Source organism: Uloborus diversus, unplaced genomic scaffold, assembly GCF_026930045.1.
Source record: "Uloborus diversus isolate 005 unplaced genomic scaffold, Udiv.v.3.1 scaffold_221, whole genome shotgun sequence".
Classification (NCBI taxonomy): domain Eukaryota; kingdom Metazoa; phylum Arthropoda; class Arachnida; order Araneae; family Uloboridae; genus Uloborus; species Uloborus diversus.
The window spans coordinates 341-63894 of NW_026558375.1; the positions used below are offsets into that span (position 1 = coordinate 341).

Genomic DNA, 63554 nt, shown 5'->3' on the forward strand with positions numbered 1-63554 from the left:
CTCTTATTCATACAAGAGTGGGAGGGGGAGGAAAAGACAAATAAATTCATTGTTAGTAATCGTGTCAAATCTTGAGAAAAGTGACTAAGTGCTTGCCTAGTTTAGAAATAGCAGAAAAAAGAAAGAAAAAAAAAGTATTTTAATTAAATTATTTTTTTGGCGGAAGGCATTCTTTGTCTTTATTCTTTCTAAGCGTAATGCATGTTTAAATAAATCAATTTTTCTTCAAGGGAGGGGGGGGGGGGTTCAATTCGTTTTAATTGTATGCAGTATATTTTCCTTAAATTCTTTTTTTCTTCCCGTTAGAAGAGGATTTTTATTTCGCTGATTTTCATTTTGTTCTATTTGTATTGCGTATTTTGATTGAATTTTTCTAACCTCATGAGAGAATGGTATTTTTATTCTGTTCTATACAGTTAACGCTGTCGTCAATGTCTCCGAAGACGACTTTTGTTAAAAATCTTCTCTTAGTACGGGCACAGCCGCGTGCAGTAGCGTACCTATAGGGTGTAGCGCCTCTGGCGAACTTCAAGGATGGCGACCCCCCCCCCCCACGCACCATTTTATAGAAATTAGAAAAAATAAATGATATCAGCAGTTCATTATGAAACGTTAACAGTGTTCGTTCTTGAAACAAAGGCAGGGTACATTTTTCAGTTCTACTTATAACATGGATTTTTTTTTTTTTTTTTGTAAAAAGGGGTAACAATTTTTTAATTGTTGTTTGGAAACACAAGAATATGTGAACAAAAAACATAATGTACACATGTAATAAAATAAAGAAAAAAGAAAACGTAATGCAAAGATTGAAACACTCTATTATGAAATTATGATTCGAAACTTGAAATTTTTAAAAAAAGTAAAACTTTACTTGCTATTATAGGCTAAACGGCCGCGAGGGCAAAAAGCTTGTGACTACGCGTGTATAGGGAGGGTGGGGAGCTTAGCGGCTCTTTAATTTTGTCAAACACATAATACAGAGTACAGATAACATAATACGTACAAACAGTATAGTTACTGTACGTAAGTACAGAGACAAACAGAGTGTTTTCAGCTTCTGGTTTAGGGGGATAAGGAAGTTATTACTATACCTAAATTTAAGTATTAGCAATATGAACTAAATTTTAAGCGAAATATTCACTTAGAATTGGGGGGGTTCGGGGGGGGGGAGGTTCGCTTAAAATATTTGTTTTAAAAACTCAGATTTAGACGATCTATACTGATGTTAGGTTTTGGGAAAGTAGAGATTCGAGTATCGACCCCGAAAATTTTTCAAAATTGAAAAAATGCAATAGTAGATTATTTCCGATCATTTCACGGAGAGGTCGACACGGAAGGCTCTCCGCTGGAAATTTTTCATGTGGAAATTATTCGTCGCATTAGTTCGAAAAACGCAGTTATAGACTGTTTTAGGTGATGTTAGGCGGAGGAGAGATTCGAGGCCCTCTTTGGAAAGTTTTCGAAATTCAAGTTCCTAAAACGTAATTTCAGCCGGCGTTCTATGATATTTAGAGGGGGGGAGGAGGTAGTTTTCGGAGGCTTTCTCTCGGAAAAGTTTTGGAATTGAAGCCAAAATTTAAGACCATCTTTAATGTTGCTGCGTTGTTGGCAACGACAGAGAGGAAGACACTTCCTCAGAAAATTTTGAAGATTTTGCTTTAAAAAAAGCAGTTTTAGACATTTATTGGGAAATATTTGAGGGAGAAATTTTCACCCTTTTTAAATTATAATCGACAATATATTGTATCTTATTTGAAAAATGTTTCAAAACATTTCGTTCCCCATCGAGAGTTAAAATGCCGCCCCTTCCCGAAAAAGATTGATTATCCTGGGGTGGAAAACCACCCCTCACCCTTCCCAGATCCCCAACTACTGTGTAGAAGTTTTAAACAGACTCAGGAACGCGCGATACATGCAAAAACTCTTTTCTCCAGCAATAGTTTGGATTTTTTCTGTTTCCCTTCCAACTCTAAATAATTTTTCTACAAAATATCATGAAAGTATTTCATTTAAAAACTATATTTTTTTCCTAATAATCTTGGCAAATTGCCGCCCCTCTTGCTGTTGCGCCACTGGCGAGAGCCACTCCTGCCAACCCCTAGTTACGCTACTAACCGTGCGGGTACCACTAGTTATCGTTATTGATATAAATGATTTCATTTTTGATGTGTACATGATTATGAGTATGGAAAGTCCTCAATAACAGTTAACTTGATGTTTACTATTATTCACTTTTGTTTTTGACAAGAATTAAAAAAAGCTTTTCCTTGCCAAACTGAAAACTGATACCAGGACAGAGCAAGTAAATACAGTTTTTATGAGAAAGAAGGTATGAATTTGACTGCAGCTTCAAACACAATCATAGGCTTGATCAGTTTTAGAATTGGGTATACCAGGGAAGGGGAAAAGGGCTTTTGGGGTTTAAATTTAACTTGCAGAAGATACGTTTTAATTGTTCCCAAGGTGAAATTTTTTAGAAATTAAGAGCAAGATAAGCTTATTTATGCCGTCTGAGACATAAAATTAGTATCTAAAGACTTAAGATTTTGCCTTTTTCTTATAAGATTAAGGAATTTTATGGTTTTACTTGTTTATTTAAAACATGATGATCATCAAAGTTCTTTTTTCTTTGAGCAATCACGAATCGCTTACTATCTTCACCTGATCAATGTTGATGTTGATCTTATTTTTCAGAGTGCCATGAAATCCTTATCTATTGCCATCTTCTCTTTGTAAACAAATAAAATGTTTGTAATTAAAATAAGCAAAGCTTTTAAAATTCGTTTCAATTTCTCTTTTCGAGTCTGCTTTTGCGGGGATCTTTCGATATTTTGGAAATTGGCGTGGTCGTGAAATTTTTGCGTGAGTAATTTTATTTTCATAATCCTGTTATTTTATGGTAACCCTATGCAAATAGTAGCTATTTCCTTACTCTTGTTTACGTGTGTAAAGGAAAAACATTCTTCACGCTGGCATTGGTGCCAAAATTTAATGCCGATGAATTAAGATTGCCAGTTTCCAAATTATCAAAATTTTCAATTTTTTGCTAATAGCAGAATTTTGGAGTAGCGATTAAATGAGCAGTTATACGTTATTCATAAGATAGATATAGAAGAAAGTTTCTTGTTTTCCACAACATGCTAGCATTTGTTCAAACTAGTTCTTTAAGATAGATACGAATCACATTAAAACGCAATAATAACAAGACAACATTAGCAAAAAGCTCGGAATGTAACCTGATATATGCATAATAAACTTTTATATCTATGAACAAAAAAATTACTCTTCTGTGCACCAAAACTGGCTTTTATAGCTGAGAAGAATCCCAAGTGAGATTCGAATTCCTAATCCTACAATAATTGAGAACAAGATTTTCAACTTTCGGCAGTGGCGCCGCCTGTGAACAGCGGATTAATTGGTCCAAAAGAGAAAGGAAAACACAATTCTGCGAGCAACTGCGAGCGTTGAGGTTCAATGGAAGCCTCGTTTTAGAGGAACAATGTCAACGAGAAAAGGATGGCAGAAATTGCTCCGGGATGTCGGAGACTTCATCGTCCTGATCGGTCGTATCATTTTGGCTTTCTTCAGTTCCGGGTTCGGGTGTTTGATACCGAAAGCGAAGAAGTCCGTGAAAGATGAGATCGTTCTCATAACGGGGGCGGGCAGGGGACTTGGTAAAGAACTGGCTTTGAAATTTATAGAAGAAGATGCAATTGTGGTTTTATGGGATATAGATGGGGTAAGTGACCGTTTTTGTTTATTCATTTATTTGTGTCTAATTTTTTGGTTATAAGAACAAAAGAAAGATACCACCAAGGACGGATTGGCGCCGTGACCTTCCAAAATGCTTTAGGAGACTCAGGGCTTCCAAATGGTCCATTTTTTTTTCAGCAAAAAAAATTGTCATTGCCTTTTTGACTCTCGATAGATTTGAAGTTTTATATAAACTGTTTATGGAATCCATGTAATACAACAATAAAATTTCAGTGGACGTTTTCGGGCATTCATCTTTATTGAGACGCTTAGAGAAAATTTATAGAAAACTAATGTGATTAGAACAGGGGTTCTCTTCCAACGTGCCGTTGGGTTCGCGGCACTCCAACGGCACCACTCTCTGGGTGCCATTGGAGTGCCGCGAAGTATCCGTGTTATATGTAAAACAGCACATTTCAGTCTTTTCTAATTAACTAAACGTCTTTTCATGACAATCATTTCTGAATATTTTTTTGCTTAGTTTTATGAATAGGTATAATTTTATAGGTATAATAGGTATAATACTTATTTGGTTATAAATATCTATTACCAAATTTTGTATAACTGGACCCTGCAATAATTTTTAACAACTCTGCAGCAGCTAATATTTTCGTGGAAGACCGAAAGTGGAGAATGTCGACTCTCTCCGGTGATTCTCTGGAAATATTCCGTCTTTTCACTGATGCCTCCAGTATGTGAATGTTTTCTTCAACGATCAATGTCGGCGTTTACCAGATTTCGGATATTCACAGTAACATATTACATAATACAGATCGACTTGGGTACCGTGAGAAAAATTCTAATTCTTCAAAGGGTGCTAATCAGAAACGTTTGAGAATCTCTGAACCAGAACTTTCTGTAGTTCTGTACAGAGGTGGGGCTGAACTTGAGTTTAGGGAGGGGGAAATGCTCGATATAACGAATGAAACTGACTTGTACCGAGTGATAAAATGCGAGCACGCATGTACACCTGCATCCAATAAGAAGAGTCATTAGGCATCATTAAAAAAAATAATTAAATAATATTTTTAAAACAATCACAACACTGCACTTGTCTCGAAATTTTTCTAGTCGCCAGACAAAATTCGCCGAACAATGAATTTTTTTGGAAGGTCACAGTGTCCTTTTGTGACCTTTTATTGAGGTGATCTTGATTTTGCGAAGTGTCGTGTAAAATAATTTTGTATGTGAAAAGTTCAATAGAAATAGTTTTTCCCGTAGAAATCTTTTTAGAAAACTTTTTTTGTGGATCTCTGCACGGAATTTTTGAAAAATATTTTCTATGTACCTAGTATAAACAAAATAAATTTAGCGTTCAAATTTTAGAAACCTTATGCAAGTTTTTCCGTACATCTCTTTAAATATTTCTGTGCGCAATTTTCATAATAATTTTTCAGATAGGAACCTGGAATTTTTAACTAAACTTCTATATTTCAATGAATTGATATTATGACAGTATGATCCAAAATGAATTCTATACATATATGTTTTGTTTTTAGAAAGTTAATGTTTCATAAATTTTTAGAAAACTTCAAAGAAGATTCACATAATTCAGATGACTGACATCCCTGAAGCTCACATATTTTTCAATTGACGAAGGGGTTTCTTTTAACCCCGAAATAACGTGTCACGATTGACTTTGCATATTTGTGCACTATAATATTTTTATTATTACATTCAAAAAGAAAAAGGTTTTTAGTTGCCTTAATGCATAATAAGAAGAATGATATTTGCTATTCTTCAAGAATTAAAGCAATTAAAAATTAGAAAGATAACAGGAGAAGCACAAGCTTTACTTTAAGCATAACTCAATCATTATGCGTAAACAGAAAAGTGAATGAGTATTTTCTTTTCTGTCCTTTTTTGTTTTCCTGACTACATCTTAGAAAGCCATTTACTGCTCAAATATCGCAGATCAATGTTGATTGCTAAAATGTGACGCAGTAGATTCGAAAACTGCCTACGTTACCATAATTGATATGTAATTATTTAGACATTAGTACCGAAATAGCAGAAGGAAGTGCCTCCTTTTCCAATTATTTTAATCAGCAATTTACTTTTTACACCACGACTGACAGTGATGCAATCACGACGCGTAGTGTTTGATTTTTGTGAACGTATGTACAAGTATTGTTAGAAACTTCTTTTTTTTGGGGGGGGGGGGGCAGAAAGCTAAATGGATATGAATCAAACGCGCTGGCATGAGCTGATCTTAAACCTTAGTGCGCATATGATTTTTTTCCCATCTGTCAGTAGCGTCAGTCGCTGGCAAACAGAGTTTGACCGAGTTAGTATGTAGGGCTCTCGTCGGATTTTTTATTTTACAAAAAATATGAAGGAGTGATTGAAGCAGTTTTTCTGCATCAAATTTTGTGGGCGACAGTCGAGGGGAAACCATTTGAAAAATGCAGATGGCTTTCGGTCACCATTTCTTGCAATTGATTTCGACGTTTTTGGCGAAAAATCAGACTTCTGTAGATCAATAGACTCCGTACTTTCCTGATCTTTGGGACTTTTCGCTGTTCAACAAACTCAAGAGGGGATTGAAAAGTTAGCGCTACTCCAGCCGTTTCGTTGTTTGACGTGAAATTAAAAAATCTGATGACGGTACTTTACAGAGTCAAACCCTGTTACGGAATTGGCTCTCTTCTTCATATTAAAGAAAAAAAAATATATAAGTGTCCCACTTCAAAGTTTTAATAAACTACATGAAAAAAAGAAAAAAAAAAAAAACGGAAGGAGGAAGGGGGGAGGTCAAGTACACAAACTGATTTCGTTACTGTTCAAGATCTTCAAATTATTTTTTCTTACTTCAACTCAGGGCCGTAACCAGAAAATAATTTCGGGGAGGGTTTAAAAACTTTCATGCGGAGCTTTGCGCACTTTGTGCTAATGTTCAAGTCGTCGGGTTATCTATTATGAAAGCGTTTTATGCAATTAATATGCAAATGAAAGATATTTGAGTTTTGGAACAATATTTTTTGGAAATTTTTAAGTATAAACGAACATTTGAATGTCAAACTGAACTTTTCGGGAGGGGGGGGTTTAAACCCTAAGAACCCCCCTCCTTCCCTCGTATACGGTCCTGCTTCAGCTACTTTCGCATGATTTCAGTGCATAGTAAGTACCAATTAAATTGCCTGAAAAACAAACTAAAAATGACAATGTGATTTCATTGTAATTTACCAAGTGAGATTCTTTTCCATAAATTTATGCAAGAAAGTAGAAATTTATAAAATGAAAATAACCCACGCATGATATAACTTTTTATCAACTGACCCATATTTTTCGACAGATATTTTAGTTACGTCTTCCAGAAATTTGATACTATTCCTTACGTGGAATCTCAAGCAGTTGAAGCCACCATTGCTGAGATAATTTGTTACATAATAGCATACAAAAGATCGAAGAAAATAAAAGAGCAAAACCAAGATTTCTATTTTAGCGAACCTACAAAAATAAAAGCGTCTGAAGCTTGACAAACAAATGCTTGAGGCGAGGGAGATAATCATAGTAGCATCAATGTTTCTTGTCAGGCAGTGAAACTATTGCGTGTCAGAAATTTCGTCATGGCGCGGAAAGTTTTTACCACATCCCGTACAACTTTCTTCAATGCGAACATAAGCAATCAAATGAGCATTATGTCATAAAGTATCGAAGTTAAACGACGCGCAACAATGATTGTGCATGTAGTTACTTAACTTTAGCGACTTGGTCAATCTGGGATAAACCGTTACCGCAATCAGCTGTTATTTACTACAAATTTAGATTAAACCAATCCCCGTAGCATATAAACAAAGTAACTCAGATAAACTCCTAAGCAACTTATACTTATATCTCCACTTCTTTTCTTTTTTCATATAAATTAAACATTTAACAGTTGTACCCGAAGACCGTTTGCGTTTGGTGAGATGGGAATTCCCGAGGTTCTCGAACGTCTTTATGGGGGGGGGGGGGCTTCCAATGGGGTCGTTTTCAAAATTTTAAAAGTATTTATTCTGAAAGAGCTGCCTTAAAAACATAGGATCTGACTATTTTTTAAATAATTTATTTAAGTTTTAATATTTTTAAAAAATTACTTAAATCGGTGAGCTTTCATTGTTTACACTTCTGTCGTCTGACATCACAAATGATGAAATGCCATTCAATGTTGCCATTCACAGAACAAAATATTTAATTCACATCTTTACTCACGTGTATTGGCAACGATAGGGTTGATAGCAAGCGTAGAGCGCAATTTTAATTCGCTGCTTGATTATCATAACGTGGAAACATAGTAGAAAGGTGCACCAAATTGCATCATTTGTGACGTCATAAAGGCCACGCCTTGTATGAAAAATCGCACAGTTTAAAAAATTAATTTAAAAAAAAAACTGTTGGGAAAATGAAAGTATTTTCTGGGTCCATGTAATTTTTTTTGCTCATTCTATCCATTTCAATGACTTAAAGTAGTAATTTTGACTGAAGAAAACCACCCCATTGTGATAGTTAGTGACAAGGGGGAGGTCAGGGCACAACCAGACTTTTTTTTGAGGAGGGTTTTACAAAACACATTTCTCTTGAAAGTTATATGATCAACAAAATTTTATTTTATTTTTATATTCTATTGTTCTTGTTACAATAAGTTACGAGGGGTTAGATAATGAAAGGTGCTGCAAAATGGGCATTAATATGAACATAATGTAAAAGATGACGTATTTATTGAATAAAGAGAATTAATGCGTAAAACATTGGATTTTTTTTAAACAAATCAAAAGAAAAGTTGCGTGTGCTCATATGCTTGTGTTGGAAGTAACACTTCTTAAATTTATATTTTTGGACTCTTTCAACTATGTTTCATGTAGAGTTTAGCACTGTTAAATTTAAAGAATTTTGTTTTGTTTTTTGTTTGCGTCAGGAATTTAAAATTTGAAGGAAAACGCTGTACTGTTTTGCGAAATGATGTTGGCAATAACAAAAACAGCTACCGTATACAAAGCGCTGAGTTTCTACTGTTCTTCAATAATAATAATTTCATTTTTCAAATGAAATGGGAAAAAATACATAAAAAAGTAAATAAATAAATAAATAAAAAATAAAACAGTAATGATCACTTTTTCAGCAAAACAAAAAAGGATTGAGAAAAGCGTTTTTTGGAATAGTTTTGAAAAATTTCGCATAGAGTTTGAACTCTAAAAACCCACCAATTAAATACGGCCTTTAGGGGAAAGGGTAACAAGAAGTGTGATATCATGCATCTTTTTTTAAAATATGTTTATTTAATATAGCGTGACATGTGACAAGGGGAGAGGAGGAGGGAAGGTGAAATGTAACACCTCGTGACAAGGGGTGTCATATGTGATGGAAAGAAATGTGACATCATTTGTGGGCAGCCCCTAAATGAAAATTGGGAAACAATAAATTTTCCTCATTACGCTTTTTTGGGGCAAATTTTTTTTACTCCAATTTATTGATTTTCCTGGACTTTTAATCATTTTTTACACAGCGTGCTGTGTAAAAAATGAAATCTTGTAAAAAATTTCCCTCAAATTTTGGCCTAAACTTCAGTTTTACTCACCCTTGAATGAATGTTAAATAGTTTTTTCGGCACTAGTCAGTCTACCTCACCCTCTGCTTTTTAATGAGTTTGATATTTTGCATTTTACTTAAATGATTTTCTAGAAACAATAACTAAAAAAAATTTCCCAGTAATACATATCTGATTCAGATGAACGTCTATGTTTTCAATTTACTCTCTGCTATTAGGGGTTGTACTTTAAGAATAATAAAAATTTTTAGCCCCTATGTTCTACATTTTAATGAGTTACCCCTAATTTTTTCTCTAAAATTTCAGCGTATATCAACTTATTTTTAATCTTTGGTACAGTATCTTCTGGCTACTGCTATTTTTACAACTGCAGCCCTGGAGGAAATGGCTTTCAACATAATATTATTCTAATATCGAATCAGAAAGTGGCCTATCTTGTCCCGTGCTCAAAGAAGTCTGTCTGCGATGGGATGGTCCTGGGTTCGAATCCCTGCTCGGGCATAGATGTACTTTCTCTCTCTTGTCCTTGTCCTTTCTTTGTGTGAATATGCTGCAAATGGTTGCATAACCCTATAAACTGTCCTTATGGCAGGTGTGAACTGTGGAAGTCAAACTTCACACCAAATGGGGTTGTTTCTTGCAGTCAAAAGTAGTACTTTTAATCACTGAAATTGAAAGAAAAAGCAAAAAAAAAAAAAAAATAATAAATAAATAAATAACATGGACCCAGAAAATTCTTTTATTTTCTTAACAGTTATTTTTAAATTATTTTTTTAAATGCCCGATTTTTCAAACAAGGCGTGGTCTTGATGATGTCACAAATGATGCTTATTGGCGCATTTTTCTATCGCTTTTCCACGTTATGATAATAAAGAAGCGAATTAAAATTGCGCTCTACACTCGCTATCAACCATATCATTGTCAATACACGTGAATAAAGATGCGAATAAAATATTTTGATCTGTGAATGGCAACACAGAATGGCATTTCATCATTTGTGGTGTCATCCGCAAGAAATGTAAACAATAAAAGATCACCGATTTAGTAATTTTTAAAATATTAAACTTAAACAAGTTATTTAAAAAGTGGTTAGATCCTATGTTTGTTTTTAAGCATGTTTTGGGAAGATTTCGATAATTGGAAATATGGTGATCTTTTATCATTGGCGTCAGTTTTTGGCTCCAGTGCCTGTGCGAGTGGTATTTTTCGTTGCAAATCTAAACAAAGAGAACCGAAACATCTATTCACATAGGGTTACTCAAAATCAGCAAGGTTACCACAGTAAAATTATCTACGCCAAAAAGGAGATGACCGCGCCAGATTCCCAATTATCGAAATATCCCCCATGTTCTTTCAAAAAAAAAAAAACTTTTAAAATATTGGAAACGACCCCATTACGGTACAGTTGAAAAGGTGAAGCAGCGCATCTCAAAATTACCAGCCTAGCTCGCACAAGACACCAACCAAATCATATAGTAAACTTGAAATTTCGCTATATGATTCAACTGTAGTTGTTAAAGCTCGTTGCCGCATTTCTCCAGTGATTACAAAACGAAAAAAAAAGTATTAAAATTGCCCTCTCTTCTATTTATCTCCATGTAAAACATTCTTTACAACTTAGGTCCTTCTTCAACGGAAAGCAAACTTTAAATAAAATAGGGCCAAATTTTACCTGAATTAAAAATTATCGTAATTTAACAAATGCAAAACCAAAAAGAGTTTTTCCGTGTTGCTTGAATCTGTATAGTTGATATAAATACCATTATTGGTTTACAAAAGTATTCTTGTTTTTCTTCATAATACGGAAAAAATGAAACGTGATTAAATACATCATAATTCTATAATCTAGCATTTCTCAACATTGTGGGTAGTCAACTAGTGTTTGACGATCACCACACTCCATGGGCGCCCATATGTAAAATTTAAAGGGGGACTCAGATATGTTCCCCTTGGTTTATCAGGATATTTCCCCATAGAAACAGATTTCAGTACAGATTAGAATTATTAAAGTTTGACATTTTTAATAAATTATTCATTAATGGCTGGAGAAGAAATGTTTTTACATTTTTGCCAAGAAGAAAGTACTAAAAGCAAGGAAGTTCTAATTTCTAAGAATGGGCTTGAGCCCCCTCTTGCCCCCCTATATGGGCGCTTTTGCCACACTCTCAGAATATGTTTAGTTTTGATAAAATTTAGTTTTGATTTTAGAAAAATTTCATAATTTTACTATCGTATGGTTTCCATGTTAGAAGAGAAGTCAACTGCTCATCCTTATGGAGCTTTTAGTTGAAAGAATTAATTAAGGACAAACCATAACTGCAGAAAAAAAAAAAAGTTACGCAAGAAGCACAGCCTCACATATTTTCGTTGCGACGTAGGAGACGCGACGACATAAGTCATCGTATGAAAAACTGATTTCCCCTAAAACTTGAAGGTATCTTCTAGCGTCTAGCCATTGACCCCTCGTGTCATCTTCAGCTAATTAAGAGGCCCATATTTGCCTTTCCGCGGACTTCGTAAGTAGCTTGCTCCATTTTTTAAAGTATGATTGATATCCGCGTAAAAGGTGCAAAGTTATGATTAAATGTGGAGGAAGACATTGTGATGTAATATAATAGGTACGGAAGGAAAAGGAAGAGGTGGTGATCTTAAACGACAAATAGTGGCACAGAGTATTATTCGGATTTTTTTTTTTTTTTTTTTTTTTGAGCAATCACGATTGCTTATTTCTTTCACTTGAATGTCGTTGATGTTAATTTGATTTTTCAGATTACCATGACAACGAGGATAAGTCTGGCTCGTTGTTCTTAATGTTCATTTAGAGATTAATTTTCTTCAGCGGTGCCCACCTGGGGTGGGGGGTCAGGTTATGGCGCAGACTGCGCCATTGTAATTTTTAAAGGGAGAGGGGTGCTTTGAGGGGTATTTTTCTCTTTTTTAGGGGGGAGGTCTTCGTGACATTTAAAGGGGGGATGCGCCTTTGCTCTTAGTGAAGGTGGGCACCCCTGTTTTCTTTGTCACGGTTTCTAATAGTCTGCGGCTTGCTTCAATCATTTCTTTTTTCTTCAAGGCTAAACTCAAGCAGATTTTACATTAAGAAACGGGATTTTTTTTTTTTTTTTTTTTGTGTAAAGTCATGCTTATTCAGGAAAAATACCTATATTGATGAACATAAATAGCAAAATTTCATTTAAATACAAAATTTCCAGATTACTAATTCTCATCACTTAAAATTTATAAGTGATGAAAACATCAAAACGGTATATACGCTGTGAATATAATCTTTATGAGGGATGTACGGTTGCAAATTGATTGAAAAACCATATCTTTATCACCGCGTCCTAATTATATTCTTTTTACCTTTTTTTTTTTTTTTTTTTTTTTTGTGAATACGCCTCGTATTACCTAATCTAGAAATCACCAGTCATCACGGGGCGAATCTTTTCTCCGTTTCCATTCCACTATGCTTGTAGAAATAAGAAACCCAATGAGTAGGGTCCTATCGCAATTCGTGATTGCGACAAACATAGTTTGAATTCAAGACGTCGAAATTCAAATGAATGCCAGTTGCTGGATGATAGATAATTTTTAAGTCACTGCTTTTGACAGAGCATTTTGGTGAACTGTTGTTTTTTTCTCTGGGTTGCAAACCCTCCTCCGCCCCCTCCATTTGCGTGTTGGGTGAGAGAAAACATCATTGAAGTGATGTGACGAAGTGAAGATTTGATGTTTTTAATGCACAAACGGAAAAAAAAAATAACTTGCAAGCACTTGCTTTAAGATTGCTAGGAACCTCTTTGTTAATTTATTAAGTAGTAACTTCCGATAACCTTTGTGCTGAAAATTAAAATAATCAATTATCCAACGTTTTAAAGCACAAAGTTGCAAATTACTGCAGACACGTGTTTCGGTGTTACAAGGAATACCTTTTTCAATGCAAAGAAGTATGAGCTTCTGGATGAAAAGTCATCGAAGAAAAGCAACACGGTGCTTCAGAACGTTGGATAATTGATTATTTTAGTAACTTCCGAGATCCTTTTTTAAAAAAAATATTTAGTCAAGTAAGGCAGATGGGAGAAGCAAGAAGCTAAGTCGCTGCAGTTGTTAGAGGGCTACTCAGGAAGCCTGGGCCATATACAAGGGGGAGGTTTTTAGAGTTGAGCTCCCTCCAAAAATTTTCAAAACTATTACAAAAAGCAGATGTTCAGCACTAAAATATCTCCGAATCTCAGTAAAAGATCTATGAGAAAATGGCTCAGAATGCACTTGTTTTGCGACATGGATGGAGTTACTACCGATGTTCATGAGTCTTAAGACTTCTTCAAAGTAATTGTGTTTTTTACAAAATTTCAACATTAACTGACACAATGTTGAAAATAAAATGGACTGCCTGTTGAAAATAAAATGGAAAACTGGATTACTGCCACTTTAGGAACAATCTGTTGTTTAGAAGGTCAATCAATGGAGGTAGTTAACTCCCGATTATCCGCGGAATAGGAGGACACGGAAACCGTGGATAAGCGAAAATCGCAGATAATCCGAAAAATAGGTAAAAAACGATACTATTGTATACAATAGCTAAAAAATATGAATAACACTTACACATAAATTTAAATAAAAGCTAAAAACATTGCTACTTTTCATCCACTAACATTGAATGTAAAAAATATACATATGTAAAAGCTAAAAACGAACAGTAACACACTCATAAGTTTAAAAAACATTTAATGACCGTTAAAAAAATAGTGAAAAGACCCGCGGAGAAACAGAACGCAGATAATCGGGCGTTTATTGTAGTAGGGGGGAAACACGGAGTGAAAGAGGTACCTTAGGGTGGTTCAAAAAAACTTTTTATGAGCTAGAGTGCAGGACACACCTTACTTGTTTTAGACTTACTAATAGTACTATGCTGTAAAAGTTTTAGCTTTTTACTCAAATTTTAAGAGGGTGTTCAATGACCCTTTAATTTAACATTAGCCGTAGCATAGAAAATGCCACAAATTTAGAAACATTAAATTTCTCTAGCTGTTTTTTTTTTTTTTTGTAAATAATTATTTTATTGCAATGTATATGCATATTACTAGTGTATGTTATAATATGAAGCATTCTTTTCAGCTCAATGTATTTTTTTAACCCCCATAATTATGAAGTTTGGGTGAGAGGGTTGAGCACCCTCTTTCAGTTGAAATAGTAAGCTAATATTCTTCCAGAATGTTACTATCCGCAAGTCTAAAAATATTGAGGGATGTCCTGTTATCTAGGAGAAACTTTTTTTTACAAGTATTTTTGAACCACCTTAAGGTAACCTTCAATATAGGGGAAACCCGGCTAAAGTGGATACCCCGGGCAAAGCGAATTTTGCCTATAACTCTCAAATAATTAGTTGGCCGGCAGCTGCATTGTCATAGCAACGGTCGCCTGTTGCCGCTACGTGTGCGGCAAACATGTCGAGACGGGTACGCGTCACAGGACGCCAGTGATCGAACAAAGTATGCTTTGGGGCAAACAATATTAGTTTACAGAGGTTAGTGTTTCATTTATAACTTTAACACTATTCGTAACATGTTCTTTGTTATGAGTAGGATTTGATGTACAGTTATGTAGCTTTCAACTATCCGTAGACGACGAGTTTAGATGCTCTGCTTTTTTAATAATTTTTAGTAACCTCAAAAATGTTCCTGAAGGGCAAAGCGGATTGGGCAAAATGGATACCATATTCATTATGCCCGGTCATGACAAGTCCCTTCATCCGAACCTGGAAATCCGTCAATTTTAAGATCTGAAGCCCTGGATGTTCTAAGAACTACTAGTTTTTCAGTTTTATGATCTATTCCTCAGCCTGTTAAACCAATATCAACACGTAAACGAAAGCTACAGAGATTTACACTCCTGACAAGTATTCCAATAAAGGACAATCAGAAACAAAAATTTGAAAAATCAAAAAAGACTGTCATAAGTAACTAAATGATGTTTCAACTAAAGCATCTTAGAAGACTGTTAAAAAGATCACTACCAAAAATACTAAATCAAAAATCTCTGCTACAAAACATAAGACTGCATAATAAGAGAACGATAAGAGGAAGGAAGTAAAGAAATTTGATGATGTAAGGTGCATTTTTTGTGGTGAAATATTCATTGAAGAAGATGATCAGTCAACGGAAAACTACATACACTGTCGTATTTGTCAGTTGTGTCATTAAGAGTGTTCAGCATTAGAAAATGGTGATGATTTTGTTTGTGATAACTGCAATGATTAGTATTGTAGCAGAACAATGTTTTTTTTTAATATGCTCTTAAATTTTAGATGATGACTATTTTCAGTTTAATTGCTTTGTTGTTATAACAATTACTGCAATAATTAGTATTGTAAAAAAAATCTTTTTTAATATGAGCCTTTAATTTTCAATGCTAATTTTATTTTTAAGTTCAATTTCTTTGTTTGTAATAACTACAATAATTAGCATTGTAGCAAATGTTTTTTTAATATGTTCTTTTTATTTTTGAGTTTTATTTAATTTTTAAGTTCAATTTCTTTGTTTGTAATATCTACAACAATTAGCATTATAGCAAAAAAAAAAATGTTTTTTGGATATGTTTCTTTAATTTTCGATAGTTATTTTATTTTTAATGCTTATTGTCATGACAAATAATGTTGTTGTTCACTTTGCCCTAGTACCGAATCTACTTTACCCGGGGTGTAGGGCAAAGTGAATATTTATGCCATTGTTGAAAACTGGCCTTATATCTAATAAAGTAATTAATATTAAGGAAAACTGTTACTGCATTACGTAAGTTCATTAAATGAAGACTGATTATAAATATTTTTTTCACTTTCCAAAGTTATAACTAAGCGACAGTAATCAAGAGAAGCTTAAGGTATTCACGTTACCCGGGTTTCCCATAACGCTCACCGGTGAGTGATAACAGTGGCACATTTCAAAATTTAAAAAAAAGTTATTGATTAAATATCTTAATTTAATGATCTTTCTTTCCACAAAACTCACACCAAGTGAGTTTACATAAATCGTGTGAGGTAGCGTACACAATATACATGTAATCAATGTTTTCCTGCATGCAATGTAGTACACGCCGCTTATTAAATTCACATTCATTCTGAGGGCATTTGATTCTACAATGCTGCTGATTTTATAAACCGGCATACGCTTGCATTGAAAAAAAAAAAAAGAAAGGTTTTGATGTTCAAATACTCTTAAAACATAATGAATAACGTCATTTATTTTTTAGTGTTTCAAACAAAGTTGACATTTTACACATGAGGTATATTTTTTTACATTTGAGGTAGATTTTTTTACACAAGGGTCTTAATCAATCAACAATACGTCAATATTTTAACAGAATTGGAGAGTAAGGATTCAATATGCTTTGAAAGTTTACAAAATGTTTTGTAACTTTCAACATTGCCCCCCCCCTCCCCCTTTGCTCTAAAGTGCATCGAGAAACATCAAGCGCTTTTCTAACATCCATAGAAGAAAGCAAATTTGGTACTGAGAATTCCACATCTTCTGAGATCGATTCCTTCACTCCTTGGTGCTTCTTTGTCAATTTTTACATTTTTTTTTTTCGAAAAAGTTTGATTTTATAAAACGGCGATAGTGATTCTATTAAACGATGGTTTTAACATGTTTTGATACTGCAATGATTCTGTACTTCCAGATTTGATTTCAAAATGCTGCTGATTTTATAATCCAGTTGTTTTATTAGTGGCGGATACTGTATACCGACAACCTGGTTATCCCATCCAGAGACTGCAGTTTCGTCTTCGTTATGGACTCATCTGTCTGGAATATGGAATAAACCGAGCTGAAGCACCACCTCCTACATGCTTCATATATGCCGTATGGCATACGCCTTAGATTGAGCAGGAGATTTCAGCCCAATTTAAGGCGTATGCGCAAACGAAAGATCTTATGTAAAAGCTATAAAATATTTTTTGGGGTTCAGACAACGTTATATACCGACAATTTATGGCTGTTGTGTTATAAAAATATGAAAAAACTAATATTATTATTTTTTGAAAGATTCAATTTTTAGCATATTTTTTCAAACTTTCAGCCTTACGCGCGCAAACTGAATATGTCAACTTAGAATTTTTTTTATTATTTTTTCCCAATTTAGGATACCAAGCTACAACTTCTGAGAGGTAACGCGATTCCGAAATAAAAAAAAAATCGATTTTTTCGAACTACCCTATTACTCAGGGGTGCCCACCTGGGGGGCAGAGGAGGGGATCATGATGCAGACTGTGCAATCGAAATTTTTTTTTTTTGGAAATTGTATTGAGGGGTATTTGGGGGGGGGGGGGGGGCTCCTGATTTAAAGAGGTTTTGTGATATTTGGGGAACGGGGTTGCGCCCTCGCTCTTGGGGTGATGGGTACTGCTTTTTGCTGGTCGTGGGGCTGCTCGACCCTTATCAATGTCAGAAACCATTCATTCAGATAGAAGAATCTGATACCACGTGTATCGAGCATCGAGCGGTTAACATCAATGAAATAACCTTTCAAGTTAGACAACTTTCTCGTGGCACTTAAAGTCTCAATGCGACCCGACACTGACCTGCGTTTCCTTAATGTCTATTTCACTGGCAATAATCCACCTGCTTCTGCTTTTTAAGCGCGGTGGAACAAATGCAAAAAACGATAGGTTTCAGTTTCATGGAAATTACATAAACAAATAAATTCCGTATTAAATCCTTTTCCCGGTTGGATGATTTATACGGCTTGTTTGTCCTTGAACTACATAACATCAACACGGAAAAACTTCCTTGTATCACCTTCGCCTCGTGGACAGAAAATTCCGAGTTTGTTGCTTCAAGATGGTAGACCTTCAGGGTGACAGCTTGAAATGGTTATTTATTTGTTTATACAATCGCTTTTCAGAGGCACTGTCACTAAATATTAATCATACTCTGGAAGTGCATAATTACCTTTCGTTGGAAGTTTTCAAGACTTATATTTCAGCAGTCATAACCAGAGGCACCCGGATAGGCGATTACGGGAAGCCACTGTGACCTCCCAAAAATTCCTCATTCGGCAAATTTTGTTTTTGGAAGATCACAGTGACTTTCCTAAAATTTTCATATTCGGCAAATTTTGTCTGACGATTCGGCAAAATTATCATCATTCTGCAAAAATTTGGAGTTCTATTTGGCAATTTTATCATTATTCGGAGAAATTTGGAGTTCCATACGGCAAATTGAGAATTCCCGTCATCTAAAAAATTTAAGCTCTATGCGTCCCTGGTAATATTTGGTAACAAGCTCAAACTTAACGAAAAAAAAATGGCAATTCTGTTCGGTTAGCCCCTTTTAGGTGGTGTGGTGACATGGTTGTAAGCCAGCGATCGAGTATCTTGTGGACTGTACGTATATTTGGCTTTACGGTGCGATCAAGAAGTACCTTAAAAATCTCAGGCAGGGGTGTCCACCTTCACCAAGGGAGGGGGGGTCATGGCACAGACTGCGCAATTGAAATTTTCAATGGGGGTATTGACTTGAGGGGTATGTTACTCTTTTTAGGGAGATCTCGTGCTTGAGGGGAGTCTTTGTAGAACTCTGGCTATTTATAAATTCGGCTCTGATTGTTCTTGGTGACACAAATTATGCTATTTGAGAAACACTACCAACAAGTGACATTTGCGACACTAAGTGGTGAAAGCAAAGCTCCACGTACTTTCACAATAGTGGGTAAGATAGTATGAGTCAAAAGCCGAACGAAGAGCAGGGTTTCTAGTTCGGAAAAACCGAGATGTTCATCCCCCTCAAGGACGATGGCGCCCCCTCCGTACATGCAACGAAGTACCCCCCCCCCCCTCCTTCCCAAGGAGACCCACTCTAATGGGATAAAAACTCTATAAAATTCTACCTCCCCCCCCACCCGAAAATATAAGCGGCAAAACGTCTGCGCCACGAACCCCCTCTCCTCTCCCTTAGAATCACCTCTGGAAAGGAATAAGTGCAGAAAAAAAATTAAATATTTACACTACTTTTGAACAAAAGCAAAATACATGAAATGCAAAAAAAAAGTAACAAAAAAGGACTAGTTTGTTGGTGGAAAGGTTAGAATGATTTTTGTAGTTACCACTATTGTTGCAACAAAAACATAATAAATTTAAATTAATATTTTGCGGAATACAAGACCCCAAAAAGAAAAAAGAAAGAAAGGAAAAAGAAAGAAGGAAAAGAAGGAAAGAAAGAAAAATAAATGGATAAAAATTAAATAAATAATAATCTGTGCCACAAAAATTTGCTGTAGAAATTGCAATAGTATGCGATATTTTGGTTATCAATATATTTTATGAAACATTCTTAGTATAAAAATGCGTGCAACTGCAAAAAGTATCCAAAAACGAGTGACTATATTTGGAATTCACGAGAGAACTACAATGATTCCCTTATTCTCACGACTCTGTATTTTAAACAATAGATTCATTTTTGCTTGAGGAACAATTCTGCCTCTAATTGTTGATTACGGAAGTGCGTTTTATGGCTGAAACAATATCTGAACACAGATCTGCATTCCATTCGGGGATTTTCTATTGTGAAAATTCTATACTTAGCTTTAAAGATTCCATATAAATGAGCCTGCTAAAAATACTCGATGGATGCAGTTCATATTGGGAGGAAAAGTATCTTCTTCAAATGGCATGTTTAAAATCCTATTTATGCCCTGGAATTTAAATTAAGAAGCCTATAAGTTGATGCAAATTCTAGAGTTAATATTTGCGGCTTGTTGCTTTAATGCACGGCAGCGATCAATGAAAGTTTGTCAGAATGGCCTATTATTGCGACGCACTTAGGAGTATTGTCCCTTTTTTACAAGAAGGCACTTGACTCCTCCCTCGTCGCGTGGTATCCGATGATTCTATTTCGCTGTTTTCGGCAGAAGGTGTACACGGATCATAGTATTTTGTTGTAAGCAGCAGTTTTTAAAATGTAAGAATAACTAAAATGACCACAGACAAGTGAAGCAAGTGATGTAAAGGACACTAACACTTTTTTGCACATTAAAATGCACGCCCAAATTAAAGCTGTCTGGTTGTCTCCTTTTGAAACGCGTGGATTGCGTACCGATCACCCCCGCGTAAAATGGAACTCTGCGTTCGAGGAGGCGTGGCGAAGTGCCTTCTTCTGAAAAACGGACAATATTTGTATCAAAAGCTCCTGATGCTCTTTTTTTTTTTTTGTCATATAATGCGTTCAAACGTGCTTCTCGATCGCAATAAGGTGTTTATTTGAAGAAAAATGTTATTTCTTATAAAATAGCTATCGTTTTTCTCTTCTATACACTTATCTCAATAAATGGTTGTTTTCATCTACGATTTATTACTGCGTGTTTGCGTCTTGCGATCAATATATTTACTGCTTTTAGTGAAAACGACTTTGGTTTTCAAAGCTGCCTGGGTCTACTAAGGTAAACACACCAGTAGTGAAAAGTGCTTCAGTAGTGGCCACTTCAAGATTTATATTTGAAAAAATAGGATTCCAGGGTTCCCAATGGATTCAAACTAGAGGTGCGACATCGATAGTAAAACATCTATGTTTCAAAACGTCGATGTAAGAAATTAAAACATTGATGATATTGATATATCGAACAAAAAACGTCGATGTTTGCAAACATCGATCTCTTTATCAGTATATAATATACATTTTTGAATATACTGCACTACAGACTTACGTACATGATAATTTCTAACAAATGTTTCTTAGTGGACCAGTGAATTCATTTGGCGTTGTGTCAATTCGTTACATTATAGCTATTGTTTCAGAAACTAGAAAATCGCCCATCAAGGCATGGCGGGTGAAAATTGCCTCTACATTTAAACGAAGTCATTGCCTCTTTGGTGATATTTTGATGCTTGAAATTGCAACCGTAACTCCAGTGGATGAACCCTAAACTCCAGCAGGTAGCGTTCATTGTTGGCCGTTTTTTCGTTTCTTCATTCCCCTAAAATGACACAGTCTTACCAGTAAAACAGTTAAGTTACTAGATCGAGTTCAACCTAATCACAATAAAGCCTTTCCCTGCATGTTAAACATTACCAAAACATATTATTAAATTATCATGCCGTGGCATGATAATTTTGATTTTGAGTTTCATTGTTGAAACACGCGGGTTACTCATCATTGGCTATTATATATATGAGGATTTCTAAGTAAAGTCAATAACAAATTATGCACAAAAATATACGTATACTATATTTGTTAATTTAAGCAACACAAAAGAATACGCACCCGACGAATATATTAAAAATACTAAACCTCAAACCATGAATACAATTTCATAAGAATAATTTCGCAAGATCTTGGTATTATAATAGGACAAAAAATGATAATAAGACATGCAACGATTAATACAAACTAGTTATAGTGGTAAGGAAATATTTTCAAACTAGCTTTTGCCCGCGGCTTCGCTCACGTTGATGTAGTTTTTTTTCAATTGATTCAAGTTAATGGTCATTACAGGCAGAGGTCAAATAGTTACCAAAACATTATTTGTCTCTAGTTTCGCCGACATTTCAAATTGCCTGCCCCCTTAAATGTATTAAAAGGTATGATTAAAACTTAAAATTAGGGGGAAAGGGAGTAAATGAAATGTTGGCAAAACTGAGAAGAAACCCAAAAATCACAAAAAATAATCACGAAAACGTTCAGGAGTTGTAAAGAAGTCAGTTTGGGTAATTCCCAAAAAATCCAATTCGAGTGAGGTCAACTATTCGTAAATAAAGTGAAACAGTTCCCTTATAATCCCGATCTCCATCAAATACATAATATCCAGCGCTACACCGGCAATCTAAATTATTGTATAATGTGTAACTTCTTACCGTAAAAATCGTCCCAAAATAGGGTCAACAATGATGCTACCCGAAATGTTTCCAATAAACAGTAAAAATTTGGCAATTGTTTGAAATTGTGTGCAAAGACAAAGTAATGGAAGTTTTTGCGCTGTTTACGAATTTGCGAATTAGTTGGCGAATTATTTTACGTGTTAACAAATTTAAAGAAAGAAATATTAAAGAAATGGCGATATTTGGTTACATGGTGAAAACCGAGAAACGGTATTGCGTATTCTTTAACTTCACAAACAGCAACAGTTGAAAAAATTGCCAAATGCCTTAGCTATTGAAACGATTCCACAAAAAAAAGTTTGGCTAGATTACAGCTGATCGATTAAATACCCAGTCAATACAAATAAATAAAAAAAAAACATTAATTGCCTCAAAGTTGCATTAAAATGGAAAATAATCAGCCAAATCCATGTATTATTTGCCTATCTTGTGCAAAAATCTTACTTCAAGATTTGACTTTTGAGAAAAGCCTTGAACAGTCACGAAAAGCAAAGATAGTCAACAATACAACAATAGTCGTTATCGACAAGGAGTTGAGATGATACGCTAAATACTGTATTGAGTTAAGGAAAGCCTTCGAACATGGAACTAAAAAGCTCATAACTCGTTTTTTATTCTGCTTAGAAATTTCGAACAGGTGCCATCTTCTACAGAAAAACCAGAGCTTTCGATGGACATATAATATTAATATGTGCAAGTATTTTTTCATCCCCATATTAGAGAATTTATACGAAAATTGTGTTTTATTGCCCCCGCTAAGAGGGTTTTGCCCCCCATAATGGCACGAAAACTACCCTATGTGTTATTCTGATGCATAAGCTATATTATTGTAAAGTTTCATCAAAATCCGTTCAGTAGTTTTTGCGTGAAAGAGTAACAAACATCCATACATCCATACAGACAAACTTTCGCATATATAATAGTAGTAAGATTGAATAAAACTAAAAATAAATCTACATCAACAATTAATCTAAGAAAAAATGTATCATAGCACTTACCGTTAGTTGAATGATGAGAAATGGTTGTGCAAATTTTTGTGTTTTTACTTTCTTCTATATCTAATATATAGAAGAAAGTATTGGATTCGTGCAAATTTTCGAATTTCGAATTTTGACGGATTCGAACGTTTTGAGGTGTGCTGAGTCCATTTCGACCATTTTTGGAAAATGTCTGTCTGTCTGTATGTGTGTGTGTATGTGTGTGTGTGTGTATGTGTGTGTGTGTGTGTGTATGTGTGTCACGTCTGTGTGTGACCAGTTTTTTGTGGCCGCTCTACAACAAAAACTACCGCATGAAATCGAACGAAATTTAGTACACGTATGTGCCCCTATGTGAACTTGTGCCCATTAGTTTTTGGCGCGAATTCCTCCAAGGGGGGTGGAGCAATGGGACGTTTTTTGAGTTACGCGTGCTTGCTATTCCTCAGGAAGTAACTGGCGGAATCAAACAAAATTTGGTCCATATGTTGGTATTAACAGGAACAGGTGCTGATTCAATTTTAGTGTCAATAACTCAAACGGGGGTTGAGCTATAGAACGTTTTTTGTCGTCAATTGTGACTGCTGTATCTCAAGAAATAATGAACGGAATGAAAGAAAAATTTATCGGCAAGTAGCCGTTAGTGGGTATAAGAGCTGATTTTATTTTGGTGTCAACAGCTAAAAAGGGGGTAGCGCAATCGCCTGTTCTTTTTTTCCATTGTGAGTGCCCTATCTCAAGAAGTAATGCTACTTTCTGGTTGAAATTTGGAATATATGTGAATCCATATGTAAACAGGCTTTGGTTCAATTTTGACGCCAATCGCTCCAAGAGGTGTTGATTTATATTTTTTTTTTGCGAATAAAAATAGCTTTATTAATGCAACAATAAGAAAGATAAATCGTAATAGATTGTCGTCTGCGTATTTCTCGTGATTTTAATTGTATGGAAATGACCGGAAATATTATCTCAATGATTTAAAATTTTTAACTGTTGCCATCTTATGTTTGTTAACAAATAAAATATTTGTAATTAATTCAAGCAAGGCTTTTAAAATAACTTTCAATTTTCGCTCTTTGCTTTGCTTTTGTAATAATTCAGACATTGGGATGGTCGTCAAGTTTTTGCATGTGTAATTTTGTTTTTGTTGGGAATATTGCTTCCTCGTTAAGCATGGGGAGGGATCAGAATTATAAGAAAGATATAGAAGAAATTTTCGTGATGGCCACAACATACTAGTTATTTATAGCACAATCGCAACCCATTGTGGTCAAGCCAAGGACGGATGCAAGGGAGGGGCTATCGCCCCTCCCTTGAGGAACACTACATCAGCAATTTTTCCGAATGGAAGTCCTAAAATGCAAGTTTAGGACCTTTTAGATGACGTTAAGAAGAGATTTTAGACGATCTTTGGCGGTTTTAGGGGCTTTGGAAGTCATTCTCCTGGTTATTTTGCAAAATTCAAGTTTTCAAGACGCGGTTGCAGACGTCTCGGGTAGTGTTAGGAGAAATAATGAGTTCAGTGATTGTCCTCTGGTAATTTTTCGAATTTGAAGTTTCAAAAAGTGTAATTTTAGATGACATTCCATGATGTTAGGAGGAGAGAGTTTTGAAACATTCCCCCAGAATTATTACGAAACTGAAGTTCTAAAGCGCAATATGAGGATATATCTCTCAACGGAAAAGGAAAGGAATAATTTCGGGGACCTCCTTGGCTATATTTCTACGTTTTAGTTGTTTTAGATAAAAATTCTGAGGCTGTCCCACCCCCTAGAATGTATAAATCAGATAAGTAGTGAGAAATCAGCTAAAAACAATCAACCGCTCCCTCCTTGCAAACTTTCTGGATCCATCCTTGGGTCTAGCAGTGCTTGAAGATGATTTTCAGAGAAGGTATCTGTTGCACTTACTGAATCCTCATCCGGGTAACATTCCTTTAAAAAACAAATTATGCTTTTATTATCATTCTAATTACTTCCCACTGCCTTCGAACGAAGACTCTGTCTGCAAAGATTGCGACAGTCTCTTGAGGTGTCTGTTTCACAGCAACAGTTAGATTACACTGGTAAACAAAGATTTTGTCCCATGAAACATTTATAGTGTTTCTAGTTCAATTTTTGACGCCGATTCCAATTATTCAATCAGAATGTTTCCATCACCCACAGTTTTCGTGTAATCATGGGTTTTAAGTGACTTTTTTCCCTTGTTTTCCTTTTTTACTTAATGATGAAAACTAATAATTAACAATTAAAATCTCGTCATAAAGACTAGAAATGTGGAGATAGATAGTCAGGTTTGCTAGTACTGCAGTGGTAACATGGTGGTCCGTCTTAATGGCGTCCATTTTCGTGATATACGCTGCCTGAATTGAATCATTTTCTGTATTTTTATATTTGAATGCAAACAAAAAAAAATTATAGATTTTTTACTCTAAAGAAAATGCTTTAGTATACTGTAATAGTATTGCTCTATAATGGATATGTTCATATTTTAATATCTAACAAATGAGACTTGGTATTAGCTCTTTCGAAACTAGTTTAAAAGCAATACTACTGCATGATTGAAACACGTAATCTTCGGTATCACCAGCATATTCAGTCCAAATGAAGGAAACATATGGAGGTTTGTAAGTTTTTTTTAGAGAAAATTTTTGAACAACACATATCATGGGGCAATTATTTCTAGCCAAAAATTGAATTCAATAAATTTCATGAACTGCTTGGTTTTAACACAATGCTGTTTTCTCCTCTGCAAATGAGAAAGCAACGGCAAGAAGAATTTAAAGAAAAAAAAAAAAAAAGACTGGACCTGTTATTCTGCAGGCTTTTTAATATTAAATAGGCCTTTAAAAACTTTGTAGAGCCTTTGCAACACTGGTGCTAAATTTGAATACTTAAAACCAGAATTTCTATGTATTTTATTGGTGTAAAGCTATATAAACGTATCTTTGGAGACACCCCCATTGTCCAAGTAAATAAACTCTTGCTGATTAATGCTAGACATTTAATAGGGATGTTCCTGATGCCAAATACAGAAAGAAATGGACAATAGCTAAGCTTTAAAATATCATTTTAGTATTTATTATGCATGAAAATATGCGCATTTCTTTCAAACTTCAGTCCAGTGTTACAAAAAATCTGTGGGTGATGGAGAAAAACTGTTTGTATATTTGAATTCAGCGCATCATTTTACACTAAGATCAGGTGTTTTTCTCCATGGGACAAAAAAAGTTTTTTTTTTTTTGTAGACTAGTGTAGAGGAAATAATATTTTTTTTTCGAAGTTTAGTTGTTTCGGTTGGTGAGGAGTTTTGTTCTCTTATTGTTTTGGACACTCGAACTCGTTTTCAAAATACTTCAAAACACGACTCAATATACAAATACAAATGTGACGACCAGCAACAGGCTCTGGGCCCAGCTAGGCTGGTCCTAGTCAATTAATTAGTCCCCAATGAAGATCAATGGCCCTCTTAAAGCTACCCACTCCCTTGCTCATTACCGCCTCTTCCGGTAAGCTATTCCAAGTGCCCACGACCCTGCTAAAGTAGTAGTTTTTCCTGATTTCCAAGTTAGCCTGAGATTTAAATAGCTTAAAACAATGACCCCTTGTCCTGCTTTCCCCGCAAAAATTTAACCCATTTGCAGCTTTCATTTCGATAAATTTAAATAACTGAATCATGTCCCCTCTGACTCTCCTTTGCTCCAGGCTATACATGTTAAGCCTATTAAGTCTGGTATCATAATCTAACTCTGAGAGTCCCCTTACTAATTTAGTTACCCTTCTTTGAATCCTTTCCAATACAAAAATATCTTTCTTCAGATAAGGCGACCAAAACTGAATAGCATACTCCAAATGAGGTCTTACTAAACTCCTATATAAAGGCAGAAGAACTTTCTTAGATTTGTTTGAAATAGATCTATTGATAAACAAATATGATCTGCATATTTCCCTAATTTCTTATGTTTCTCTTCTGACAATTTAAACTTTTTATCCACTATCAGGGCTTTGAATTCTTTCAGGATATCACATACTTCTATTTGGGTAAAAGATTTCGCAATTTCAGAAGAATCTATAAAGAAATATGAGAAAACATCGAATTGAAATAATTAAGCCTTTTTTACTCAGCAACTTTAAATTTCTAATAAAACAAAATGGCGGAAATAGGTGGAAGATGCTTTCACAAAATACCATAGCAGATAGTCTAAATTTTATGCCCATAAAAAAAGTATAACCCGACTCGCTCTAACTTACTTTCATACGATAAAAAAATGACAAATGTTAAAGTAATTCAACGAAACAGGGTTTTAAATCGAGCTACATACCTTCTTTTTCCATTTTCAAAAAATTTTTTAAACTAAATCCCATCCCTTTTAAACACAATAACAAGAAAAGCAAAGACGTGAATAGAAACGTTGAAAACAAAAGCTTGCAATTCCAACAATGTCTACCAACGGGGAAGCAACAGGTGAGATTTTTTGTCCTTTGATAGAACAGTTACTGACTTGAAGTAAAGTAGGTTTAAAACAACTTTTATCAAACTTTCGGATTTCGGTTTTTGTCCTGTTTTATTGGCCAAATACTGCTATGTGCGACGGTCAGTGCTTTATCATTTCGACGCATGAAATATCATAGACTAATAATAAGAGTAGACCGAGCTATGGCAACCCTTTTGCTGCTCATAAACCAAACCATGTGACTGGTGGATATCCTAGCAACAGCGGGCGTTGATCGTAGCGGACGATCAACGCGAGCGAGAAATAAAATAAATAGAATTGATGAAACACGGAAGAATGATCTTTTATGGAGTCTGATTTGTAAATTTGTTATTCTAAGTTGTAAATATTTTGTTAATATAGTGAGTTTTTCGTTTAGATAGTGCTGTGCATTTTCTTTATTCAATTTTAATAACTCTCTAAGCAATTAAAGATGCAAGCGCCCAAAAAGAATCGGCAAACGGCAAGATTTTTACCTACAATTTCAATTTAAGATACCGATTAGTATATTTTTACGTCAACGCGAAACGTTTACGCCAACGCTGATGTAGTAGTTCCGAATGAAATTAAAGTTACTGAAAACTGCGATCAAAAACTAATTACTAATGTCAAAATAATGCATAACTAAAAGAAAAACAGTTCAATCATCTCTGCACCTGGGAAAAAAATTATAATAAAAACACATTACGTCTTAAAATACATGCCGAGTGCCAAACTATAGATAATCCTGCCAGCTGGCAACCATGCTGCCAAAGTTTTCGCCGAGCCTTCCACCAGTCACATGATGTATCCATGAACCAATTTTTTTTCATCAGCAAGTCTGGGAAAGCTCGGTCTACTCTTATTGTTAGTCTATGTGAAATATAGCTGCAGGCAGCAAATTTACACAACCGCTTCAACAATACAAAAATCGCCTTAAGCCTTTCTTAAAATGTTATGTAAAATCGTCTATGTGGGTGTGATAAATTTGTGACTTGTTCTGTTTCAAAACCTTCAGTTTCTGGCTTGTGTGCATCGTAGACTAATAATAAGAGTCTTATTATTAGTCTATGCTTTAGATCTTCAAATAAATAAATAAATAAATAAATAAATAAATTTTAAAATGCGTGTTACATGGAGAAGAAAGGAAAGCCTTGAATATTTACCACGAAGAAGAAAACATATTTTCAGAACGTTCTTCGCCTCGTTCAATCTTTAAATCAATTATTAATTCGTAACGCCATTTCCCAAAAAGTTCGCTTGAATTATTCTTCAAAATTTCCAATAGCCGTTTTAAAACCTCTGTGATGGATTCAGCAACAACTACCAAGACAAGTAAAATGGATTCCATTCCCAACGGGACAAAACAGGCAAGTTCCCAGAAAAGTATTGGACGCATTGTGATGAATGCCGTCCGAAAATTGCAAGGTAGAAATGGAACAACTCTCCCTGAGATCAAGAAGTACCTTCGCACCAACAAAAACCTGGATATGGATAGTATAAGCGCAGAGCTCAAGATGTTCATGAAAAATGCCATGGAACGCGGACTTCTGACTAGAGAAGGAGGTCAGTACAAAGTAGGCGAAAGAGCCAGAAGGAGGCGCAGATCTTCCCCTAGAACATCGCGTAGAAGACGATCTGGAGGTCGTAGGCGATCCAGACGATCCGGAGGTCGCAAACGATCCAGTAGATCCAGTGGTCGAAGGAAGAGGTCATCAGGCAGACGCCGATCCAGACGCCGGAGAACTGCTCAGGCTGAGGAAGAGTGACCCACTTTTTTCAAAATACACCTACACCATCCAAATTTGCTTCAGGTTTGAACTGCGTTAAAATACAGAAACATTTCTGCCAGATTTAAGCTACAAGATAAGTTCAGAAGAAAAAATTAACGATGCTGATAAAAATGGTTCAGTGGTAATTGTTCCTTGAAAAATTTTAATAGCTATTTCAAGTTCATAGCTGTTCTTAAAAATATACCTTTTCCTTGAAACAAACAATTTTCAGCTTCAAATGGGAATTAAATCAGTAATTTTATTTTAAAGAATGATCTGAAATAAAAAGATATTAACATGATTTGGAGTATGTCTGATTTTTGCGGACTTTCAAGTTTCAACCTTATATGTAATTGTTTGAACTGCCGCTACATTTGATAATAGATATGTCGCTCAAAATTCAGGCTGATTTTCACAAGTTAAGCCACTCGATGGAAAGATGTCGATAAATAATTGATACCTTTGGCTTTTTTTAAAAAAATTATTGTCCTTTTTCTGTCGCCAAAAATGCTTTTCAGACAACCTGATGTCAGAATGAAACTAAGGGGAATTTTCATAATATGGAACATGTCAAATTGGTGGGGAGGGGGAGGGATCCCAATCCCGAAATAGCTATTGCCCTTTCGCTGGGGATATTTCGATAATTGGGAATCTGACGATCTTTCTTCATTGGCGTCAATTTTTGGCTCCAGCGCCTGCGCGAGAGGTATTTTTCTTTGCAAATCAAAACAAAGAGATCGAAAACATCTATTCACATAGAGTTACTATAAATCAGCAGGGTTACCAAGATAAAATTATTTACGCCAAAAATGAGACGACCGCGCCAGATTCCCAATTATTGTCCTTAGTGATAAAAAATTTGGCGACAGTGAGGAAAATTTGCCAACATTCCCAGTTATTGAAATCTTCCTTATAAGACAGTAGCTCAGACTGAGAATAGGGGTACATAGGCAGGCGTTATAATGAAAAAACTGCTAATGGAAATTAAGAATTTTCTTTTTGGCAGCAGTCAACAAATGTATGATGGCACTAGTGTTTTGCATCTGGTTTAATCATAGAGTAAAGAACTCTTTCTTACAACTGTGCACATTAATTTGTCTTTTTTAGGTTATTTTTAAAAAAACAAGCCATTAAACATTACTAAAAGTTCCACTAACTGTTTTTTTCAACCGTTACATTTCGCTTTTTTTAAATGGGGGGGGGGGAGATCTTTGGGATATTTAGGGGGTGCGCCCTTGTTTTTAAGGGGGGTGGCTTCGGCTATGTTTGAACGTCGTGCAGCGTTAAAAAAGTTGTAAAAAAATAGCTGTTGCGTATTATTGAAAAAAATCTGAAGAGGGTGAAATGTTTTTACTATTACATATTAAAATTTTAGAAAAGAGGCCTTTATACTTTTTGCGGGATGAGTTTAGAAAAAATTAAACTCAGAAAAAAATAATAATTTAACCCCGTTATTTTATTCTAATAACAATAATAGTAGAGTCAATGGCCATGCTTCTACTTTTAATTGGCCATGACTTTTTGTCAAAGCATCTTCACCGTTTGAGGATTGTTGAGAGTCCCAATTGCCCTTTTATAACTGAAATTAAGAAATGGACATTCGCTACTTTCACACTTTTACTGAGCCTACCAGACGGAGCCTATGCGACCGTTATTGGGAGGCAAGAGAGCGCACAGGCAGCTAATATTTTACGGTATTCCTTGTTCTGTGTATTGTTTGTATTTTCCATTTTGTTTTTTATCTCTTCTTCTTACTGCCAGCTATTAGAAACAAAAAACAAAATAAAAAAAAATGTTTTTGTGTGCCATTGATCCAGAAAGTACAATCAGGCCCGGACCCGTAGACCCCGCAGTTCGGGTGGGGGGGGGGCATGTCCATAAGGGGGGGCTCAACTGCTCCTGAAATTGGAAAAAATATTGAAAAAAAACCTAGCACTAAGACTTATTAACGTTGAAAATATGCACTGCTGGCCTCTGGGGAGGGGCCATACAGACTTTGTTGCAGGGGCCCCCAAAATTTATAGATCCGGGCCTGAGTACAATTAAAGCGTCCCATGAAATAATAAATTACCCAAATGATCTTGGGATTACGTTTCTTCACTCATAATGTATTGAATCAGAAAGTAACGTTCATGTTCGAATATCTGAAAACATTATTGACATCTGTATAATATTCCTATCAACAACAAATTCTATGGAAATAAGTACCGATCGAAGTACGAGTAAATGCGTGAAACTATTTTTGACTGTTCATGCCACTACTCTTTTTATAATGGGGTTGTTTCCGAAATTTTAAAAGTATTTTTTTTCTGAAAGAGCTTGCTTAAAAACATACGATTAACAATTTTTGAAATAGTTTGACAATTTAATATTTTCTAACAATTATTTTATCGATCTATATATTTCTGTATCGGTGCGTAGATTTAATTTCATTTTTTACGCTTCTGCGCATGACTTTACAAGTGATGAAATACCATTCACTGATGCCATTAGCGCAGAGTGCAATGTTTAATTTTCTTATTTGCTCACATACACTGGCAACGATATGGTTGATAGCAAGCGTAGAGCGCAATATTTAATTCGCTCCTTAATTACCTCGTTACCTGCAAATGAGGTGGATAGCAAGCGTAGGCATTCAGCGCACCGAAGTTCATCACTTGTGACGTCATAAAAACCACGTCTTGTTTGAAAAGTTGTAAAAAATTAACTAAAAATTGAATGTTTTGAAAATAAGATTTTCCTCGCTCCATGTTATTTTTTTTACTCATTTTATCAACTTCAGTGACTAAAAGTAGCACTTTTGACTGATGGAAACAACCCCAAGCTGAAATTCACTATTAAAAATAATAATAACGATGCACCTATTCACTCTTTTTTTTTCAGAAAAGTGCATTTGCGACTCGTGACGAAATCCGAAGCTTAGGAGGCAAAGCTCATGCCTACATCTGCGACGTTACCAATGAAAAAGAAGTGCAACGCATTGGCAGAACCGTGCAGGAGGAAGTGGGAGATGTGACAATTTTAGTCAATAACGCAGGGATTCTGCAAAATGTCCTCTTCATGGAACTGGACAGCGGAAAAATTAGGAAGACACTCGAAGTGAATCTTCTTTCACATTTTTGGGTAAGAAATTTTTCATTTATTGCAAAAAAGAGTTGTTATCCCCCCCCTGCCCGCTCGCCCCCATTGGTTGAATTAACTATTGGAAGAGACGTCAAAAGTTTCATTGATTCTTATAGCATGAGTCGGTAATGTCGTCGTCGACCACCTTGTCTAGTGGTCAGAGAAGTCTGCCTATGGATAGGGAGGTTCTGGGTTCGACTCCCCGCTCGGGGCATGGATGTACTTTCTCTCTCCTGTCCTTGTCCTTTCTTTGTGTGAGTGTGATGTTGTACTGCGATTGTTTCCCATCCTATAAACGGGTCCTTATAACATGCGTGTACAGTGGAAGTCCGACTTCACACCAAATTACGGTACAGTTGGAAAAGTGAAGCAGCACGTCCCAAATTTCCAACCTAGCTATCACGAGACAACAACAACGTAATGTCATCGTAACCATAGTATCATCGATACATACTAAAATTCCAGAAATGAGAATTTTAACTGGCGATTCAAATTCAATAACTCTATCAAGTGACAGTAAATTCTTCTTTCCTCTTTGCACTTTTTTTCCCCTATTTCGGCAAAGTTTGATGATGGCTATTAATTTATATGAAGAAACCTAGTTGAAAACCATTTTTTTGCGATTTCTGCTAAGCGCGTAGACGCTTAAAACGTTTTCGGATTTGAAAAAAAAAAAAAAAAAAGAATTATATAACTCTGCAACACGTATGTTCAATATTGTGCACCGGAGCGCCCGGAACTAAAACTTTTAGGAGAGGGAAATTTTCAATTTGCCGGATTGAAACTCCGAATTTTTCCGAACGATAAAAAATAAACATAGCAACATAATAATTTTTGATTGCAAATTTGCAATGCTGTCTCTAAATTTGCCGGCACAGTGACCGCCCATCGGGATGCCCCTGATTGACGATTTGACAGCTAAAATATCTGTTTAAATGCGAGGAGATGACACTATAACCAATATTGCTCTACCAGAAATGTACCGGAAGAATTATATGTTAAGTAGAAGAGATTGTGGTAAACTGTGAGGTGGATTTGCAATATTTCAATCCCTTTCCAATACAATTATACTTTTTGTCTGGGTAATGCCTGTTCTAACATTTGTGATTTACTTCATTAATTGGAAGATACCTTGTTCTTTCAGACAATCAGATTCTTTCTACCAAGAATGCTTGAATTGGAGAAAGGACACATTGCCGCAATTTCTTCCGCATCAGGACTCATCAGCTGGTTGTATTTGGCAGACTATACGTAAGTCCGGTAATAATTTTTTAGTCTCTACTCAGGGCAGATACAGTAGACCCTCGTTTTACGCAGGGGTTACGTTCACCGGAAATGTCGCGTAAGTCGAAACTGCGTAAATTGAGACCTAATATTATTGTTAAAAGAGGGGTAAAGTTCCGCAGATAAAAGAACTACTTCATTCTAGTGATGACTAATTGTATAATAAGTTTAATGTGTACTTATACCGATTTTTATGCACAACATGCGTAAAGAAAACATAAATTAATTTCGTGTTCTGTTTATAAAGAGGAGCTGCCAATGATAGTCTTTTGGCAGTCATTAAGAATTTTTCTCTGTAATTCTTTGTAGAACATTAACGCATCCATGATCACTTGCGTCATTTCCATGATAGAATCTACCTTCACTAACAAATCAGAAAGATCATTTCTATTATCTAGGAATGGCTCAAAATTTTCAATGCGAACGTTTTTGGTTGTGTTTCACCAATGTCGATATCCTCGTTGGTTTTGGCCGCCTTTGTCACTTCTAAAAGCTCTTCTTACAGTGAGTTCTGAACTGTGTGAGTTTAATAACCTTACTTCTGAAAAGAGCTTTGAAACCAATCGCTTAAAATGTCTCCAGTTGCCCAAGCTCGATAATTAGCACTTCAAAATGCAGTTTATTACGTGTAATCCGCAATCTTTAGGAGTTTGGATTTCAAAAGAGGGTAAAATGTTATCTTTTTGCATTGCCGCATCCGCGTAAAACCGAAACTCATCCGCGTAAAATAAAATAAAGGTGTCAAATATTAAACCGCGTAAAAGAAACCCGCGTAAAACAAGGGTCTACTGTACTTCATTATTAATTTTTCTGCCCACTTCCGTACATGACATCAGTTCGCATATGGTATTAGGGGGCTCTAAATGGGAACACTGCTGTGTTCTAAGTCATTTTTGGCATCAACAATGGCAGCGGGGGGGGGGGGGGAGGTTATCTAACATATTTTGTTTGAATATGACAATATATATCATGTAAAGCTTAGATTCTAGCAAAAATTGGTATACAAATGGTCCACGAGGGGAATTGGTGCTGATTAATCTTTGCCACTAAATACTTTAAGTAACATGACCCAATCGAAAGTTTTTCTCGTTGGGTGTGATTACTATCACAAAAATTAATGCAATGATACAAAGAAAGCCTATCACATTGATAGTTCCCAGATAGGAGCTAGTACTGATTAGATTTTGCTGCCAGTTGTTACTAAAGAGTGGCAAAATCTTTGATAGTTTTCAATGCTAGAGTACTCTTGCTTGCTGTTGTTTCACATAGCTGTGGGAAAGAGGAGTGTCATTTTCATAGTCTCACAAGGAGGGTGGACTTCTTATAAGATAACGCATAGTACAATTTATTTATTTACAAATAGGACAACACAAGAAATATTTACATAAAAGAAGAGAGGAAATAACATCCAGAACGCCCGCGTGGGAAACGAGCCCACGAACTCAGGCATACGAAGCAAGTGTTTCTACTGCTTGGCTACGCAGAGGAGGATACAGATTACTGAAGCATACAGGGTCTTGAGTTCTAAAAATTTCTGAAACTGTTTGGATGTCAATCGAAAGCTCCAAATCAGCCAGGAGTAAGGCGCCTTGTAAGGCATGAACGTAAAAAGCAAAAATGTCAAAAGTTTCAGAACATAATTATTTGTTTTACATTGTATATCATTGTTGTTGTTTATGAAACATCATTTAGCACAAGCAGTAATTGTTAACATTCAACACACAAAGGAAGGGGGTAATAAGTTTGACGTGTCTGAGTATCTATGTATCTGTGTCTGTGTATCTGTTTGTGACACTGTAGCGCCTGAACGGATCGACCGATTTTGAAAAACTTTTTTTTGTTCGAAAGGAGAGTTAATCGAGAGTGTTCTTAGATAGGTTGCGTCTTCGGATAACATTAATTGACGAAGGTATTAATTAAAAACCTCTAAAAGCTTTTTCGCGATTTCCGCAGTGAAAACATATTTTGAAATTTATTACCAAAATAAAGAGTAATTTTTTCTGCATTTGATAGAATGAGTTCAGAACTTAATTCGAATTATAACGTTTTTTCAAAGCAGAATTTAAATATGGCTAAGCCTTTATTAACGCGATTGGTAACCGAATTCATTGTTGGCCGACAAGGAAATTAAACGCAATGATTGAAAATTTTAATCTGCTGTCAGTTTCTATTTGTTAACAAATAAAATACTTGGAATTGATTTTTGATAGTACAAGGCTTTTAAAAGGATTTTCAATTTTCCTCTTTATTTTACATTTGCGACCCAGTCTTTTTTTTTTTTAATTTTTGAGTTATTAGTTTATGAATTCATTGTTTAGATATTAGTAAATCAATTGTTTTAACGTGCTACAGTTGTTCAATGAAATTATTGGCAAGTGTTTGTGACATCTCAAAATACTTTGGGGTAAGTAATGTAAATCTAATTCATGTCTAAGTGTTTCTTCGGGGAAGTTTTTGTGTACAAAATTTAATCAAAATCTTAATAAAAACGTGAGTTAAGTTGTTAGATTTACATCAGTTACCACTCATCTGCTCGAGCAAAATTTTGTACATTTTTTCCTTCTTTTTTTTTTATATTTCTTTTTCGCTGAGGCTAAAAGTCTTATGGTTTTTAGTTGTTGTTTTTTCTTTTCTTTTTCTTTTTTTTTTTGCCCCCCCCCTTTCAGTCTCAATCGCAGCCTTTGAACGTAACTAAATAATTTCGTATGCAATAAAAGGAAGTAACATTTCAATCATTAAAAAAAAAAAAATTGAAAAGATTACTGCAATCGTTTACACTTTTAATTTGATTCAGAAAATATTTGAACTAAATGTGGATGAATAATACTGCCAATGGTTTGGGATTGGGGGGGGGGGGGGGGGGTCATAACCCCAATGACCATCAACTTGTATCCGCCCCTGTGGTCACGTAGTGTTCCTGTAAAAGATAGGAAAACAAGTATCGTAATGGCCACCCTATGCCAACGCAACCAGATTTTTCTCCGCAGGGGGACGGGGCTTTTTTTTTTTTGAATTAAATACGCACCCCTTTTTATGTACATATTCAACAATGTTAAACAAAACAAATTATGGGTTAACGTATGTGAAAATTGGTAACCACAATTACATTATATATACAGAAGAAAATAATTTTGTTCAATTTCGTAAATGTATAAATGAAAATATTTACTTAAAAGTGATGAGAAGACTAAATAAATAAATAAAATAAAGTAAGAAACAAAAATAATACATATATATTTTTTTAAATCTCTATTTCTGCTACCTTTTACTGCTTGTAAAATGCTTAAGGCTGCTTTGCAGTAACTGAATAGGTATTACCACACTATACTTAAAATACACCGCCCTCTATTCCATCCTGGTTTGCTAATTCTGCATTAGCTACCAGTTCGTATGGCTCTCTTGGCTCCCTTAAGAGTTTTTTCGCCTCCAGCTTATGTGATTCCTATTCCGGGCTGATGAGTGCTAAAAAGCACGAAACTGCAGTTCTCTGATGGAATAACTGAGCTGGCGGTGTATTTTAAGTATTTCTGCCTTAGCCCTGGCTTTAGGGCGGTAACTTACTGCCACGGAGTAGGAAGAAGGAGAGAAATGTCCTACGGGTTTGCTAGTGTAAAAGTGGCAACGATTGTTCACTTTTTCCACAGCGCGCTGTCGGCGAACCGCTCCCGTCAATCGCAGAAGATCAATGTAAATGATGCTAATAAGTTTCTCATTTTTTTAGAGGCAGCTATTAAAGCAAAAACAGAAACAAACTACTGGGAGTTGGTTGTAATAAGGGGACAATATAGTGGACGATGTACGACTTTCGTACACAGGAAGTTAGCGCAATATTTTGATGGAAAAATGTATTTTATTTTTCATCACCAACTTGCCGAATTCGTCTGCTATTAATATTGCGCTGTGCGATGTTTTATTTATTAAGAGTTGGAATTTTTCTATTCCTGTAAATAATTGACAAAATGAGAATGTAGTACAATTATTTACGTAAATACATTTTTTTAATTAGTTGTAAATTTCGTGACATGTTTCGAGAATTAATTAAAGCGAAATAATTTTTTGCTTTCACTACCTTTAACAGATAAAAATAAATGTTAATGTTCTATTTACTTAACTTCAAGCTGATATTGATTATAAAAATTTTATTCATATATTTACTCACTGATTAGACATAATTATTATCATTGCTTTCTATTATTATTGATTTTTTTCTACAACCAAATCGAAAAAAAAATCGGAAAACCTTTTTCATTAAAAAAATACATGTACAATAAGAGTAAATTTTAATTTTTGAAAACTTGATCAATTTCAACAGAAAATCCCACAAATATCTCAAAAAAGCGTTCCAAGTTATAATTTTTTTAATGAATAAGGTTTCTCGATTTTTTTTTTCCATTTGGTTGTCGAAATAAATGCAATAATAATTAAAAGCAATGATAATAATTTTGTCTAAGCAGTGAGTAAATACATAAATAAAATTTTTATAATCAATATCAGCTTGAAGTTAAGTAAATAGAACATTAACATTAATTTTTATCTGTTAAAGGTCGTGAAAGCAAAAATCAAGCTTTAATTAGTTCTCGAAACATGTCACGAAATTTACAACTAATTAAAAAAAATGTTTACGTAAATAATTGTACTACATTCTCATTTTGTCAATTATTTACAGGAATAGAAAAATTCCAACTCGTAATAAATAAAACATCGCACAGCGCAATATTAATAGCAGACGAATTCGGCAAGTTGGTGATGAAAAATAAAATTAATTTTTCCATCAAAATACCGTGCAAACTTCCTGTGGACGAAAGCCGTACATCGTCCACTATATTACAACCTTATTACAACCAATTTCCAGTAGTATTTTTCTTTTTTTTTTGCTTTAATAGCTGCCTCTAAAAATATGAGAAACTTAGCATCATTTACATTGATCTGCTGCGATTGACGGGATTGTGAGTGAGGGAGTTTACCTCACTTCCCCGTCTCCCCATCATACTATCTGCCCAAAATGCTTTTTGACCTATTCCGATCTTGTGTTGATTTCATTTATGTTACATTGTTGAACTAACTTAAACGTTTGATTAATTCACTTTCAGTGCTTCAAAATTTGGCATCCTTGGCTTGATGGAAGTTCTGGAGGAAGAAATGCGATTGCTTGGAAAAGAGGACAAAATCCACTTCACGACAGCATGCCCTTTCACCATAGATACCGGCATGAATCACAGTCCCACCTCTCGGTAATTGTGACCTGAATACTTTTTTCAAGAATGTTAAGTTCAGTATATTAACCAGAAGACATGATGAAAAGCATGTTTAACAAAATATCATTCTTGAGTAGAAAGTTCACACTTGCTCACAAATGCCTAAAAATCCTGTAGTCAAAAACAGATGTTGAGAGGGAGAGGGGAAACTACAGAGAAAATATGTTACTGTAAAAGTCAAAAATTTGGTAAATGAGAGCATTTCCCGGGTGAATATCAACATTCACATACCAGGACATTGACGAAAGACTGAATATTTTCGGTGAATCACCGGTGAAAGTTGATATTTTCCAATTTTGATCTTATAGGTAAAACTCAGCAAGAGGAGGAAGCTCATGAACTTTGTTTCTCCTTTCAACTCGAGATTCTTTATCTGAATTCTGAATGAGCGGTTCCGTATTAGTTTTCGATTTTGATATTCGCTAGCTTTATTTATTTTTTCTTTTGAATTTTTTTTCCTTTTTTTCTCACTCCCTTATCGTTCCTCACGGATTTATCGCCCCCTCGAGGAGCCAAATCGCCCACTTGGGGGCGATAGCCCGTGAATGGGAAACCACTATCCTTAACAGAAGAACCGATTTTGATATTCTTCTTGCTCGAAAAAAGACTTGATCGCAGGGGTGCCCTCCTAGGGGGGGGGGGGCAGGGTGCAGACTGCGCCATTGACATTTTTAGGGGGTTATTTTTAGGGGTATTTTTTTCATTTGGAGGGCTCTTGCTTTTGAGGGGGTCTCCGCGATATTTAGGGGGGTGCGCCCTTGCCCTAAGGGGAAGGCACCTCTGTTGATCGATAGTGTTCTTAGGAGCTGTCCACGAATGATGTTACGATTTTAGGGGAGGGGTGTCATGAAATTACGCGTTTGTGACAAGGGGGGGGGGAGGGGTAACAATAAGTCTGACATTACGCCTTTTTTAAAAATAAGTACATAGTAATAAAAAAGCGTGACATGTGACAAAAAAGGGGAGGGGTAAAGTTCAGTGTGACTCTTTGTGACAAAGGGGGAAGATGGCGTCAAAAATATTGCAAAACGTGTGACATCATTCATGGACAACCAATTAGCTAGGTCTCCTCTTTCTAAAAATATAATTAAAAACCACAAAAAATAGCACTTTTTTCGTAAATTTGGTTTATGCAAGTGTTTTTATTTCGCAAATTTAAATATATGTATTTAAATTTTATACTTCTTCTGTCCCGCGAGGTTAATTTTAATTGGAAATGAGGCAGTCGGCCCGTCAGGGGTTTTTTATTTTTTAACTTTCAATCTTACTACTATTATATATGCGAAAGTTTGTATGGATGTATGGATGTTTGTTACTCTTTCACGCAAAAACTACTGAATGGATTTTGATGAAACTTTACAATAATATAGCTCATGCATCAGAATAACACATAGGGTAGTTTTCGTTCCATTATGGGGGGCAAAACCCTCTTAGGGGGGCAATAAAACACAATTTTCGTATAAATTCTCTAATATGGGGATGAAAAAATACTTGCACATATTAACATTATATGTCCATCGAAAGCTCTGATTTTTCTGCTGAAGATGGCACCTGTTCGAAATTTCTAAGTAGAATAAAAAACGAGTTACAAGCTTTTTAGTTCCATGTTCGAAGGCTTTCCTCAACTCAATACAATATTTAGTGTAACATCTCAACTCCCTGTCGATAGCGACTATTGTTGTATTGTTGACTATCTTTGCTTTTCGTGACTGCTCAAGGCTTTTCTCAAGCCAAATCTTAAAGTAAGATTTTTGCACAAGATTGGCAAATAATACATGGATTTGGTTGATTATTTTCCATTTTAATGCAACTTTGAGGCAATTAATGGGTTTTTTTAAAAATTTATTTGAGTTGAATGGATATTTAATTGATCAGCAGGAATATAGCCAAACTTTTTTTGTGGAATCATTTCAATAGCTAAGGCATTTGGCATTTTTTTTCAACTGTCGCTCTTTTTGAAACTAAAGACTATGCAATACTGTTTCTCGGTTTTTCACCATGTAACCAAGTATCGCCAATTCTTTAACATTTCTTTCTTTAAATTTGTTAACACTTAAAATAATTTGCCAACTAAATTAAGCGAATCCATAAACAGCACAAAAACTTCCATTAATTTGTCTTCGCACACACTTTCAAACAATTGCAAAATTTTTACTGTTTATTGGAAACATTTCGAGTAGCATCATTTTATAATCACCAGAAGTATCTCTGTATTTGGCGACTCTATTTCTTCGATGAAAATTAGTAACACACAATTTTACAAAGTAGGGAGGAGGAGTCTCATTTAAGGTATCCCAAAACGATTAACGCAAATTTAAGAACATTTCAAATCGCACTAAGGGATTACGGGCAGCTACACTTTTTAAAAGTTTGTACTTCAATAGCAATATAGAAAAGGTTTTAGACTATGCTAAAAAAGAAAGAAAAAAAGATAAATCTTTTTAAACAAGTGAAGTTTAATTTTATATTTTCGAAATTCCTCAAATTTGTACATGCTTAAATATCGTTTTTTCGTTTCTAAAAGAGTACTATTTTGTTCTTCATACTAATTGCCATTTTACTTTTATGGGTAAGGAAGAAGCTCTTTTTTTAATCACGTCAAAGCGGTGTGTTTTGAGTTATTTTAATTACAGCAGAAAACGAATAAATGTAGCGATTGTTTCTCATAATTACTACAGACCCAAGCAACGCCGAATATTTTTGCTACGTACAATTATCTGGTAACTAAATAAAGTCATGAAATAGAGTCTGCCCCCTATCCCGGGGCCATCGCGAAGTCAGTCGGTTTCCCTCTTTCTACCGGGCCTGCTTCAAGCGAGCGAATTCCTGGGATGAGTCATCCAAGTGATCCCACGGCGTTTGCTTACAAAGAGCATTTAGTTCGAGTCGAGTTTGCTGTCCGTTACAGACATGCAGACTTGGATGAGAATTAGAAAATTCAAAATTCTAACAGGAGATAATGCCTTAAAAATTGAGTAAGTAATATTTTTCTTTTTATAGTATTATTTAATTTATTTATTCTATATTTCGTAAAAAACGTGTGAGGGTATCTGCCTGTTAATAAAAGAGCAATTTAAGTTCAGTCTGAATCACAAAAAAGTGACTACATTTGCATGTACTAAAAATCGTTCAGAATTCTGATTATTATCATTTGTTAATCAAATTAATGTTGTGATTTAGTTAATTTTCGTTGACAGGAAAGAAAGTTAACAATAAAAATTGACAGTTCTAAAGGTTAATATGTTTGAAAATGTAAGATTTAGGTCATTTTTAAAGATGAGTCTAATTGAATTTATTTCAACTAATTTTATGCGGAAAGATTTTAAAAAAGGTACCTGTGTGACACGATGTGTAAATAGTATACATTAAAGCACAAGTATGTTTAAATAGACCTTTTCAGTTTCAATAGTTTTAAAGTACTGTGTTGAATGTACGAAATCGATAGGGGGTGATTTTGAAATATATTCATAAAAATAAAGTCCTAATAGATATCAAATATTTTAAACTGATCAAAATGCGTTTTCTAATTTTTCTGAGTTTACTACGAAATATGAACATATACAATGGTTATATATTTATTAAATATATAATCATAATAAGCCAACAGGTTTACACAGCATAATTTTTCAAACAATGTACTGTGTATCGCAAATAATTTCATCCAAGTGTTTGCTATTAAAAACTTAAAAGTACTTTAAAGACAAAAATACGAATTTCATTCTTAACAACTTTCAAGTATCATAGTGACTGTCTCAAGTGTCATATTAAGGATTTGAATTGGTTAATTAGAAACCTCATGTGATTACATTTCTAATTTCTCATGATTTTTTTTTTCCATAAAATAGTTAAAGAGGCAGTTATATCTCAGATTTCATATGAAACTTGGCTGGAGTTCACATAAACAACCATTATTGCAATTAATAAATGTGTTGGGGAATTATGTTCAAATTCCTCTGAACTTACATTTTTACGATCATTGTTATTGTTTTTTAATATTCAAATTTTTGAAAACTTTAGAACACAAACCCTTAGTTTGTAGCTTATGGGTACATTAGTAACTTTTGTGCTTATTAGTTTTGTCACATCGTTAGTAACAGATTATCACTGAATTTGTTCAATTTTAAAGCTGTTTTATGCTATTTTTTATGTTTGTAAATAAAGTGTGTACTCTCGAAATGTGTTATGTATTATTTGAAAAAAAAAATTTCTCACTGAATTTTACTCTATTCTTGAATGTTCTGGTTGAAATTTTCAGATTATTTCGACCAAATAAGATTAACATAATCATAAGCAAAAAGACGAAATTTTGTAAAATCAGGATCTTACTTCTAAAATGTTAATAAATTTTAAAAGGTCTGAGAATTTTCGAAGTTGGTCATTTTAAACACCAAATTTAAACTGATCAACTACCAAAATATTTATTTTCAGATTATTGTATCTCACAAATTTCAAAAATGTAATGAATAATCTGTTTTCTTTATTTAAGTTTTGACGGCAGTAATCTGAACTTACAGCATTTTTGTCGCACTCAATTAAAATTTAAAAGAATAATTACAATTCAAAACATAAAAAGTACATATGTTAAATACTTAAATGTATGATAATCAAAAATACCATTGCACTATTTATATTGCTTTCTGATCTTTTTTTCAATGAAATATGTATGAGAACTATTGTTTGCTGTGTATATGTCAAAATCAACTGAAGATACTGAAGTTTTAAGACTTTCGTGCTCCATATCGAATTGTAAGTTTGAAGAGAAGGGATGAAGCGCTTAAAAGTATGGGATCACGTGGATTGCGCAATTAAATCTTGAAGCAGGCCCGGTAGAAAGAGGGAAACCGACTGACTTCGCGATGGCCCCGCCTATCCCCAGTTACCGTCGAAGAAAGATTCATTCTTGGCCAGAAACGGCCAAATACATACAAAACATTTTCTTTATAGCATCTTCTGTTCGGAATTAAAAATCATATCTTATGAATATAGATTAACCAAACATTTTACGCAGTTTCTTAAACTTGGCAAGTCTCTGCCGAATGTATGGTACTGTGGTCCTTTGGCGATAAATAATGGATTAGAATTTATTATTTTACATCTTAACGTTGCTTTTAATTGCAAGAAATATAAAATGACATTTTAAAAACGTATTTGATAGGCAGAGTTATGATAACGTGTTCGAGACGAGTGTTCAAAAATTTTGGCGCTACAGCCATTACAAAAGTTGCATTAAAATGTAAAAATTCCGCCAAATTAATTTTGGTAAAAAGATCATTAAGTACTATGAGGTATTGAAGTTGAAATTAATCCGCCAAATTAGTGAAACAACACTTTTAAATAACATCAAAACTAATATTAAAATGTAAATTAATCCACCAAATCCATTTTTTTCATCTCCAGTCTTACCAGGCGACCACTTTAGTGCATTGGCGAATTATTTAAAACTTTTATGAAACTTTTCATTTTCTTTTTTATTTTTTGTGTGTGTATTTTTAAGGGTTAATGATGCTAATTAGGATTTTGGAGAATTAATGTCCCTATTTTAATGGTGACAATGGAGAATATTGTTCTTTTTTTTTTGGTTTTTATTTGTTTTTTATCCTATGGGACCTGTGCTGAACTCATGAAAATTTTTGGAAATAGTCATAACTGAGAAAATCAGAGGGAAATGTTTTTGAAAACGCTGATAGAGACGATTCTAATAGAGACTTTTGGGAATTTTTCTCTTTTCGAAATGAGAAGTTTTTTGTACTTTTATCCTCATTTAAATTGGATCTTGAAAAAAAAAAAAAAAAAACAGTTGTGCTTACTCTGATTTTAATGGTATTTTTACTCTGAACTTTTTCGTATTGTAATCAGGACTGTTTACGTTATTTAGAAACAGTTGATTTCCTTCTGGTATTGATTTTAAAGGTTTGATGTTCTGACTCTAAAGGGACAGTATTAGAATCAGGATTTGTAGTAATTGTTGATCCTTTTTTGGGACGATTTCTACGATAAGAAGTTATACATTATACAATATTTTTTTGATTTGCGGGGTAGCGCTGGATGTATTTGACGGAGATCGGAATTATAAGGGAACTGTTTCACTTTATTTAAGAATAGTTGACCTCACTCGAATTGGATTTTTTGAGAATTACCAAAACTAAATTCTTTACAATTCCTGAAGGTTTTCAAGATTTATTTTGTGGGATTTTTTGAGTGTCTTTCAAGATTCGCCGACATTTCATTTACCAAACTTCCCCCTGATTTTCAGTTTTAATCATAACTTTTGATACATTTAAGGGGGCAGGCAATTTGAAATGTCAACCAAACTAGAGAGAAACAATTTTTTGGTAACTATTTGACCTCTGCCTGTAATGACCATTAACTTGAATCAATTGAAAAAAACTACATCAACGTGAGCGAAGTCGCGGGTAAAAGCTAGTTTAATATAAGTGCCTATTACATGATTTCAGATTATACTAGCTGCGTGCCCGGCGTTGCACGGGCTACCTAAAAAATGTAAGAGCAGTCCAGTTGATGCTTTTGTAGTACACTGACACTAGTTTCTAACGCGTTAAGGAATAAATAAATGCGCGTAAAGCAAGGTTTGCAAAACACCAGTAAAACATATTTTTGCCAAAACACCTCATCAACGTTAATAATCGTTATCAATGATACAAGTTATGAGTACATTTTCAGTCAGCACAAAAGGGGAAAATATATGCATTATCAACTATAATCTTTACTCACGTTAAACTGAATTACATCTGATAGACTATATCGGAAATATTTATGCACAATAACAATCCGCTTTTTACATAAAATAGTCTACTACCCGGCGTTGCCCGGGTGTTTATTAATGCAACATACCACTCAGATAAATATTTGGATGGATTCTATCCACATGGTCGTACAAGAATTGCATCAATCCGTTTTCCAGGTACAAACCCTCAAAGAACTCAAATAACTTGTAAATCACTCATTTACTTTACGACGTGCACGGTCCTCCTCGAAAATGAAAGTTATGTCATGTGACGCGTATTTAACAATCAGGCTTGAACAAAAAAAAAAAAACAGCAAAATTTTGCTGCAGATTACGGCAAAATAATCGAAAAGTAAACAACTTAAACACCCTGATTACAGGAAAAGCCTTAAAACAAAAACAAGAATTTTACCTGTTCATATTCGAGAAAAAGAAATGGCAACAGATCTTTCATCTCAATGATTTTCTTCACGCTGTAAATTTTAATAAAAGCGTTCATCCGGAAAGTTGAGTTGAAGCACTGAATAATAATTTGAATGGAGGAAAGCCTTCGAAAAATATGGATTTTATTTTGAAATCTAAGAGTCATAATTAATAATTTTTAATTGATATCTCCGCTAATTATTATCGGAGGATTATGTTAAATAGCCAAACATGAAGACGGGAGGATGACGAATCCATCGATACCTGGTTCGATGGTCAGTTCACTGTCGTTCGGGAGAAGAAGCTTGGACATAGATAGATAGATAGATAGATAGATACTCAGATTTTATATGTATAAGATTTGGAGCATTCAGCGGCTCGCATGTGACCTATGGGTCACAGAATGAGTATTGTAGGTGTAAAGATTCTTTAGCTTCCAAACTGATTGTGTATAAGTTGGCTTGCCAGATTTCTGAAATGTTCAACCGGGACACCGGAAAGCCCCCCCCCCCCTTTCCCCAGTGTCGTGAATATTCAAAAGGGTACACAACCCTGGCTTGTCTAAGGTGTTTTAAAGGATAGTTCATTCTCAATGCTATGGATAAAAGTTTACTAATTATGAACCGAAAACAGGGGTAATAAAACATGACACAAGCAGATAAATTTAAACATTTTATTTCCTGCATGTTAATATTATCAACTTACATCAAGCACGTGGGGAAATAAATGGAGTGTTTTCCAACTACACCGATAATAATCTCTCAGGTAAAAGGATAAAGCGAACATGATTTCCTTGCCTTCGCCAAAAAACAGCCACAAAGTCAAACAAAGTCAAATGCTTCACAACCAGTTACTCTCAGAGAGTAGTCTTGGGGAGAATGTACAAAATTTCAGGTTTCAATTCATCCAAAAGAAAGAGGGGGATCTAATGTTGAAATTCTGTTTCCTTTTTACCTAATTGACCCCAGAGGCGTGCACAGAAATGTTGAGGCCCGGCACAAATGACTTTTACGGGGCCCCCTCCATATTGTTCACCCCCACGTCTCTACATATATTTCACCTCTTATTTTAAAAATCTCGGGCCCCCTTCAAGCTCGGGCCAACAGGTGTCCCTTCTCCCCCTCTGTGCACGACCCTGATCGACCTGATCCTGTTTTCCGTTTTAGAAGTGCAATATTTTAATCGCGGCCTTTTACGAGTTGTTGAAAATTCTGATTTTTAATTTTCAGTTTTGATTTTCTAACTGACTTCATATTTATATCGCAGGATGCAATGCCTCTGTCCCATTTTAGATGTGAAAAAGACAGCCGCCGACATTGTGACGGCTATTCAAAGGGAGAAGACGCTCATAACAGTACCCTCAAGAATGCTGTATCCTCTTCTTGTGCATAGGTAAGACTTGGCTAAACAGAACAGAATTATATGATGCCCAAATGGAGATAATTTCTACAATGAGGCACATGCCCTCCCCCCCCCTACACATACATTTACTACAGTATCCAGATCGTGCGTCATGTCTCCCTTTACAGTTTTGACAAACTTAAAAGTAAGAGTATACATCCATAAAATATGTTTTAATCTCGCTCCCACAATTTTGCATTGTTTCAATAGCTTTATTTAACACTTTAAAAGGGATAAACACAGATATGATACCCCCCCCCCCTCCAAGAATGAGACCTCTCTTTTAAATAAAGACTACAATAGTCTAGAAATATATACAATAATTTTTTTTTTAAATTCAAAAAAAAAAAAAAAAAAAAGTCAAAGAGAAAAAGAAAAAAAAAAAAAAAAACCACGATGACCACAGTGGCTAGTTTACAGATTTCGGGTCATAATATCAAAATTAAACATTTCTTCATGTGCAGTTTTGGATCTCCCCTCGCAATTGCGACATAGTAAATTTGCCACTGCAAGTCCCCTCCTCCCTTGTCGGAGCCCTTGGTACAGTTATTGCCATGGAGAAGGAATAAATGATGGAGAGTGAAGCTCTTCTATTCTTGAAGCAAAGATCCCAAGTCACGTGAAAAATTTTAAAGTAAAGCATAGGAAGAAATCGGGTTTCTTTCATTCGTTTCACGTGAAACATGTCTCCTGTTCGTCGAATTTGGACCACGTGACTTGAGATCTTTGCCTTTGCCCTTCCTAAGCCAATGATTGGATTCGCTACTAAGTTACTAATTCCTGCTCTAAGGTTATTGCGCGATCACCACCTCGTGCTCCCCCTCCTCCCGAAATATTTCGTCTTTATTGCAAAAAAAAAAGTAAATTGGTTTCAAACTACCTTTTCTTTTGGTAGGAACTCACACTAACCCCAAGAGATGTGTTCATTCAAACATTTTTTTCCTACTAAAGCAATGATTGTCCGGTTCAACAGCATCAACTGTGAACCCGCCCCCCCCCCCCCCTAGTTTTAAATGATTTGAATCTTAATTATGAAGCTAGTTATAAGAGGAACAGTGAAACAATTTTTATTTCCATCGCTTTTTCCAGGATGATTTTTAATATAACTTTCGTACGATTTTATCTCTAGCCGTTTTTCTAATCTAACTCCTGCACAGGGAACAAGGGATCATCAAAAAATTTTTTTCCACTTACTTGAAAAATTATTGTCCGAAAATCAATACATCGTATTTTCTACGTTAACATCATAATATCTTTTCTTGCAGGTTACTGCCAAAGAAAGTAAAGCAGCTGATTTGCGACTTCTGTCAGTACAATATGATACCAAACAATGCTTCGGTAGACCAGCTGTCATAAAGAAGTGAATTCATTAATGTATATAAAACAATACAAATTTAAAAAACTGTTGCTTGTATGGGAAAATGCTATGATCATAAGTCTTCTTCCAAAAACAGCGACATGGATTTGTCGGATACCACATGACGAAGGCGAAGCAAAATGTCTTTTATAGTTCTTCCACGGAGAAATGGTGGATGAACTGGAAGCGGAAACAATACTTCGTTTTATAATAAGGTAGGATTAGCAAGAAAACGCAGGCAGTAAAGTTTTTGTTGCTCGCTGATCATATCTACTACAAAATAAGCGTTATGTTTCACTCGACGTTAAATCCCGGTTATCACAAATTTGCCATTTCAACTGCGCTTGCGCGCGGACTTTGCTGATTTCGAAACTCTTGCTCAAACTAATGAAAAACATTTAAATTTGTTAATATGAGAAAAGAACAGATAAAAATTAGAAATTACAAAGCTATCTTTGATTTAGTTTTTACGCCTCGGTAAAGATTGAGTTTTGCGTCTTAATTATTAATGGATTCGGAGCCTGATTTTTCTATAAAACAAAAGCCCTTTTCAGGGCCAAATTTTTAACCTCAGAAGAGCGTACTCGATCTGCAGCATCACTTCCAATACAAAGCGGAACCCTCAACCTAAATACAAATGTATAATACTAAGCTGTTTACGCCTAACGTAAAATATCCGCAAAAGACGGATATTTGTAACATTCCGATCATTTTTGAAGTACATAACGTATTTTACGTTTACGCTAAATAAATATTTCCAAACCAATAAATATTGAAGTGTCATTTTTCTCTTTTCTTTATAAAGATTATCAGTTATTCATATCCGTAGTTTCATATAATGTATCCCGAAATCGCTGTGAAAATACTCTAATCGCATTCATTAATTTGTTGGGACTCTAGCACAACCTAAATATAAACTAGCAACACGAAATCTTAAAACAGAAAGCCCAAAAAGCAAAGTCCGCGCGCAAGCGCAGTTGAAATGGCAAATTTGTGATAACCGGGATTTAACGTCGAGTTTATGTTTCCGCTTCCAGTTCAACTGCCATCTGTCCGTGGCATAACTATAAATGAACAATATTTTGTTTTATTTTTATATTTTTATTTTTAATGCATTGATATTGAGTTTTCAAGAAAGAACTATGTGTTCATTTATTAAAAATAAATTTGTTGTGTTTTCCCCTCTACTAAACGCCTTGGCGATCAGTTTGTTTGCTTCTTTTCATGTCCTCATTCCAGATCAGTAACATAGAAACAAGTATCACTTGTTTCCATTATTTGATTTATATTCTACAAACAGGGAAAAAATATTTAAAAAATGAAAACAATAAGTCCATGCATTGAAAAATCAAAATTGAACATATTGCTTTGTATTGTCGCAGCGCAAAATGAGGAATAATCAATCTCGTCAAATGACAAAGAAACCCTCTAAATCTCAAAGAAGTAAAAAATTGCAAACAAACAATTTTATAATAATTATTCACGAAATGCACTTGATCTAGCTCCAAATATACTCAATATCTTTACTAATAATAAAGCTCAAAGTCTCTCTGTCTGGATCTCTGTGACGCGCATAGCGCGTTGGGCCGTTTCATGGAATTTGGCACAAAATTAGTTCGTAGCATGGGGGTGTGCACCTCGAAGCGATTTTTCAAAAATTCGATTTTGTTCTTTTTCTATTCCAATTTTAAGAGCATTTTAGCTAGATAATTATCATAACGTGGAACCGCAACACAGGCAAGCAAATTGGCGAGAAATTCACCATCCATTATTTGTAAATATACAGGCGAACCAAATGACCTTTTAGTTTTCTACTACGAGAAAAGTCGTGCGGATACCACTAGTTGACAATAAAAATAAAGAAAATTTTACAACACATACAAAATTCCAACAGCCAGGTTATGCCATCCAGATTGCAGTTTCGCCCTTGTTATGGACCCATCAGTCTGGAATTGTCAATAAATGAGCTGGAGGCAGATGTTCTTTCATTGATAAAACTCTAGACTAGCAACTCTGAATAGTAGCCACCGGTTACCTAATTTACAAAAAAAAAAAAAGGGGGGGGGGAGCCACTTTTGCCCTTTTTCTGTCGCCAGGACACGATTACTTTTCAGGGAATTTAGGATCGTAAACCCTTTTACCACGGAAAAATGTCGTGATAGTAAAAACGGACTGTTTTTAAATACAAGTAGATGTAAAAACGTTTAGAATCATTGATTTTATTACTTTAACTGAAAGTATTTAATCTGAAATGAACGACAAAAAATAGTTTTATATGTTTTCTAAATCAAGATAACTCGCTTTAACTCGAGACTCAAGAGAAGGGCTTAAATAGCGTTAGCATATGTGGCCTAGGTAGAGTGGCGCTCGTAAGCCGCTGCAGCATTGCCCACCGCCTTGAATCATTGAATTCGATGTTGTGAAAATACTAATTTCTGACTTAAACCTTTTTCCAAGACAAAGACGAAACATAAATTTTTTGATAAAGACAAAAAAACCCGACTGCGTAAAAACCAAAAAAAGAAAAAATGTATAAGCCCAGTAGTTTAGAATGTTATTAAGTACTACTGAATAACTACACCATTGAAATAGTTTTATAATCGTATACAGGTAAAACAAATCATAAATTCAAACGCAGAAATAGAAGGATCAACAGTCGGGGCCCATTCCTTTCTAAATCAAGGAACCCCGTAAAATTTGAATGGGCCCGACTGTTGATGCTTCTATTTTGCTTTTGAATTTATGATTTGTCTTATCTGTGTACGATTATAAAACTATTTCAATCGTATAGTTTTCAGTAGTAGTTAATAACATTCAAAACTACTGGTCTTATACATTTTTCTTTTTAGTTTTTTTGGTTTTTACGCAGTTTTTATTTAATAATTTTTTATTTTACACTTTTTAGTTAATTTTTACTTTCTTCTATATCTAATATATAGAAGAAAGTATTGGATTCGTGCAAATTTTCGAATTTCGAATTTTGACGGATTCGAACGTTTTGAGGTTTGCTGAGTCCATTTCGACCATTTTTGGAAAATGTCTGTCTGTCTGTGTGTGTGTGTGTGTATGTGTGTATGTATGTATGTGTGTGTGTATGTATGTGTGTCACGTCTGTGTGTGACCAGTTTTTTGTGGCCGCTCTACAACAAAAACTACCGCATGAAATCGAACGAAATTTAGTACACATATGTGCCCCTATGTGAACTTGTGCCCATTAGTTTTTGGCGCGAATTCCTCCAAGGGGGGTGGAGCAATGGGACGTTTTTCGAGTTACGCGTGCTTGCTATTCCTCAGGAAGTTACTGGCAGGTTACTGGAAGTTACTGGCGGAATCAAACAAAATTTGGTCCATATGTTGGTATTAACAGGAACAGGTGCTGATTCAATTTTGGTGTCAATAACTCAAACGGGGGTTGAGCTATAGAACGTTTTTTGTCGTCAATTGTGACTGCTGTATCTCAAGAAATAATGAACGGAATGAAAGAAAAATTTATCGGCAAGTAGCCCTTAGTGGGTATAAGAACTGATTTTATTTTTGTGTCAACAGCTAAAAAGGGGGTAGCGCAATCACCCGTTCTTTTTTTCCATTTTGAGTGCCCTATCTCAAGAAGTAATGCTACGTTCTGGTTGAAATTTGGAATATATGTGAATCCATATGTAAACAGGCTTTGGTTCTATTTTGACGCCAATCGCTCCAAGAGGTGTTGATTTTTTTTTTTTTTTTTTTTGCGAATAAAAATATTTTTATTAATGCAACAATAAGAAAGATAAATCGTAATAGATTGTCGTCTGCGTATTTCTCGTGATTTTAATTGTATGGAAATGGTAGGAAATATTATCTCAATGATTTAAAATTTTTAACTGTTGCCATGTTATGTTTGTTAAAAAATAAAATATTTGTAATTCATTCAAGCAAGGCTTTTAAAATAACTTTCAATTTTCGCTCTTTGCTTTGCTTTTGCAATAATTCAGACATTGGGATAGTCGTCAAGTTTTTGCATGTGTCATTTTGTTTTTGTTGGGAATATTGCTTCCTCGTCAAGCATGGGGAGGGATCAGAAAAAAAAAAAAAAAAAAAAAGAAAGAAAAATATAGAAGAAAGTTTCGTGATGGCCACAACATACTAGTTATTGATATAGTTAGTGATTATAAGACGGTACATTTCGCTATCTTGTCATTTCATTGAGAGAGTTTGTAGCGTGAGGTTTATTAAGTAACTTGCAGTGGTCTAAACTACTACTGATAATTAGTCCCTCTAGGGACCTAATTCGGCTTAAAGCTACATGTGCTTGACCTTCAGCAAAAATGCGCGAACTTAAGTCAACCACAGCGCATAAACAGCCTGTATAACTCATGATGACCATAGGCGGATTTACGGGGGTGCCAGAAAGTGCGCCGCACCCCTGACATTTTTGTTTAATGATTTTTCATCAGGACACACAATTTAGAAAATCTCTAACCTACAATCCAAGTTAATTTGCTTGAAAACAAACCCAAAAATACAATAATCAGCAGTTTATCGTGTAACCTGCGTGTGTCACCGAACTTCGCCAGTGCGAGAGAAATTGTGCAACGTATAAAGAAGAATACTTTTATCCATTTGAAAAGAAAAAAAAAATTTGAATTTTGACATCTTGAATTCAAATTATGTTTTTCGCAGTCACGAGTGTGTGTATGTAGGCGTGTGTGTTTGTGTGTGGGGGGGGGTATGTGTGTGTGTAGGGCGCATGTGTATGTGTGTGTAGGCATGTGTGTTTGTGTCTGTGTGCTGGCATAAGTGTGTGTGGGTAGTTGTGTATAGAATGTGTGTGTAGGAGGGGGTATGTGCATGTGTGTGTAGTCATATGTGTTTGTGTCTGTGTACAGGCATGAATGTATGGGTAGTTGTGTGTATGTGTATGTGTGCGTTTGTGTGTGTGTGCGTGTGTATGTGTGTGTAGGCGTGTGTGTTTGTGTCTGTGTGCTGGCATAAGTGTGTGGGTAGTTGTGTATATGAATGTGTGTGTGGGAGGGGGTACGTGCATGTGTGTGTAGTCATATGTGTTTGTGTCTGTGTGCAGGCATGAATGTATGGGTAGTTGTGTATATGAATGTGTGTGTGGGAGGGGGTATGTGCATGTGTGTGTAGTCATTTGTGTTTGTGTCTGTGTGCAGGCATGAATGTATGGGTAGTTGTGTGTATGTGTGTGTGCGTGTGTATGTGTGTGTAGGCATGTGTGTATGTGTTTGTGTGCTGGCATAAGTGTGTGGGTAGTTGTGTATATGAATGTGTGTGTGGGAGGGGGTATGTGCATGTGTGTGTAGTCATATGTGTTTGTGTCTGTGTGCAGGCATGAATGTATGGGTAGTTGTGTGTATGTGTGTTTGTGTGCGTGCGTGCGTGTGTGTGTGTGCGCGTGTGTGTAGGACATGGATGCAACCTGGAGACGGCTTTCGCTATAGGAGCAGCATCGTGAGGAGCCGGTCGACGGTGATGATGCGGAGGGTGGCGGTGAGAAAATAAAATGATAGGACATCAAAACAGTCAAGTGAGAACAATAAGCCATCGTGATAGCTCAAAAAAAGATAAATGAACACATTTCTTAAATTATTTAGTATTCAATGCTGTATTATTGAATAATTGTATACTCTGTAACTGAATATTTATGGGTACAAAGTACAATCATTACAATTTCTTTTACTTTGATATAACCATGGCTAATAAAGTCAAAAAAACATGGCTATTGTTATATACTTTATCAAAAATCATTAAAACTGTTTCAAGTTCTTGCACATCATTTCAGTAAACTGCTATAAAATTTACTCTGAAACCAATTAAAAACCAGCATTTTTGAGGTAAATTTTCAAAAGAAAACCCTCCCCCTAGATCCCTGTAAATGTTGCACCCCCAGAATTCACAGCCTAAATCCGCCTATGATGATGACGCGAGCAAGGAAACGTCGTCAGACAATTTTTCTCGCAAAATTAAAAAATCCTGTCAGGGAAGTACACGTCGCGAAACTCGGTCCCCTGAATCACGACAAAAACAAATGCAATATGTTAGAGATGAAAATCGAATTAGTAGACTTTCTTTATTTTGGTGCATATTGCACAGGTTTATTTTGATGAGGATTACAATCTGAGTGTCTTGCCTCCCTGACGTATGATATATTTTTTATTACAGTACAGAACGCATATAAACAACACATGAAAGAATTTACATCACAAAGAGGGGAAAGTACATCCGGAGCAAGGATGGGAGTCGAACCCACCGCCTCAAGTGTGAGAAGCAATCGCTTAGACCAATCGGCCACTAAGGTCCCAATTAGTAGTTTTAGTAAACAAAAAAATTCAGGTAGTGAAATCTACCTGCATTTGTCGCACGCTACCTGCGTGCGACACAATCCCAAACTGACAAGATGGCAACAGGTTGTTAATATGGTGGGTTTTGATTACTGTCATGTGTTTAGTGACACTCCCAAAGTTAAGACAAATCGATTGACGTAAGAATTAGCAAAATTCGCCAAGGCATTTAGCCCCTACAACGCCACATAGGAACAAACATACATACATACATACATAGACTTATAAACACAATTCCCTTTGCGTCGACACGCGCAGTCGGGAAAATAAGTCTCACAAGAAAAGAAGATTTTTGATTTTGACCAAATCTGAATAACAAGTATCGAATCTGCAACAACAAAAATAATATAACTAACTTAAACAGTGCAACCAGGCGAGAAAACAGGAGGGAAGGGGTGGTGGGTCATACCTCCCTCCTCCCTTTTTGACCCAAGATAGCGTAAAACTGGGTTTTGGGGACTTTTATTTCGAAAACTTCGTCCATGACCCTACATTTTTCCTTAAAAATGACACTTATGGAAACCCCTTCCCTCCAAAACCAAACCCTTGCGGAACTGACCCCTTCCGAAATCAGCCGCTGGATCCGCCCCTTGGGGGAAACTCATTAAATTTAGAAAATATACATAATCTGAACTGTAGACCAACTTAATACAAGAAACACATTGATATTATTTCATATTTATTTTATTTAAACTTTAACTCCAATAATATTTATAACAAAAATCACATTTCCATATTGTACATCATACAGATGTTGTACACATCAGTACTTCTGACAAAACATTCAGAACATTCGAATTACACTTTCATGTTGTAATTCACATTCTAGGACATCATAGTAAAATCGTGATTGAAATTTACAACTCTCTTCTCAAATGAACATGCTTCACAAGAAGCTACCCAGTGTACAATTTACGAGAAATTACATAACTCAATGTTTAAATATGTATTCTAGTGAGGAGTTGGCCTTCCATGAAGGTGTTGTATTTTGTAGATGTGGTAACATCTGTCTTGAAGCAAGTCAAATTAAGAATACCGTATAATGAATGACATTTATCGAGCATTAGTTGATTGTTGACATAAGGAACAAAGTTACATCCCATATATGTAGGAACTAAATTCCACTCAGTGGCAACAGTATTTTTTTCATTGTCTAGTTGAAAAAACACTAAAACATGCCATTATTATTATAATTCAGTGTTCTGTTGATTAAAGTTAATTAAATTTGACTAATTTTTTTACAAGTAAATTTAACAGCATAAAACTTGAAGGGTACTTATTATTAAAAAAATTTAAACTATGAACATTTTAAAACTATTTTTCTCATTGTCTTGTTGAGAAAACACATGCCATTATTATTATAATTCCGTGTTCTGTTGATTAAAGTTAATTAAATTTGACTAATTCATTTACAAGTAAATTTTACAACAAAAAACATAAATGATACTTACAATTAAAAAAAAATTAAAACTATAAACATTTTAAAACTTTTTTTTCATAAAAAATTAATATTTTCCACAATACTGACTAAACTAATTTTATTTTAAATTCTCAAACAATCCCTCTCATCAGACATCAGCTTTCTTTTACATGCAACTTACCACAGATATCTTTTTATGAACAAAAAAAGGAAGTCAGGAGAGTTGGTTCATAATTTTCTTTAGTTTTTTCTAGATTCAGGAAACCCGACAAAAAATGAAAACTAGCATGAAAAGCAACATTAAAAATGATTAAAGTAACAACTTTTAAAAAGTATGACTGGACTATGGCTAGTACAGCGCAAGGTCATGACTGATGAGTCTTAAACTTATCTTTCACTTGTTATACAACTGTATTACAATACTCAGGCTACAAACGAGTACTGTAAAAGTACTATTTTTCGAGAGGCTTTAATTTTCGCAAACTCATTCTAATCGCGAAAATTTAAGTCTCGCGAAATATTTTTCCATGGCGGATTTTTCAACTTTCGGTTCTGTTCACATTAGTGATGGGCATAGTTGAGAACTTTTGATAGTCGAGATCTAGGGAATCTAGTAATTCTCTCTCATAATCGAGTGATTGACAATCGAGATCTTTCGAAACCGAGAACTCGACCAATTGATAATCAAGATCTTTTGAAATCGAGCGATTGCAATTGAGGTCTTTTGAAATCAAGAACTCAAGCGAACGAAAATCAAGATCTTTTGAATCGAGATCTCGAGCGATTGACTTCTCGATTATTTTAAATCAAGAGTTCAGAATCTGATAATTGAGAACTCGAGATCTGATAATTGAGAACTTGAAATCTGATAATAGAGTTCTGGAATGATCTTGAATAATCGAGTGATTCGATTATGAGATCTTGATTATGCCCACCACTAGATCACATTAAATTCGCGAAATTTTCAGCACGCGAATTCACCGATATCTTCATATTTGAGAAAATTACGGTTCGCGAAAAATGTATTTTCACAGTACTTGAAAAGAGGAAAAATGAAAACTTTGGTCTTGATGAAAAGTTTTTGTTGAAACCTTTCTTTTTTTTTTTTTCCATACGTTCACTCAACTACCAACCTCCCTAACAAAATACACTATAACCAGAATAAACTGTTCTTAGATTCCAGTGATTAAAACATATCACAGAAAGCCAGTTAGTTTGATTTGATCAGTTCAAACTGAATTGGCAATTTATAAGATTTAAGTAGATTAGGATTAGGAACACAATACATTTTCACAACAATGGAATACAATGCAAAATAACAGCCTTATATTAAGAAAGGAAAGGTACCAACTTATTGGAAAGGGTTCAAAGGAGGCTGCTACCTTAGGAAATTGACTTGCAAATTTAGATTATGATTCCAGGTTTAGAATGCTTAATATATATAGTCTTGTGCAAAGGAGAATAAGAGACGTCAAGTCATTCAAGATTACTTAAATTGTGGGCTTAATTTCCGCATGGAAGGGAAAACCAGGTGTTATTGTTTTAAATTTTTCAAATTGCAAGCAACCCTTTAAATCAGGAAAAATTACTACTTCAATAGGGTTGTAGACAGGGGTGCATAAGGGAGTCATGGTGCAGACTGCATCATTGAAATTTTAAGGGGGATGTTTTTAGGGGTATTTTTCCTTTTTTTGGGGGGGGGGGGTTGCTCTCTCTCTTGCGATATTTGAGGGGTGGGGTGCCATTGGTCCTAGGCATTTGAGATAGTTTATCGAAAGCAGTCCCCTCAAAAATACAATGAGTCTCTAAACCTGTAAATCCGTTACTGAACTATGTTAAAATAACATATTTTATACAGTTCAAACTGTTATATTCAGTTCAGATGGGCAAAAAGACACAAAATTTTCTTTACATAAAAGAAGATCTGTTATCATGAAATTAGAAGATGATATATTTGTCGAAGCAAATAAAGAAATTTGAATTTCTTCTTTTTTGACATAATACCATGAAAATTACCTCATCACACACACATTACTCTTGGGATATTCTAAACTTACATGCCACTTTCATATCCTAAAAAAAAGCATATTTTACTGGTAAAGTATCTGAAACATAAATTCTATACGATGGAGTTTTGATCCCAATGCGTCATTGACCATCATATGATTTTTGTAACTATGTTTATTCGTGTAGATCATTTTTTTTTCTGAATCTCTCTCTCTCTCCCCCCCCCCCACCTGTAGACCAGTAACAAGTTGTGACAAAAAGATTCCGGGTCAGTCAGGTTTTTTCTCTTTCTAACAGATAAAGTTCTACTAGACATTAAAGGACTTTTATATAAGTTAACTGAAATTTATTATGGTTTACTTAGAGTACGGTTTAAATGTAAAGAAAAAAGCTTTTTGCAGTTATTATAATTAAGTAATAAAAGCAATAATTATTCATAAGTAATAATAGGTACCTTTAAGAAAGATCACAGAAAACTATGAAAAGTAATTCTACAACTAACATAAAAAATAATCACATAAAATATTTCTTCTTTTGAATAAGGAACATTTTTTTTCGAGAACAAGAGGGTCCTAGGGTGAACATTTTTTTGCTGGATTGCAGTGTCTCAGTCAGATGACAAGATTTCAACAATGATCTAAAAGATCCCTTGCTCTGTTCCAGATTCACCATTTTCAAAACTTGTGACCAGGGCTGCGGAGTCTCAGGAAAAATGACCGCCCATAACCGTCTGCCCATAAGAAACTTTGACCCATGAAGATTCAATCTGTTGAGCATCTGATCAAGAGCTCCCCAATAGTTAGGAAATTACTCTGCTCATTAATATTAATTTTTTGCAGAAACTTCATACAATAAAAGATTTTTAAAATGAAATTTAATTAATAATCTTTTTTTTAATTTTTTAACAAACAGTTGTTCAAAGGAATTTTTCATGTGGCATCAGGTCTATAAATGTTGAAAATAAAAACAACATTTAAACTTGTTTTGTCAAAATCAATAACTTTAAATTCTGTTTCAACGTTCTCAGAAGAAAGGTTTCACAAAATTTGCACTACCTGAATGCTTTGTGGAAAATTTAGCGACAAAGATACAGAAAATTATGCTTGCAGAATTGCAAAAATTATGACACAATATAATAAAATTTTTTTTTTTTAAATTACTCTTCAGCACATGATAAACATGAATATTTACAATGAATATATAAATAAATGTTAGATATTATCACATTCCAAGTGTAGAAACAAAAGACAAGGGTGAAACAACAATCAGTTTTGAGTTTGAAATTGTAAAAAAAAACTTAATGACTACGCTCTACAACCAACTCCAAAACTAATAATAATAAGTAACAGGCAATAACTTAATGCTCATTACATTGCAACTATAATGCAAACACAAAAAGAAACAAGCTACAGAATAAATAAACAAAACACAGACTTGAAAAACATATATAAATGAATCTATTACATTAAAAATTATAATTTATCAGTTGAGAACTACAAAGTTGTAATTTTTTATAATATTTTTACAAAACATAATGCAATATCAATAATTGGAGTACCCCGCAAAACACAAAAGATGAATTCTGGGTAAAAATTTTTAAAAATCGATTGGAATTTCGCAAAATCTCAAACATATATGCAGAACACAAGTTGTGTGTCTTAAATTAATTGCGAAGTGAAAATCTTTTTGTGATTATAAACAATTTTGATTGAATTGATTAAGATATTCAAAAAATCTGTGGCTAAAAATTTTAAAACATCTTTTAAATTTCCAAAAATATCCAACAATATGAATACTTTAATATAAATAAATATAAAACATGATGTTTTCAGAAAATTAGACAGATTTTGAGTTATTATAGTATTCCTTCATTGTAAACACATCATAACATCGGATTACTTTTAACTGTGATTTTTTTTCCTTTCATAATAAATGAGATAATAATAAGCAGATAAATTAATAAATAAAACTTATCAATTGAGCGAAAGCAATATGTGCTAAAAAAACGCATGCTAAGACAAAACGACTACCAGGGCAAGTTTCTAGAGCAGGAGAAAAGAAAAAAAAATCAAGTTTACTGTAAAAATAGTCAGATGAGAAAAAAAAAAAAAAACCTATTTTTTTTTTGCTTTGATAAAGACAAAAATTAAAAGAAAACATTGGCCAGTATTAATTTAGGTGGATCAAACGATAAGTCAGAGGTTCCACAACTTTTTTGATTCGTGGCACCTTTTGAAGGATTAGAACTTCCTCACTGAACCTTATTGTATATCTGTTATATATGCATATATTGATATCAATGATACTTCATGGCACCCCTCACCTCTCCCTATGGGATCCCAGGGTGCAGGGCCCCCACTTTGAGAACCCTTGGGAAAAACAATAAAGTCAACATTAAAGAAGCAGAAAATTGCAACTTTGTGCATTAATACCAATACTTTTATCATTTATCTACTCTGCACATTTTTATTTATTTTTTTATCAATAGATGTTAAAAACGTCATAAAATTGCACTTGTAACAGTTGAATTGTATAAAATTTAAATCCAGTTAGTTTCCAAAATGTAGAGCTTAATGATTTTTGTTTTACTTTCTTGAACAAAAGGCAATTCAGTTTGCTTTAACAATAGTAGGAAACTGATTATTTTTCTTCTCCTTTGAAAGTTTGCGCAAAAAATCCCCCCCCCTCCTTTTTTGGGGAGGGGCAGGGAGCATTTTTAAAAAAAATCTTTTTCAAAACTAATGATCTATTAAATTCTAATTTATACAGAAATATTTAACCTTCACATCGAAAAATGAAAATATTTATCACTTATTAATTACGTTGGATTCAATAAATAAAATCATTTATTTCTTTTCTCCCTTTACCACAATTTTTTCTTTGAAGAAGTAAGCAAAATATGTCTTACACCTTTGCCCATCAAATTATGATGTATCCAAACTGCAAAAGGATAAAAATTAATACTTGCATAAGTAACAATTCTAGTTATTTCCAAAGGATATCACGCCGTTGTCACAACTTAGTTTGAGAAAAGATACCAAGAATCCAAATAAATTTTAAATGCATCTTTTTCAAACATATGAAAGTATTTTCTGTATATCTATCTTATTGCAGGATACCAGAAAATTGATACTGCATTATACTAACAAATACCTTTATATTAAGCACAAATACTGAAAAAATGAAATGCTATTATAAAACACAAAACTGTATTTAAAACATTCACAGAACCTTTAATAGCAATTAATATCTTAAAAATCGCCAGGAGCAAACTTGAGCAAGATTTGATCAGATGAAATGATGAATCTAACTGATTAGGCATTTTACAGGAAGGGAACTAAACAAATTTAAAAAATTGCACTTGAAATGCTTAATCATAGTTGCTAATAAACTAGCTTAATGCAAATCACAGTCAATAATTGTTAAAAATTAAGTTCAAATCAGTTATAGAAGAAAGGGGAGTTTAAGTAACCCCTTTTTCCCAGAAATATAGCTCCCTAGAGGGAGGGAATCAAGGGGGAAAAACAGCTTTTTAGTTTTTAAGCAATGAGCAACATTTCTTGTAATGACCTGTGAGAAGAACTATGCGTTATTTATGCATTTTAAACATATAAAACACAAATTGTAATAGCTGTATATCAATATCACATTTTAACACTACTTCAAGCTCAAAATTACAGTGAAGACAAAATATTGATAGGGAATAACTTATTTGAATTTTCAATTTTATTTTATAATTGAGGAATGATTTGAAAGATTTAGGGTTAAATGGGGTAAGGAGGACCCCTTTTGAGAATAGTTCGTTTTTGAAATCTTATAAAAAGAAACGGTTTTGAAACAAAAACATTTAAACTTATTCTTATTTTACCTTGGGCATTATTAAGAAACAAAAGTTTATTATTATTTTCTGAAATAATGCTTTAAATATTCTTAACTATTATATAATTTTTAAAATCGGATGGGTGTCCCACTTACCCCTAAGTATGGGAAAAGTGATTCAACTGCCTTTTATTTAAAAAAGGCAGTTGAATCATATCTAAAAAAGTGTTAAGGGGGTCTTACATGATAAAGTATGTAAATTTTTAGTGTGAATTATGTTTTTGTAAATGCATCCATTTATGAGATATTTACTATCTTTTAAATCTGTATCATGGAAAATTTCCTTGATACTACATATATACATATATATATAGTATGAAGGTATACGATAGCCTATAGGGATATACTTTACTTTTACATGTAAAGGTGTGCTTAATGAACGTAATACAGTTGATTAAGATCAATTTGAGTAAATTTGCCAAAACTATAAGTTAAAAAAGGAAACACTAAATGAATGTGTCTATGTAAAGTTGGCTAAGGAAAAACCATTATCACTTCATCCTCAGTAATTATTCCTACATCATCTGCACTATGCGGCCACTATTTCAATTCGCTCTTGCAAATTCAACAGTTTTTTTTAATTTGTATCATCAACTTCCAACATTAGACGTACTTAAATCTTAATGATTTTCTTTCATTTATGTTTCAAATACATAATCACCAGCTTTAGCAGTTTTAGGTAGCTGAACTATCAGTTCCTACTAAGTCATCATAGTTGTCTTGTATTTCACCAATATAAATATTTAATCAGAGTTGCTTTTGATTTTGAAATCCCCATTATTATAGGGGGACCCACTTACCCCGTATAGCAAATATATACGGGGTAAGTGGGACCCCTCCTCTTAAACACTTATGAATAATATTTTATACAAAAATTCTCATTGCTGTATGTACTTTAAGTTAAACTATAAGTGAAAAATTAATAAATTATCATAAATAAATATTGAAAACTAA

General features: G+C 34.5%; 1 protein-coding gene across 1 annotated transcript; it reads left to right on the top strand.

Annotated features, from left to right (window-relative positions):
• The first annotated feature begins 3452 nt into the window (after positions 1 to 3452).
• On the top strand, positions 3453 to 50134 carry LOC129233167 (17-beta-hydroxysteroid dehydrogenase 13-like). The gene is made up of 6 exons (XM_054867236.1): positions 3453 to 3739; positions 32249 to 32488; positions 33633 to 33739; positions 38863 to 39003; positions 47462 to 47587; positions 48862 to 50134. The coding sequence occupies exons 1-6, from the start codon at positions 3500 to 3502 to the stop codon at positions 48950 to 48952; spliced, it is 945 nt and encodes a 314-aa protein (XP_054723211.1). The 5' UTR covers positions 3453 to 3499; the 3' UTR covers positions 48953 to 50134.
• The last annotated feature ends 13420 nt before the right edge of the window (positions 50135 to 63554 follow it).

What these genes read in the sequence shown, in the direction of transcription:
- LOC129233167 (XM_054867236.1), top strand. Translation starts at nt 3,500, where the DNA reads ATGTCAACGAGAAAAGGATGGCAGAAATTGCTCCGGGATGTCGGAGAC. An exon ending in ATCTTCTTTCACATTTTTGG is followed by an intron (nt 32,489 to 33,632) that starts GTAAGAAATTTT and finishes TTGTTCTTTCAG; the next exon opens with ACAATCAGATTCTTTCTACC. An exon ending in TATCCTCTTCTTGTGCATAG is followed by an intron (nt 47,588 to 48,861) that starts GTAAGACTTGGC and finishes CTTTTCTTGCAG; the next exon opens with GTTACTGCCAAAGAAAGTAA.